The following is a 59839-nucleotide window of genomic DNA, read 5'->3' on the forward strand; positions in this document are numbered from 1 at the left end:
TTGCAGCTGGTCAACAGTCTCTTTTCTGCGCGGGCGTGCCAGCACTGTTCGGGTGCGGTCGTCGGGGGTGTCCCTTGACCTGACTTCTATCAAGCGATTGTAGACGAGGAGAGCACCAACCTCGTCGTGGGATTCTTTATGCCTCGTGGTGAGGACTTTTGCTGAGATTCTTCTTGTTAACACAATCGATACTCGATGTTGTAGATCGAGTAGAGCGAGAACCACTGGGAAGTGTTGAGATCTTGCTAAAGCGTGACTTTAGCTTGGCTGGTTTGCGAGGGCATTACCCTTACTTGGCTGGTTCCGTAACCGTTGTGGTCGCGGTACTACAATCGGCTCCCGAGGAGACTAGGACCGAAGTACGTTGACAGAGGGTTTGGTGGCACTGAAAGTCGGCTTCTGAGAAGACTAGGACTATGAGTGTGATCACCGGTAAGAGAAAGAGAAGGAGAGGAGTTGCTCTTAGAGAGGTTTGCTCTAGAGAGAACTTAGATCATCTTAGAGATGTTTGTAGAGTGAATTGTGTTGTTTTTAGAGTGAATTGTAACCTCTATTTATAGGCTACCATGCCAAGGTGTTTAGCATTAAACAAATGATGGTGGAGCATTAATTAGAGATAAGAAATGATGAATTTTGGAGATAAGGAAGCATAATTGAAGATCAAGCATGATGAATTTCGGAGATAAGGAGATAAGAAGGCATAATTTGAGATAAGGAATGATGAATTTCGGAGATAAGGAAGCACTTTCTGCTCCTTTATTCCTTCAATTTTATCTCCATCAAGCACTCAGTTTTTGACCGTGACTTCTTCATAAGAAATGTTCCACTATGAGTGTAGATCACCCTGATAAAATTTAAGAGCTTTTCATATAGTGGTTGGTCAAAAAACGCTGCTGGACCTCTTACAGGTCCAGTTTCCAGGCCTTTCTAGACAAGGAAATTCCTTCAATCTTATCTCCATCAAGCACTCATTTTCTGACCGTGACTTCTTCATACGATATGTTCCACTATGAGTGTAGATCACCCTGATAAATTTTCAGAGCTTTTCATATAGTGGTTGGGCCGAAAACGCTGCTGGACCTCTTACAGGTCCAGTTTCCAAGCCTTTCTAGACAAGGAAATTGGACTGATTGTTTGAAGGTCTTCCACTCACTTTTAGCTCTGTCACTCTTCATAAGAAATGATCCTTGGGCTTTCTAGATTTAATCTGGAAGGTTTCAGTTCATTTCGATTTCATTTGGTTAGTCTGCCGCCCCTCTTTCCTTGTTTAGCTCGGTTTCTCCTAGCCGAAGTAGGAAAATGTGCTAAAGTTGACTTTTCATGTTTCCATGCTTCCATGCTTCCATAGTAGGCTTTATTTAGCCTCTAAATATATATTTCGAACTTGTCGACAATATATAGCTTGAGCCACTGACATTGGCTCAATTTCTCCAAGACGTGCCTTGTCAGGTCAAAACGCTCATTTTGGGTCCAAACAACACCCTGTTCAGATTAAACATATCTTCCGTGAAGCGAATGATGTAGCTAATAGATTGGCTCATCTTGCTAGTCTTAATTATCTAGATGATATTTGGTTAGATGAGTCTCATGTGATTATTCAGGATGTACTCTACAATGATTTATGTACTGGTGCTAGAGGTCAAGGTATTACGTCCCCCTCTATGCCCAACAGTAATTTTAATATAATAATTAAGTCAGGCGTGGGGATGAGCCTCCCAACTTGGCTAGGTTCCAAATCCCTTTAAAAAAAAATATTGCTAATTAATTTACTTTAACTTTAATAATAACAATACATTTGAGATTCAAAATTTGATTATATGATGTTCATACAATTTCATATAGATAGACAATATTTGACAACAGATATATCAAAAAGATATTTCAAACCACGGCAAGTGGTTCAGTGGATGCATGACCCCCCCTGCGGAAACATTCAAGATGTGGAACCCTCAGTTCGAACGTTGAGTTGGTTTAGTTTTATGTACTAAATTATTTACAAATTATAAAGATGGCCAAAGGAGGAGTTGTAATGCCATGTTAGCCGTTCGGGCCCCCAAACGATAAATCTCTCGGTCTAGGAAGTTTTTGGAATACCGTGAACAATTCAAAAAGATGGTGTAATAAAAAAATTTCTTTTAAAAAAAATATATATATTATTATTAGAAAATTACACACAAGTGATCTTTTGAAACTTTATTTAATGATAAAGCCACTTAATTTTTTTTGTATACATAAGGCCACTTGCTTTCCCAAATTAATTCATTCCTGACAATTGTACCCTCCCACTTAAGAAACCCAATTCCATCAGCCTTACGCCATACATCGATGAGAAATCTCTCTCTCTCTTCTCCCACCCCCGATCACAGTCTCTCTCTCTCTCTCTCTCTCTCTCCAACCACAGATATTCACGTCTTTGGTCTCCGCCTCCGATTCAGGAGACCACCGGCAAGAAGCTCTCTCTCACCCCCCCTCCTCTCTCCTCGATCACAGATCACATATCACGTCTTGGTCTCCACCTTCAATTCCGGAGACCACCGGCATGGTGCTTTCTTTCTCACACTCTCTCCTCGATCACAGATCTTCACGGCGCCAGCGTGATGGTGCTAGTCTACTCTAATTCCACCACCTTATGTCAGTTGATGACTAAGAGGACGCAGCTCCGACGACCGAAATTGGATTTTGGAATTCGAAAGATCCGGCGGAAAGAGGACCTTGCTCCAACGTTTTTGTTCGATCTGATTCTCTTCTATCTTCGTCAAGTTCATATCTGAGAGATTTTGAGCAAATTTTTAATTTGAATTCCCCTAAATTTCAGGTCGTGCAGAAGACGATGGCGACGAAGAAGCTCCGATTGGAGCTACCTCAGTAGAGGCGAACTCTGATCTCTCTGATTCCCTACTCTACTCATATCTCTCTGATCAGAAAGTTGCAAGAGGTGCTTTCACTCAATTCCGGTGTGCAATTGAGAGTTTATGCTTGTCTACACCGAGGACTTCTCTTGCACCATTGCTTTGTAATCTGCAAGTACAGTACCATTTCAAAACATTTTGAGCAATTGAGAGTTTATAATATGATGCTACTGTAAACTTAATTTAGAGTGTTATCAGACCTTTTAAATGTTTTGAATGAAATTGGATCTTTTATGCGGTATTGTTCAATTTTGATGCTATGGTATTTGTGTTTGTGTTAATTTGTCAGTTTGATATTTGGATTCAAATTTTGAGCCAAGACATGACTTAATCAAAGAATACACCTTGAACCTGTGATGTTATTTTCTTAGTTAGTAGGTGTTATGGAGTGTGGCATGTGAATATCTATTGACTGGTTTGTTCTTGATTTCGGACGATTTGGCAAAATTTATGCCCAATTGGAGTTGCGTTTGGTTACAATGGATGGTTGTGATTCAAGCATTTGATATTGTAAATTTATAGTTGTTTTGATGTTTTGAAGTAGCTTTCGTATTGATAGGTAATGGTTTTCTCAGACGTTGGGAGTAACTTTGTAAGTCTATGGTAATAGTTTTCTCAGTCTTCGGGAGTAATTTTTGTTCAGTTTGGTAGTTTTTCGTGCTGGTGAGAGTGGCTTTTGGCATTGATTATAGTAGCTTTTATTATTGGTGACAGTAGCAATTTGGTGTTGGTGACAGTAGTTTTTCTTGTTGGTGAGCGTAGCTTTTGCTGTCGGTGACAGTAGCTTTTGCTGTCAGTGAAAGTAGCTTTTGTTGTTTGAGACAATAACTTTTGGTGTGGGTGGCAGTAGCTTTTGCGATCTCGCCGGAGACTTCACCGAAGTAGATTTTGTTATTGGTAAGAGTAGCTTTTGGTGTTAGTGTCAGTAGTTTTTGTTGTTGGTGAGAGTAGATTTTAGTGTTGGTTACAGTAGCTTTTGTTACTTCGCTTGAAAACTCATCGGAGTAACTTTTGTTGTTGGTGAGAGTAGATTTTAGTGTTGGGGATAGTAGATTTTAGTGTTGGTGAGAGTAGATTTTAGTGTTGGGGATAGTAGATTTTGGTGTTGGGAGTAGTTGGTGAGGATAGTAGCTTTTGATTTTGGTGAGCGTAGCTTTTGTTCGTGACAGTAGCTTTTGTTACTGGTGATAGTAACTTTTATGATCTCGCCGGAAGTCGCCGGAAATCTTATCAGAGTAGCTTTTGTTGCTAGTGACAGTAGCTTTTGATGTTAGTGACAATAGCTTTTATGGTCTCCGGAAACCTTGCCGGAAGTCGCCGGAGACCCTCGTCGGAAGTTGCCGGAGGTCGGCCGGAGACCCTTGCCGGAAGTCGGCTGGAAACCTCGCCGGAGAGAAGAGAGAGAATGATTGTTGACTTTTTATTCTAGTGGCATTTACGTAAATATGTTAGTTTTTATATCTTGTTTAAGGAAAAAGAGATTTGAGAGAAATTGTAAAGAGAATTGTGTGTATTATTATTGAGAATAGGGGCCCTATATATAGGGATTACAAAGTACTAGTTCTAATAATACAAGGAATACCAATCCGTGTAGGATTGGGAAATCTAGAACATTCTCCCCTATTCCTATTCCTAGTTTGATAAGGCACACTAAACTTGATTTTCCTTCAACACTCCCCCTTGTGCCGCTCAAACTTGGTGGTGACGCTTCATCCGTTGCCTCATTAAAAACCTTGCCAGGTAACAAAAACCCTGTGGGATAAAAATAACCCTGGTCGAAGGACAAAAAGAGCACAACACGTCCTTCACTCTTCGAGATCGAACATGTAGACATCATAACTCCCCCTGATGTCGATATCTCCCCCTGATTGTTACAATCGTGGGAGTTCGGATAACTTTCTCAATCCGATGCTCTTCACATGTTTCTCGAAGGTGGATTTAGGTAACGACTTAGTGAATAAGTCCGCTACATTATCCTCTGATCGGATTTGATTCACTTCAATCTTTAGAAGTGATTGTTGTTGCTGATTATAAAAGAACTTAGGCGATATATGCTTGGTGTTGTCGCCCTTGATGAAACCTAACTTCATTTGTTCAATACAAGCTGCATTATCCTCATAAATGCATGTAGGTTCATCTGTGGTAGACTTCAAACCACAACTTCCTTGAATGTGTCGAATTACAGACCTTAGCCATACACATTCACGTACAGCTTCATGTAGAGCAATAATCTCTGCATGATTTGAGGAAGTAGCAACAAGGGTCTGCTTTGTAGACCTCCAAGATATCGCAGTGCTTCCCATGGTAAAGACATAACCTGTTTGGGAGCGACCTTTGTGAGGGTCAGAGAGGTACCCTGCATCAGCAAAACCCATCAAGACATCATTGTCGTTTTGATGGAGGGAGATAGGAGGACGCCGGCCACCATGAGCGGCGGCGGCGCCGGCGGCGGCAACATGGCCGGCGGCCATTCCATGGACGGGGGCGTTTTGCCTTTTGGGGTCCGATCCCATTCTTCCGTCATTCCTCTTCTCTCTGTAGGGATAAAATAGGCCCATATCAATCGTACCTCTTAGGTATCGAAAGATTGTCTTTACACCAATCCAATGGCGGCGTGTTGGCGCAGAGCTATGTCGAGCTAACAAGTTCACTGCGAATGAGATATCCGGTCTTGTGCATTGAGCTAAGTACAATAATGCGCCTATTGCACTCAAATAGGGCACTTCGGCCTCTAATGGTTCCTCGTCCTCATCCCTTGGACGAAACGGATCTTTTCCGGGCTCAAGACTACGGCCGATCATGGGAGTACTCGCAGGCTTCGCTTTATCTTCATTAAAGCGCCTTAGGACCTTCTGAGTATATGCAGACTGATGGATCAAAATCCCATCACTACGGTGCTCGAGTTCTAAACCGAGACAAAACCGTGTTTTCCCAAGATCTTTCATCTCAAATTCGGATTTCAAGTATTTAGCAGTTTCCTTCAACTCATCTAGAGTTCCAATTAGGTTCATGTCATCGACATAAACTGCTACGATTGCAAATCCGGAACTTGTTCTTTTAATGAACACGCATGGGCATATTTCATTGTTAATATATCCCTTCCCAATCAAGTAGTCACTTAGACGGTTATACCACATCCGCCCGGATTGTTTTAATCCATATAGTGAGCGTTTTAACCTTATTGAAAACGCGCTCCGTGGTTTAGAGCCACTTGATTTGAGTAATTGAAGTCCATCTGGAACCTTCATATATATCTCTGAATCTAGATCCCCATAGAGATATGCTGTAACCACATCCATAAGCTGCATGTCAAGTTTTTCGGAAACTACCAAACTGACAAGGTAGCGGAACGTTATAACGTCCATTACGGGAGAATATGTCTCCTCGTAGTCGATTCCAGGGCGTTGTGAGAAACCTTGCGCCACAAGGCGAGCTTTATATCTTACCACCTCATTTTTCTCATTACGCTTTCTAACAAAGACCCATTTATGGCCAACAGGCTTTACACTTGGGGGTGTCTGCGTTACAGGCCCAAATACCTGTCTCTTTGTTAGTGAATCCAATTCAACCTGGATCGCATCTTTCCATTTAGGCCAATCTGCTCTTCGTTGACATTCTTCAACAGAGCGAGGTTCGATATCATCATATTCTATAATTCCTTTTGCAATATGATATGCAAATGCATCATCAATCGCCATAGAATTTCTATCCATCATCTCATGTACACTAGTGTAATTTATGGAGATCTCTCTATTCTCTGGAGTTGGTTCTGACATTGGAGCGTCCCCCAATGATGTCTCTTGGACATAACCATAATCCGGAATATTCTCATGAGATGGATTATTTACATCGATGATTAATGGATTATTTTGTGCCAAACTCGCTTTCTTTCTTGGGCGAGAATCCATCGAACCTATAGGCCTCCCGCGCTTCCTGGCGGGAGCCGTGGGCCTAGCCATAACGTCACCATCACTGTGAGTGGGGACGTTGGCGCCATGCTCATGCATTCTTGAGTTGGCGTCATGTCCTCTACTTTTAGGGACATCAATCCTTGCAGGCACGTTTGCAGCAGGTATGTGTGATCTCGTCACTTTAGCGATATCAGAAAACGCATCAGGCATCGATTCTGCTACGTTCTGAAGATCGAGAATTCTCCGCACTTCAATTTCGGACTGTGCGGTTCGGGGATCAAGATGAGACAGAGTGGGGACAGACCACGACAATTCCTGTCGTTCCTGTTGAACATTGATGTTCTTATCTCCCCCTAACGACGGGAAGACTGTCTCATCGAAGTGACAATCCGCAAATCTAGCGGTAAAGAGATCGCCTGTCAAGGGTTCTATGTAGCGGATAATCGTTGGAGAATCATATCCAACATAAATGCCTAATCGTCTTTGAGGACCCATTTTGGTGCGCTGTGGTGGCGCAATTGGCACATAAACTGCACACCCAAATATGCGTAAGTGTGAGACATTAGGCTCATACCCAGTAACCATCTGGGACGCAGAGAAGGGTTGAGTGGCAGTGGGCCTCAGACGAATAAGCACAGCTGCATGCAATATTGCATAGCCCCAAGCAGAAATAGGGAGATTGGTGCGCATTACCAATGCCCTAGCGACCATTTGTAGTCGTTTAATGGCGGCTTCTGCGAGACCATTTTGGGTGTGAACATGAGGAACTGGATGTTCAACTTCAATCCCAATGGACATGCAATAATCATCAAAAGTTTTTGATGTAAACTCCCCAGCATTGTCTAACCTTATAGACTTAATAGGATGATCAGGGTGGTGAGCCCTTAACTTAATAATTTGTGCTAGGAGTTTAGCAAATGCAGCGTTCCTAGTGGACAATAGCATGACATGTGACCAGCGTGTCGATGCATCAACCAATACCATAAAATATCGAAATGGTCCGCATGATGGTTGAATAGGTCCACAAATATCACCTTGGATTCTTTGCAAGAATGGTATATTTTCTTTAGTGTCCTTTGCATAGGATGGTCTCGATCCTAGCTTTGCTAAAGAGCAGGCTTTGCAGAACGAATAATGGGCTTTAGAAATAACCAATGAGGATTTTGGTTGAGCCATGAAGTCACAATTGACTTTAGAAGTAGAAATTGGAGTCAGGGGAGCAGAGGTGGCGTCAAAGCCACCCTTGAGCCGCAGGGGGATGGCGGCGCCGGCTAGTGGTGGCCGGACATGGAGGGGGAAGGCGCCGTGAGGCGCAGGTGCTCCTCCTTGATCCAAATTTCGAGTTTTACTTCCTTTCGTTCGGAAAAAGGGATGTCCGTGTGAAGTTTTTAATATACGGATCATCATGTCACGACCTGGGTGTCCCAAACGGTCGTGCCAAAGCCTATATGTGTCGGAATCCCATAAATCATCTCTCATGACATGGTTGGATTCAATGACTCGAATAGTGGTTGCATACAACCCACTAGAGCGACACATAAGTTTCTCTAAGACTCGTTTATGTCCGTAGTCATTAGAGGTGATGCAAAGGAACTCTTGTCCATTCTCACAATGTGTTTCCACATGAAAACCATTGGCTCTTATATCTTTAAAACTCAATAGAGTTCTTCCTGCCCTAGGAGCGTAAAGAGCTTCGGTGACATTTAAAATTGTGCCATTTGGCAGCATAAATTGGGCTGGACCTCTACCATGAATCAATTGAGATGATCCAGCCATCGTAGTCACGGAAGATCGAGATGGCGTCATCCATAGAAATAGTTGCCTATTTCGAAGGATGGTATGTGTAGTTGCACTGTCCACGAGGCATTCTAGCTCTCCGGGAAACATACTGAAAAATAATAAAGTTCGAAATTAAAATATGTCCAAGACATTGAATTTAAAATAAATCGATACTTTATTAATAATAGCCAATGATCACATCAAAGTTTCGTGACCAAAATCTAATCCAACATAAGAATCAAATCGTAGACAAATCGTAGTCACTCTATCCGTTTGGTAACTCCAATCAAATAGGACCAGGGAAGTAGAGAAAGATGTCGGTGGAGCAAAGCTCTCTTAAGTACCACTAATCTTAATTACTTTCCTAGACATCATATTTAATTAGATGCGCCACATAAGATAGAATTAATACCAAATGTCTTTTATTGACTAAGGCATATTGCCATTACATAATTCTTGGATATAAAAATAAGGACTAAACTAATCAAAATCTGCAGCATCCTTGTGCAATTCTTTGTCAGATTTGAAGTCCGCTATGGTGAGATTGACGTTGGCATCATCACCATCTTCTTCTTCTTCGGCAAGATTGGCTTCATGCTCTCTAAAGTCTCTATATGCCCTGTAATGCGCAGCTAATTGTTTGCTTGCATTGCATTGCTTGAACCAATGCTCACTTGATCCACATCGATGACACATGTCATTGTGATTTCCTCCCCTTAATTGAGGTGCATTATTTGCACTTGGGTGGCGTCCCCTAGTGGGGTTGGCGCCATTCCCACGGCCTTGGGCGGCTCCTCCACGTCCTGGAGCCCCACGGCCTCCTCTCCCACGTTGCCATGTATTGCCACGTGTTCGTCCTTCATTCTGACGATTACCTTCCTTTGTAGGGCGGTTATATGGACCAAAACGTCCGTTGTGTCCCTTATTTTTAGGGTTCCGCTCCTTGCGCCCTCCTTTGGGTGCATGATTATAATTCGCCTCTTGAACGCTCTTAGTTCCTATTGGCCTTGAATTATAATTCCTCACGAGGATATTATCATGTTTTTCAGCTACAGACATGATATTAATTAGCTGATGAAACCTCGTGATCCGTCCAGTATTGAATTCGGTTCGATATTGCTTTGATAGCAAAATAGCTGAGACGGGGAAGGTGGAGAGAGTTTTCTCAATTAGTTCTTGCTCTGTGACAGGTTGTCCACAGAACCCCAACATGGTTTTGAGGCGTAGAACTTCTGAATTATATTCAGCTACAGACTTGAAGTCGGCGAATCGTAGATTGCCCCATCGAACTTTCAAGTCGGGGAGGAGGGTATCCTGAATATTACCAAAACGCTCTTCTAGCGCAACCCACAATTCCCTAGCATCCTTGATTGCCATGTACTCCAATCGGAGTGATTTATCCATGTGGCGTCTCATCAAGATGAGAGCGGTGGCATTATTTGTAGCCGTACGCTCAAATATGAGGTCGGGATTTGGTGCTTGAATTACGGGTAGGATCCCTTTTGAAGTGAGGTGGTTCTCAACATCTGTGACCCAACTATGATATTCCGAGCCAGTTGAGTCAAGTATAGGAAAGTCAAGCTTTGGCTTCGACATCCTGAAATAAGAAGAAGAAATATATTAGTTTCGGAGTTTAAAAACTTCCACGACAACTAATAATAAGATTTCCGAGCTATGCTACCAAGAAATCGATTTCCAAGGAATAATTGGATTAGACCGAAACAATGATGTTTATATGGTCAAAATTTCGATGCTTACGGACGCTCTTAGTCCGAAGTCTTACGAACGCTCTTAGTTCGTTAATTGCGTGAATCCCTACGATTCCGCTTTTCAATGATCGAACCCACGTTATAAGAAAGGTGGGATGTAGAAGAAGGGAGGTTGCAAGTCCTCGAAGAAAAGGAAGGAGAAAGTAAAGTACAGAAAGCGGGAACTTTAATATAAAACTTACTTGGTTGATTGAAGCTTGAAACCTTAAAGTCTTGTACTTGGAAGCGATGTAGCTAGGTTGGTTCGGTGATGCTAGGCTCGTGTGATGATGGAAGGGGCCGAGAGTGTGGCTGGTTAGCTGGCCGAGAAGGCTGCAGTGGCAGCAGAATATACGTGCAGCAGGGGCTGCTGCTTGTGGAGTCGCTGCAAAGGCAGCAGGCGCACGGGCGCGCTGGGAGGGCTGCGGGGGCAGCAGGCAGCGGCGCAGGGGTGCGGGGCTGCAGGGCAGCGAGCAGGGCGCGGGGGCGCGCAGGTGGGCAGCAGGGGCTGCGGTGCAAGGCTTGGCCGAGAGGGCTGCAGGAGCAGGCGGGCTAGCAAGGGGCTAGGTGCTGCGGCAGTTTTGATGAAAAAGGATTTCGGGTTTTGTTTTTGGTTTTTGCTTTGTGGCTAGAGTCGTGCTGATAACGTGTTTAAGGAAAAAGAGATTTGAGAGAAATTGTAAAGAGAATTGTGTGTATTATTATTGAGAATAGGGGCCCTATATATAGGGATTACAAAGTACTAGTTCTAATAATACAAGGAATACCAATCCGTGTAGGATTGGGAAATCTAGAACATTCTCCCCTATTCCTATTCCTAGTTTGATAAGGCACACTAAACTTGATTTTCCTTCAACATATCTAAAATTTAACACAATTTTTAATCAAGTGGCCTTATGAGGGAAAAAGATATTTGGTGGCCCTATGACAAAAAAAACATTCAAAAATGGCCTTATATGTAATTGGCCCTATTATCATTAGGTGACACAATACAATCCCGACCCATATCCGTTTGAGAAACCAAATGTTGAGGATGTCTGTCATTGATGTCAGAGTGTTAGGTTCCCCCATGTTTTTTTTTTTTATCGAAAATGAAATCATTCATTTATCAAATAAAGACTACATCAATGAGTATATAGTGGCCTTATTAAACCCACCACAATTCGGTTGGGAAGAGTACCACACTCCATTTTAACTTCAATTACAAGGACTCATCCACTAGAATTGGAATTAGCCAATCGGGCGCCATCCTCCACCAATAGGTAGGAAAATGTAGAGATAAAAACGACTTTTGCCACACAATGAGCAGCATTATTACACTCCCTTAGGATGTAACCCCAACTACAAGACTTTTCAGAACTTAGAAGTACCTTGGCTTGATCAACTAGTGCACCATCTGGACTGAGGTCTTCCTGATCAGAATTTAAAGCTATGAAAATGTTTTGAGCATCACCCTCTATTTCCAATCGAGTAAACCCCGCTTGAAGACAGAAATGCAATCCATTTACCAGAGCTAGAAATTCACATGTTTGTGGACTCACAAAACCCACATTGGGACAGCCATGACCCCTATAGAAGTACCATTCTCATCCCTGCAAACTGCTCCCGTACGAGCGCCCCATCGATGTTGAGTTTGATGACTCCCCCACTTGGTTTCACCCATCTACTTTGTCGCTGCCCAATCAACCCGATGTCATGCATCCCATCCGCACCCAACACATCACCCGTACCCATCTCACCATTACAATCCATTCTGCCGTAATTACCATAAAAATCCCACCAAGCAGCAGCTTTCACATGTTTTACAATATCTTCTTGATTTGATGCATGAGCAACACAACTTTGGTTCGTGGAGACAGTCATATATCTAGTTATGGATCGGTTTTTGTTAAGTATGAAAGCATAGCAATTTATCAATAAGTGTAAAAGGACAATTTTGTCGTTTTTTTACACGAATTTCAGTGTGCATGCTGACATGCTCTGTAGCTAATAATGTAACTTAAAGCGGCTGGTCAATTGAGATGCATGGACTCATCTCTATCTTTAAATAATGTGATAGAAGTCACATGCTACCACACAGGCCTGAAACCCCGAAGACCTAACAGCTAGCAGAATTGGGAGGCAATGGATAGCAATTTGGGTGAGAGACAGTCAGACTGATTGGACTCATTGGAGAGAATCCCATGGCAATCCAAAGATGGAGGAAATTATGTTCCTTGGTCAAGAACCAGAACAGAAGCTTTCGCTTCACTCTCAAGTCTCTACGCGTTACGAACAACAGGCAGCAGCTATTTCCAGTACCAACCAGGTTGAATTTGGTCACATTTTACACTATTGTTAACTCTAGCTCTCCTTTAAACCCAAATTTGAACTATAGTGATGTATTCGAGATTTCTTAAGCTTTCTAACGTTGATTGTTTAACCGATTATGGATAGTTAACTTAGAGCTAGCTATATGAGTCTTGTTCCGTTTATAATTGTCAGTGAAGATATTAATGATTAACCTGAGCCTTTCCTCTATTGCAAATATCCAAATTGGACAATCGTTGGATATTGCAAGTAGCTAGCCAAGAAATGCAAAGGCTTTCTGGTGCTTGCTTCTCCAGCTAAACCATATATAATTACATTGACTCTCATACATTACAGCAGTATTATATATATAGACACACACACACCTATAAAGTTTCTTGCTTACGTCTCGTATATAAGCCAACCTCTTCTGCGGAGATAGGGAGCTTCATATGCTGCTCCTCGGTTTGATTATAAGCTAGGTTTGAACTTATGACCTCTCCTACATGAAGCGCAAAAGTTTAAGCGGTTAATTGTTAGAAATGAACGTTGATGTATATATGACAAGGTTATAGTTGTTGAGTATGCATAATAATAACATATACCAAGTTACCAACATGTGTGTTACTGTTGTGAAAAATTATATTGCATCCGTCGAGTTATGGAGCTTACATTTTCGGAATCTTGAATATTGTAGGTAAAGTTCTGCGTTGCAATCTTGGTCTCACAAGCTGCATTCAGATTTATCAATGGTGAGATACTGAGATTCTTAGAACTAAAATAAACAGAAGGGAGCAATTTTTCTCCTTTATTTTGTGGAGTTAATCATATATGATTTTTGTTCATTGTTGTGTTTATGTTGCAGGCATAGATGGTTTAGATCTAGCTAGTCAGGACAAGGAACAGACAGAGAGAACAGAGGAAGCGAATAATGTTGGCAGCAGGTATTACTGTCACCAGTGTGATCAACTCGTCACTGTCCCTGTGGATGTCACTATGACATGCCCTCTTTGCCAAGGCTGCTTTATGGAAGAATGTAGTGGTGCCATGCCGTCGGAGTCAGAGCCTTCTGCAAGGGACTCTGATGGGCATGGTGCCATGGTAATCCCTTCTTCCAATCAAACAGTCCTGGACATTGTCGAGAACAACAATGGTTCAGCGCCAAATAGATCCCCTTTTCATAGCCTCGGTTCCCATGATTACGACAACTATGGCGAGACACACCAGGCAGCAGTAATGTTTTAGCCCACAAGCATAAATAATCTTCTATTTTAATACTTGTCTTGCAGAATTTTCATAACTTTTCATACAAATTATTTCTTGTTTCAGGGGCACGGTGATTCCAACCATAGTCAGATACTTGTACTTGTCATTGGCTCTGATCATGCTGTGACCAGCAATAGCGTTAGCGGGCCAGGCCATGTGGTAAGGGTCAGAAACAACTGAAAACCATATTTAAACGGTTTTACTGCAACTCTTTTTGTTGAATTTCACAAATATATGAATAATCCTAGAGTTCTTATCACTCATATTTGCAGGTCCCTTATGTTTCAAGTTCCAATAGTGGGTCGCTTCCACTTAACCTTGTTGCGAATGTTGGCCCTGACCAGCCACATCATGGGACAAGGGTAGCCATCAAAACCCAATACTATAATTGAAACTCTTGTTTTTGTTTCAATTTTAGGTTTGAGCTTATGGCAAATTATTGGCAATGATATATATGGCTTATACTTTGTAGATTACTTCATCCGTCTGGATCTTTTCAGCCACTGGTTTCGGCTTTGAGGCTGTTTCGGCATTTTTTGATCAGGTTTCCACCCCACGGAAGACTCGTTATGCATTATATGGCATGCTTTTGTCTATTGTGGCTGTACTTGTTTGCATCTTGGACCTCATTCTTTAGCATACGGACAGTTCACAAACAAGTGTAGGCTATCTTCATGAGGATGATTGCAGAAAACACACCCCAATTCGCCATTATAGCCCTTAGTATTAAGGCCGATCCGAGTTGGTAGAATATTTCCCACAATTCTCCAAGCATGCAGCGCTACTTTTCCAGGGACTTTGGCACTCCAAACCTTTTTCCAGACCACTCTAAGTGGGTCGACAGGCGGTTTTGGAGCTAAAACCAAACCAAGGGATAAATCCTTGGCCACATAATATGCACTGTTTGTAGTAAAGAAACCCCTCTTGTTAAAGTGCCAAATTTGTTGATCCAAAGTTGCACTACGACTCAAAGGTATGGTCAAAATTAAATCAATATCAGCTGGTGTGAAATACCTTTGTAGAACGTTTATATCCCAGGTCCACGTAAAAGGATCAATCAGCTCCATGACCAATTTAGGCACATCCTGAGAAGGAGGAGATGATGGACCTCGAGGATAAACATCTGGAATCCAATTATGCTGCCAAATTTTAATTTGGGAACCATCTCCCACCTGCCATCTGAGTCCTTGTAACAAAACCTGTCTTGCTTCTAATATACTACGCCACGAAAAAGAAGGAGTACGACCCAAAACTACCATTTGCTTCTTTGAACTTGTTGAATATATCTGCTTGAATATCATCTATATATACATACGATGATAAGAAATAAAGTTCTAGTTGTTTGGCTCCAAAACCAGTTTGGCGTGCAAACAGTCTCTTTTGAGTGCTCAGGCGTGCCAGCACCGTGGGGTGCAGTCGTCAGGGCGTCCCTTGACCTGACTTCTAAATCAAACGCTGTGGACGAGGAGAACACCAATCTCGTCACCGGGTTCTTTTCTATGCCTTTCGGAAAAGGACTTATGCCTTACGGATAAGGACTTGTGGTGTGATCTCTTGCGTCACCGAGTCGATACTTAGTGTTGTAGACTAAGCAGAGCAATCACCGGGAAGTAGGAGAAAGCACGAGTTTTGCTAAAGCGTGACTTTAGCTTCGTTGGGTTGTGAGGGCGTTACCCTTACTTCGCTGGTTTTCAATTAGGTTGAAGGTAGGTTTGCTCCGGAGAGACTTTAATAATCGTTGAGATTGATTGATTGAAGAGAACAACTTTTTGTGTCCTTGAAACCTGGTATTTATACCTTAGGGTTTCGACTGTTCCTTGACATAGAAGGATTGCTGATTGAAGATTCCTATTCAGTCTCCACTACTTGATTCCAATAAGGGCTCGTTTTCTTTATAGATCTTGGAATAGGCGAAGCTATAACCCAAACCCAAGTAGACTTAATTTTGAGCCGCAGATAGCGGTCCGCTACGCTGAATCCCCTTAAGAGATCTTGCCAAAAATACTTTTGGGCTCAAACACTAGTTAGCCAAAACCATACATTGTTTTCTTACGTACATGGTTACGTACCACGTAAAACATTAATTGTATCCATGTTGCTTTGGTAGCCGAAAACCAAGATATCTTTCAATTTAGTCATGATATCTTTCAACAAAAATTCTAATATGGACCAAGGTATAGGTGGACCATAGGCAAAATAAAGGGGAAAATGGGGCATGGAAGTCTCTTTGATCTTTCAAGGCTTCTTCTATTTCGTTTTCTAAATGATAAAACCATTCCTTATGTCATAAGCTTCACCAAAAGAACAAAGAACAAAACGCTTCACCAAAATTCAATTTATCCAAAATACCCTCTATTGATTGGAAGCAGATTCACTCATATATTATCAAGGTTTAAAATTGTGAAACAGTGAAACTACAATAATTCTTCCATTTCATGAGAATTAGTCATACCATGGACAGTGACATAGACTTTATCACGATTACAGCTTCATAATTACTCTCTTTTATTAAGAGGATAAGAAGTATAAAAGAAGAGAAATCATTTGATGTATATCCACTAATATAGAAGATAAAAATATAGGAATGTCTTTGTATTTGGATTTGATAAATGATAACCATTACAATTCTGTTCGCAATTCATCTCTTCTCCATTGCAAATAAGCAAACATACCATAACACCACCAGGATAAAGAAACATCAAATGGCGGTCCGCGCCCACCTTTAGTTAGCGACATAAGAACGCATATGCAATCCCCAAAACCAGGCCCCTAGGCACTCTTTATCATTCCTTCATCACCCAAAACAGGAAGAATACAAAAACACAGAAAAAGGTAACTTCTTTCTTTTCCTCTTCTGTTTTTTTCTTCTTTTTCTTTCAAATTTTATTCCTTTCTTAAACGTATGCATTTGAGTGCTCTTTCGCTAAAGCCTATAAATTTGAATATGCTGATGTTTCCTCTCCACTCTCCCCATTTCTTTACTGTAAAGTCATTCCAGGACCATTACCTTTAGATCTGGATATTTCGTTATTGCTCCATTTGTGCTTCAGTTTTACGCTTTTGGGTCATTTCAAGTTCATCTTTTGCTTCTTTTTTTTATCACTTTGATATTGGGTCTCTGAGTCTCAAGGTTGGTTTCAATTGCAGAATTCTATTGGGGTTTGTTTCAAAAGTATAATTCATAGCTGTGTAATTCTGGGTTTGGAGATTTTAGGTAGCTTTATCATGTTTAATATTGAAAGTAACAATTGAGATGAGTATGGATTCTTCAAAGTTTTTCTTTTTATACGTCTCGATTTTAGTTGTTGTATAGTATAGATGAATTTTGGCTTCTGTATAGTATAGTTGCCTCTGTAATTGAAATTGGTGAGTCTTGAATGAGCATGTCGAAAACTTGGACTTCTTTCATTATCAACTCCTACTTCTCTAAATTCATGATTCAGTTTTTAGGTATAAATGCTTTTGTTTGTGTACTGATGTTTTGTTTAGATTGGGGTCATTATTTCTTTCTTAGTGTTTGTTCTCTTTGCCACTTAATCATAAAAAAAGTTCCTTTTAATGCTTTTCAGGTCCTTATTTGTGTAATAATATTCATCTACTTTAGATTCACACTCAGATAGATTGAATCACCTAAAATTTTCATGTTGTTACAAATTTTCAGGTATACAAATTTTTGTAATATGGAAGGTACAGTCGTTAGAAGAGTTATTCCCTCAGACAATAGTTGCCTCTTCAATGCAGTTGGGTAAGCTCCAGTGTAGAACCTCTATTTTATCCATTGTTTATTGCAAATTGTTAATAGTTTCAACTTATTGTTATCCTTCATTTGCAGGTATGTTATGGACCATGACAAGCAAAAAGCTGCTGAATTGAGACAGGTTTTGATCTCTAGTATAGCCTTCGTGTATATATAGCTCCAGATTTTCATTAAGCATGTGTGATACTGGCTAATCAATCTTTTATACTTAAACATTTTGTGGTCATCCTGGTGTGAAGGTTATAGCTGCAACGGTGGCAAGTGATCCAACGAAATATTCTGAAGCAATTCTGGGTAAACCAAATGAAGAGTATTGTGCTTGGATTCTCAACCCAGAGAAGTGGGGAGGTTTGTTTCCTGTTCCTATGCATCTCCGTCCTGGTCACCCAACAAAAATCACAATGAAAAGCTTTTCTTGTTGCAGTTTTGGTTACTTGGGATAGCTAATTAAACATTAATTATACAGGACTGACTATTTCTTCTTCTATGGCATTGAACATACTTTAATCTAATTTTTGACAAAACTTTGGGCCTTGACTGTTCAAGGAATAGTTTTTGTGGTCCCACTTTTACAAGATGGACTTCAAATTTTTCTTTTTCGGTCAAGGTCTGTTTCAAATAAGCAGTAGGGTTTTTTTTTTTTTTTTTTCCTTTCATTTTGCTTGCTGACCGTTACTTTGTAAGCTGTTGCACAGGTGCTATCGAGCTTTCAATATTAGCAGATTATTATGGACGTGAAATTGCAGCATATGATATCCAGACTACAAGATGCGATTTGTATGGTCAGGTAAGCATGAGAAGCGAATTCTCATGCATATTAATCTTGTCAGCTCTCCAATACTGAGTGTTTATGCTATTTCAAATCTGTTGACAGGAGAAAAACTATTCTGAAAGGGTTATGCTGATCTATGATGGGCTTCACTACGATGCTTTAGCTGTAGGTGGTTCTATGCCTTTTTTGTTTATTCTTTATTTTGTAATTTTTCTGGTTGTCAATGTGGAGGGATAATCAACAATGGCCTTGATATGGTCCTCAATAGTATTCTGCCATCACTCTTCTTGCTAACAGCACAAACCAGATGGTCTTACTCATCTCTTGTGTTTGCACATAAACAACCACGAGTTAAGCGAATTTGATACTTGTGCTAAATAAATAATGTTAATGTAGTAATAAGTCGTCTTTATGGTAAATTTTGGTAGTTATAATCAATTTATCAACTGGCATGTTTCTATCTTGGGTTGACTTTTTCTGCTTTCCGCTGTTTCTTATGGAGATTTATATATAAGTATATGACTTTTCCATTTAATGATGGTTGGTCCCTATATTTTGTGTATTAGATGTCTCCATTTGAAGAAGCCCCGGAGGAGTTTGATCAGACTATATTTGCAGTTAAGAACAAGACCATTGGGCCAGTGGAGGGCATCACTCTTAATCTTGTGAAAGAGCAACAACGGTAGAACTGATGATTTAGTAAATTGAAAAATACTAAATATGCAATTTTTTTGTAAATTGCATAATAGAACTGAGTCCTTTTTTAGTAAATTGAAAAATACTAAATATGTAAAAAAAAAATTGTCTACAGTACACAGTCCTGCTCAGGTGATCAATTGATTCCATACTCAGTCGTCCTCAATTTCCCTTTGATTTAGATTCAAGGGTAAAAACTAATAAGGCAGTTGGAATGCTCATTATTCTCCACCCTTGGATTTAAATCCAATGGCAGTTGTGCACAACTGAGTACAAATTAATTGATTACCAGTGCATGACTTCTAATATGTCAAACATTAAATGCACCTTAGGGTCAGAAAATTTTGAGTCTGGCATTAGCATGTTCATTTGATAAAGAACATAGACCATCTGGTTCAGGGAATTGAACACTTCCACACTTTTGATTCTGAACTTGTATAGCAGTGTTAAGAAAGTTTTCTAGTTCAGAGTTTCCTGGTCAAACTGATCCCTAGTTTACAAACCTATACAAATAGCAGCAGTAATAGTTTTCAACTTTTATTTCAAATACATTCCTCAATGAACTTCCGAATCTCTCTGTTCTGACTACTGACGACATAGAGAAACTATAGGACAATTGTCAAATGTGTTTAGCCCACATGTAGAATTTCAACAAATTACCATCCGAAAGGGAAGTCTGGTAAAGACATTAGTTTTGAACTTTTGCCCCTTTGTTTTGCCCACTAATTTGTCAAAGTGCTTGAGACAAAGTGTGCTTCCTATAATTCTTTCATTTATATTCTTGAATGCCTCATTTCTTAGGTTTATCCAGTTCTCCGTTTACTGCTTTTAGTATTCGTATAGTTCAGGTGTATATATACAATATTGTAATGCACGATCATGCCTTAATTCCATAATGCTGCTTCTCAGTAAAAGGAGCTATACAGACACTGCCAACTTCACTTTGCGCTGTGGGGTGTGCCAAGTTGGACTTGTTGGCCAGAAGGTTATTTCTCCACAATACATTATGCTTTTCCAAGTGTTTTGTAGTTCTGTGCATCATATATCCTACTTTTTTACAACTGAAAAGTTTTCTATAAATATACAGGAGGCTGTAGAGCATGCAAAGGCGACTGGCCATGTCAACTTTCAAGAATACAGATAACAGACCGCAAAAAAAACAAACCAAAATATAGTCCCATTTCATTGGAGTGAGATTCCTGATTTCCATAGAATTCAATTATTGATTTATGTTGTGTCAAATTTGACATATAAATTGTAATGTACTTTTGAATAATTTATTCTGGTTGTGGGAAATGGAAATGGGACATGTATGTTGTACCATACCATGATACCAAAAATAAAGAAAAAGAAATGTTGTAATTGGTGTACCTATCACTGTATCATCATTTTATGGGATCATGTTATCTGATCTACTGATTATGTTTTCCTTAATCTACCTTATATAGACCAAATTTATTTGGTAGACTTCTTTGTCTCTATGTGCTTCAGTTTACTTGAAACTTTGAAAGTACTCGCTTACTAGATCGATAGGTGCCTCAAGCACCAATATGTTTTGTTCGTGATTCTTATTTGGGGTTGTTGGGAGATGGTCAGATCTATTTGGAGTGTAGTTTTCTTTTGAAAGCCTCACCCATTGGACTTGGGAGTTATAGCCGGCACTCGCTCATAGCTCCCTTCATTGCTCAATCCTCTCATCAGGTATCTCAGCATTAATGGAAATTGATTTGGAGTTTCCCTTGAGATTAAGCACTTTTTGTGCAGGGTCTGCGCATATTCTATTCCAACATTGTGTAACCTGTTCCACTACAAATTGGCTCCTTGGCTCTTTCTTGGTTTCTTGTGTCAACGTCAAATGCAGCACTCTCGGTGTCATCTCCCACACATCTTGTGCCTCAAAGGAGGTCTTAGGGCAAAGCATTTCTTCTGAGTGCAATCTGCGCGAGCCTCCCCCTCTCCTAACAGTAAATTTTACCAAAATCAATGTTGATGGTTTACAGGATGAGGCGGCGACTTGTAAGAAGCATGGGCAAAACATTTCTCGAAATACAGTATTGCAGAACGTCAGAGCTCAAGTCCCCCTCCCTAAAGTAACCAGAAATTCATTATTTCCCAACTCACTGAGAGAAGATTTCCATACTATAAACTGAATGAAACATTTCTCATAACAATGATTACATATTACAAACTAGGAAATGTTATCATTGGTCTACAATTTTCTTCAGATTCTATTCTAGACTTCAAATGATACAACAATAATGACTTGCTTTCTGGATCACTTGCAAAAGGAGTCCGTCATCATGTGCATTTTATTCATAGGCTCCTCATGACCACCTTTGAGCAGTTTCAAGTAGCAAAAAGTTGGTACCCTGTTGAACCCTGCTTTCTTTTGTCTTCTGGGTCTGTGACTGTCTCTCATGAGCAAGCTCTGCTGCTACTCTATGTCTAGATCTTCTGTTTAAGCACATGACGCAGTTGAACTTTTTGACTGTCCAACCTTGCCTCCAAAAGTCTTGCCTTCAAACTGTTCTTCTGCGCACCAAGAGGGATGCACCCTTTCATACCCCGAATATGATGATTCCCAGAGTCCGGTGAACTCCACTGCCCCACTAAATCAGAGGGGCTAAAACCACCTTTACCTGAACCTCGATCCGGAGACAAAATATCCCCTTTGGATATCCTTCCATTTGAGAGCCTACCGTTTATTCCTTCTACCGAGATAATCTTGTAGTTGTCTTCATTATTTGGGCCAGATCTCCAAAGCCTTGCTATACTTGATACCTTCTTCGACTGCTTTATTGGCACCGAGCAAATCTCACTGATTTCGGTAATTGGTGTTTCCTCCCCATCATTTTCTTCTTCCCATTCGGTTCCACTATCTGTGACGTTACTCTCTCGGTGATTCTTATTGACCGATGGGGCACTCCCGTCTGGTGAATAGCTTGAGTCCTGATCCTCAAGATGGCTCACAGTTTCCCATCCACTCTCATCTTCTTCTATGTCACCATTCTCACCAACATATGCAATTGCGTGCCTCTGGATCCGGTTTTTATCGATTCCATTAGCTTCAGGACTCACAGTACGAATTTTAGAAGCATGACTAGCAGGACTGTAAGCAACACACTGTTCAATCTCCCTCTCATTAGGCTCACCAAAATTAACTTCTTCAAACACGGAAAAGATATCATCAGGATTGGGGGGTTCATAAGAAAAGTCCTTGACGTCTTGAATGTTTACAGCAGCAGCAGCCTGTCGAAGAAACTCTCCTTCTCTCATTTCCTTCACATCTGGGGTTGAACTTCTTGACTTCAAAAAATTCTCAAGATCTGCCACAAGCTTGTTCATCAGAGAATACTTCTCCTCAACTGCCACCTTTGCGTCAACCAGCTTCATTTGAACACGTTCCTCACGCCAGACCTCAGCCATCTGCAACATCTTCCTTTCCTCTTCCACGTCATCTCTGAGTTTCATAGATTCTCTCTTTAATGCTTCAACTTCAGCCTTGTCTTCTCCGATTTCCTTAGCAAGCTCATCACATACTTCCTCAATTAATTCTCTTGCCTTTCTTTCTTTTTCATAGTCCTGCATGTATCGCTTTGCAGATAACTTAGCATCAGCAAGCTCATTAACCAATTTGGAATTGAGTATTTCAGTTCTCTGACGACTCTTCCTTTCCCGGTTCAATTCAACCTTGATGTCATCGATAAATGCCCGAATTTTCTCATGCTCTCTGCTCCGCCATGCAACCTTTTCCTCATTCATGTTCCTCAAGAAGTGTTCGAGTTTCTTTTTTGAGGAACGCCGCTCCAACTCAAGCTCCTGAATGCAGGCTCGAGCCTGCTCTAATTCAGATTCAAGTACATTTACCACTGATACAGCAGACGCTTGTTGGTCAAGAAGCTTCATTTGGCTGTAAATCTGGCGTACCTCTTCTGATGATTTTAAGCAGACAGGATCCCATTTTGTTGCACCTTCCATGACAGAGTTGGATAACTGAAATGGAGGTTGAAGCTAAATCTTAGAGGTGAAAAACAAAGGAAATACATATCTTAAATTGCTTATGGGGAAATGCAGACATAAGAGGCAGAACTGAAACAAGAAAAAGCTAATATGATAGTTTGAACAAGTTATTCCCTAATAAGGTTAAATGAGGACATGTTTCGTATCCATCCATTTAAGTCGTTCATGTTTGTTCTAACAATTCACAAAAAAAAAAAAAGACCTTCTAAGAAAATAATTCATATAATCAATCTAGTTATATAAATATTCCACATGATCTCCCATATTTTCCCCCTTTCTCTTTTTTTGGTAAATCTACCAAGGCTTAATCTGAATTGACCTCATTTGTGCTTCTCCCAATCAAAAAACTCCATACATTCCCTATAGTTTTCCATAAATAACAATCTTCCTCTTAAAGAGGTTGTATCATTTCATTCAGTGAAAAGAATGTGGTACAAGTTGATTCATACCACATCTTTAAGACAAGTAAATCTTTCTGTTGAATTTTCTTCCAAAAATGTTTGATTACATATTTAAGTTCCCCCATGGGAAACGAAATTCTATGAGTCACTTATTTTTCTTTTTATATACAAATGTAAAATTTCTTCAATCTCATACCATGACAATTCATTCCTTTGGGAACCAAAATAGGTGATTAGATAAAAAGGATCATCTTTTTTTTTTTTTTTTTTTTTAAACAGACGATCTTTAACGTGTGTAACGTAACACAGATTATTGGAAAGCAAATCATCTCAATTGATACGTTCATGCCAGATAGCTGCACTTAAATGGAGCTCAGCACGTCTGCAACGTGCACCCAACGATAAAGAATTGGTATTGTACTTCAGTTTGAAAAACATGATACCCGTTCAGAACTTACTGATCATAATGCATTGGAAGAATTATACCTTGCGCAAGAATCCATTCCTTGAGGTGGAACCAGGGCTTTGTAAATTATCCTTTGCTTCAGAAGCAAATCCTTTGTTATTGCGTTGGCGGAGAAATGGTGCTCCAATATGGCCTGCATCAGGCTGCAAAGAAGAGAAGAATAATGAATCTCAATATCCACAGCATACAACAGACCCCCATAACCACCTGCCCCTTGAGAAGACGAAATACTACGACAACATATACACACACAAAAAATATAGCACGTAAGGACCCGGGATTTTCGGAACATATAAACTGAATGCATAGTTGTCATCCACGGTAACTTGTAGGTCACAGTTCCATCTTAAAACATATAGAATGTGCTTGAAGTAAACATCACTAATCTTATCAAAAGACAAAAGGCTAAGAAATTCTCAACAACCAATTACCATAGTACGAGATACTAAGCAGGAGAGTAATACAAACTGAAAGGCATTACCAATCTAATCAAGATTTCAACCTTAACCCTAGAGGCACAATGATCATCATTTCAAAAAGAGAGGAAGAGAATAATTTCAATGGTTAAAATAACACAGATCAATCAACCCAGATGAGCTCTCATCTAATTTTTCTTCTGAGTACTAATCCCAGCTCATTGCGCCATCATCGAAAACAATGCACAAATCTTGTGGTACACTGCTTGGTTTCTTAAACCCCAAATTGAAGAAAGGAAAGAACTATCAGCAGTTATCTAACTCAAAACTTGCAAGTTAAACAAACTTATCAATCAGAAAGAAAAATAAACAGAAAAAAAAAAAATCAAAATTTTAAATTATTGAAAAAGGTCAAAACTCCAATGAAATCAGATTCATGAATAGTTTCAAAGAAGGACCCATTTGACCCAAAATAAAAAATTGCAGATCTCTGAGATGCATTGGGAGTTGAAATGCAAGCTCAGACCTGAAACCCTAGCTGCTGGGCACTCCGTCTCTCGGCGCCGGTCTCCGGCAACTGTAGCCTCCAGAGTCCGGCGGCGAGCTTCCTGGCCGACATGGGCACCTCTCTCCCCTTCTTGCCCTTCCTCCTCGCTCCTCCTCCTCCCTCTTCTCCCTCCTCCTCGTCAAGGTCATTTTGGTCTTTCCGCCTCTCCTTCCCGTTCTCCTCGATCTTCCACTTGAGTAAAGGCGTCTCGGGCCGGCTCCGTTTCCCGGTGGGAAGCCCGGCCCGCTTGAGCCGGGGCAAACCGGAGCCCCGGGATTTCCTCCTGCTGGGCGGCCGCTCCGGCTGAAGATCCGAGTCCGGTAGTGGGAATGTCGGCTTGCTGGGCTTCTTCATCGAACTCCTCATAGGCTACCCTGGAATTTATCCATTTCAGACAGAGAAAGAAAGAGATTTGTGAGTGTCTGTGTGTTAAAGGGTTTGTGGGATTTGTGTGGGAAATGGGAAAGAAGAGCAGAGCTGAGAGAGAGAGAGAGAGAGAGAGAGAGAGAGTGAGAGTTTGAGAGGGTTATGGTTTGCTTTAGAGAAACTGACGCAGAGAGAGAGAGAGAGAGAGAGAGAGTGAGACACGCCAAGGTATACAAATACAGTGTCTGTGTCGTACAATATACAAACGACGTCCAAATCTATCTATGTATTACTCTTCTTGTATCTTACTCGGTTTAGTTCGGGCAAACCATGTCGTTTGTGTCTGGATTCTTGGGAAGTATGAACCTGGATAGTTTCTGTTAATAAAAAAAAAAAACACAAGGGAAAAAAAAAGAACATGGAGTTTAAAGAGTTTTGTTTTTTTGCACATCCAAATTTGGATATATATTTCCCTTTTGATTTTGTTGTCTTTAAATTTTACTTCCCTTAGGTTTTTTCAACATCACTGGTGACGTCAACCACTACAAATGACGTCATACAAACACTTTAAAAAACGCTAATCAGTGATTGATTTCTGCAAAAATTTTAGTGCGAAACTATTAATTACATTTGTTTCTATAAAAGTTGGTTAAATTACTACTCAGCAGCATGGACTGTGACCAAAGCAGCAAGTTCGGTTTAAGTTACTAAAGATGTCTTCGTCGCTGGTTGGGTTGCCGGTGCTGGTGCTGATGCTAGTGCTAATGATTAGATAGGGCCATAAGGGGCATGAAGTATATGGGCTCTACTCGATTTCAAGTCATCACTACTTTGAAAACAATTAAATAGTGAGTTGTTGTTTGTAAAATTATCGCATTTTAGAAGAATTGACGTGGATCCAAAGATTATTGAAAATTTGAAGGGAAAAAAGAAAATAACTCGTTGATGTCCACGAGTATAGGGTGACCTTTCTTTTCATTTAGACCCTTTCATTTAATGCAATCCCTTTTTTAGTTTAGGTTTGTAGATTCATGCCCAGACTACCACAGATTTTCTTCAAATGAGTTGATAATGAAACTCTTCATCACGTTGATAGGGAAAGTGTCTTTAGATCCATTTCGTGTACCATGTTTCGTCTTTGATAGGTGACCTTTATCGAACTTAAATTCATTGACCAAAAAAAAAGAGAAAAGCATACTGCAATTTTGCAATGGTTAGTGCATCCAGAAAATCTAGTTGTACTGCCTACCTGTTTGAACAAAATTCGGTTTTGCACATCTCTTTTTATTAAATGACAATAAATTGTATGCGTTATGTAATTTTAATAATTTCTTCAAAATTAAACATTTTTTACATTTTTTAAAGAAATGAGTGTCAACCTGTTAATGCAGTGAGAGTCAAAATTACACATAGTAATCCGTAGTGGGCATATCAGAAAAGAGTCATAAGCTCAAGTAACCAAAGTAATTTGACACTACTAGGTGTCAAATGAAAAATACGCCGATGACTCGAAGCTCAATTTATTAATTTGTGACTTTGTCATATATCAAAACTCAGGAGAGAAAATATTTTTTTTATCTTTTGCAATTTTAATACAGGTGCGAGGAGCAACTATCAACTCGTAATTACTAGAAGGATGGTTTAAGTTACGGTTTAGTATTTAAGATTGTTTGTAGTGGTTGTCCAGTTGATTATCTAGATATGTGACTAGGAAAAAAAATTGACCGAGAATGTATAAAATGAACACCATGATGATTTTTTCTTACATGATTGTTTACTATGGCGAGAAAAAAAAAATTACGAAAGAATTGATCATAATTGGGCGGTGCCTTGTCATGTGGCAAGTATGCCTCACTAAAATCTGATCAAACATTGTCAAATTTTCATTACAAACACCGAAAATTCTCTATTTAAACTCAAACAAATGTTAATTATAATTATTATTATTGATCAGTTCAACAAACGTAACTATAGTTTTTTTTTATTTTTTATTTTATAACAAATTGTATTCTCATAAGCGTAGGATTCCTCTCTCTGCACCTAAAGAGAATTTTGTGGCTTTCCTGAGAGACACTAGTGTTGGATCTGAAATTAATCAAATAATTGCAGCTAGTTTTTCGTCCTTCTGCAATTTGCATTATTTATTATCAGCAGCGAAAGGTATCCGAGGGCTTAACCACGTGGCGCTCTCGCAGCGGGTCACACGTGGCATCCGTGGACAAATTTGCATCCTATGAAGTTTCGCTAGGCGACGAAGGCACGAAGGCAACCCACATGGAAAGGGGAGGGCGGGTTCTAACTCGGTTTGTGAGCCAAAACACATGTAATCACGTAAAATATTAAGCTTAATTAACCCAACATGCATGCTGATGGTGTCTGCTGTTTAGCTATATGTCAAATTGCCTACTTCAATTGTTTGACGGGGACTTTGATATGAAAAAAGGCTATTTCTTTACCTAGTTTATGTTGGTGATCGACATGTCTTCTCGATCTCTCTCGTAGCCCCTCCTACGGTTTCTTGACGGCATCTCAATGCGTTTGATCCATGCTGGTGGGGTTCGTTTCTCCTTGGGTGCAAGTGAGGGCGGTGATGACCGGATTCTCACGTCGGCGCCTCCTTCCATGTCTAGGTTTTGGCATACTTCTCTTTGCCCTTTTTTTTTTTGGGTCATATACTTCTCTTTGTCTATGTTAGTTCTTTTGACTTTGTTTCTGCGGTTGAAGATCTCGCGTCAAGTTGGGTTAATGGTTTAATGGATCGTGGAGGCGGGGTTTTGTTTTTAGGTATGAGCAATGTTGTTAGTGTTGTTGGAATTTTGATAGTTATTTCAAAATACAAATCGTTATTGTAACGGTTATCACTGCAATATTGTTATAAATATTCATCATTAATTGTACATTAGTGTAAGGTTTCATTTCGAATAAAATTTTGATACGTTGTGTTATAATGCAATGTACTCAACCGTTTCATACCATTCAACTCAATATTCAATATTTCTCAAAAAAAAAAAAAAAAACTCAATATTCAATACAAATATAATGTCTAAGTGTCTAACACATAAATAGCTCACCTCTACCCAGTGGCGGAGCCAGAAATTTAAGTTTACTGGGGCACGAAAAGAACACAATAATATTAAAATATAAAATATCCTTTAAAATAACTCCAATGAGCTATTTATACTCGATGATTTTTGCAACAAGATTTAATTTTCTTTTCAAGTATTTTAACTTTGTAAAAAAAAAAGTTTATAATTAACAAAAGAATAGCTGAGAATTGTTATTGATGTTAATAAAGTATTTTTTTAATAATTTTGGTATTGGACTTAAAAATTTATAAGTAAAAAGAAAACATGACTGATGTCAAAATTGTTTATAATATTATATTATCAAAATTTCAAAACTTGGGTCCAAAAATGATATCTGGTCTGCACTTCTTTCTTTGGTCTGAAACCCATGGGAATCGAACCCCCAACAACAACGTTAAGAGCCTTGTGCCCTACCAACTGAACTCGACCATCATTCGCTCACCCACCTCGTTAATATGTAATATATAAATTTTGAAAATCAAAACTGGGGCACGTGACCCAGTGTGCCCCTATCTCCCTCCGCCTCTGCCTCTACCCAAACCCTAGCCTGCAAAAGCAATGGCGGCCGGCTTTGACCTCCTCTCTAAGCCATCTGATGATGGCCCTCAAACGTCGATCTTGTGCGACGGTCACTCAATTTTGCCCTAAAACATTCATCACCACTTCGGTGTCTCGTCAGAATGGCTTCGATGATGCAAGGGAGAATGATAGGTGGTCTGATTTGTTCAGAATCCAAGCGGGGTGGAAGCGTGAATGGCCGTGGCGGATGCGGCCTTGCCGAGCTCAACTCAAATCTAGGCCGGGGGTAGGTGGTACTTCATGGAGTAGTCGCCTATGGCGAGACCTGGTATTGACGGCGGTGAACAGAGGGGAGCTTCTGCCAGCCTTGGAGGGCTTCACCTAGAGGCAGATGGTGAATCAATCATGGAAGAATCAAGATTTCGGCTTGGTGCTGGGCTTGCAGTGGACTGCTGGTTTTGCAGGCCAACAGGGGCTCGATGCCTGGGTGCCGACTGTGGATTGGCGTGGTAGTAGCTTCCACAGCCTTATAACTGCGAATGAAGGCATCTGGTTTGACGGAGCCGCGACGAAGCAATCTAGGTGCTGCAGGTGACGCCGATGACGACGTTGACCGGAAACAGCGCAGAAAAGGGAAAGTCAAAGTTGGGTTGGGTGCACAGATCAATCGTGTGGCCCAAATGTGTTAGGGTGTCCAATTTCTTTTGGGTGCCCAAACAAATTTGGGTGCAACATCTAAATCCGGATTTGAAGCTCAAAGTTTTGGGATCTGGTTCTATGGGGTTTCGAATTTGGGATCCAGGAGGCTGGACCCAGCCATACCTCCTAGCCCCAACTTGGATGAAAAGGAGAGATTTTAGTTTTTCGTTGAACTATGCCTATGTACTGTATTCTAGTTTTTTAATAGTTATAGGCTTGCTTTCATTTGTGAGCACTGATTGTCTAATGAGTGGTGCTAGCATACCACGTCCTAGACTTGCCCATAGATGGCAAGGGAATGTATGTATCCGTGCAGTTCTGGCTTGAGTTGAATGAAAGTTGTTTGGATTGATTCAAAAAAGTGTCTAACACATAAATGAGCGAGTCTTAAGAAATCCTATATAAATTTAAAAAAAAAAAAAGCCCTATATAAACATTGCCCAAACAAAAAATTACACAGAAACACATTCTCTATTCATATACCTTGCTTATTGTATTTCTCTATAAGTTTTCCCAACTCCCCTTTGCATAGAGTCCTAAATAAAATATTTTCAATTATGCTATCATGCCAAAGGAAATAACCGAAGTAATTTTAGGATCCAAGTTTATGAGTGTACGCTTATAAAAATTAACAATTGTACATTTATAAAGATTAACGGTTGTTGTACCCTAGAGAGTAGGGCGTTACAAACCTGCTACAATAAAAAAATTGTCTCTTTGAGGCGAAATCTACTCTTAAGGACAGTGTTTACACGCCTCAACCGTAAACTCTTTTAAAATGATGTGTCGTCATTCGGAAACCTACAAATCCAAGAGATAAGTCATATAATCCTTTATTTTAATCTATTATAACAACAACATGATGGTTATTGTTTTATCATTTGTTATTATTATTATTATTTTTTGAAAGGGTTATCATTTGTTATTAATCTATTGTGTTTGTGAGATTTTGTAGGAGATGAATCCAGTGATGAAAATAGCATCCACCGACCTAAATTTCCAACACGGGTGGGGTTTGGGGGTCGTTCTTCGTAGACATAATATTCGAATCTAGAAAATATATGTACCTCATTTGTAGGATGAAAATGAGAGGAAGCTGAAAGAAGGTAGGCAGCCAACATAAGTAATAAGACAACATTGTGGTAGTCGAATATGAATTAATCAACTAACTATTGATATTCACATTTACAATCTGGATCTTTTCTAGCTGGAGACAGTGGGAAGCTAAATTCAGATACCTAGAGCTTTCATAGCTTTGGCCATGAACAGTAATATTTTAAAACCATTTTAATTCATGATGTTGAAATTGAACTATTTGATGACAAAGTCATGAATATATGCTGTATCAAACAGTTCCAGACTAGAAACAATGCACTGCGAAACTCTGGAATCATAGCCTGATAGCCATATATATAATTCCATACTTGTGGATAAAATGAATTATTCGATCAGTCAATTTAATTTTTGACATAAAAAAAAGGATACAGTCTGGTTCTCGAAGAACAGTTCTTCAGTGATGTCCCCCATGATTAGTTCCATTATTGGAGCAAGAAAATGCAGAAGTAAAAGAATTTGATTGGAACAAGAAAATTGGATGTAATAATTGTCCGTGGACTGAAGGTAGCTCAAGTATTAAAAGAAGTATGGTCTCAAAATTTGTAGTTGTCTCCTCCAGGAGGCTCTTTCGTTAGACTAGATTTTCAGGCTGAAGCTCTTGATTTTATTCGAGGTCTCAGGCAAGCCAGGCGAGCGAGGTTGTACAAGCTAGGTGACTCTAAATGTTGACACTCTTGCCAAAGAAATCAAACATCCCTTGCTCACTTTTGAGGGAACAACTTTCGAGCGTGCATTTTTAGGCAAACTTAAGACGCTCAAAGGATTCAGAAATTAATTTCGATTGATTCTTGCCCTCAAGATGTAAGTTCAGCAATTAAATTTGATGCTGTTGGTATAGTGTCCAGTGCCCTGGTGTATGGGATAAGAGCATACGATTACTTAATGGAAAACCAAAGAACGACCTACTAATTAAATGAAAACCCTAGCCTAGCTATCGTAGCCTTTATCACTTTTTTTACTTTTGTGATGCACCATGATCCGTACCGTTCGTAGTTTAGCTCCATCTTCTTCAGCTTCTTCTCCACCCCTGATGCTCTCATAATACCCATGTCAAATAGAGAAAATACCATGATCATTAGAAACCTGCATAGATTAGTAAGAAGTTACCAGATTGGTTAGTAAAGAAATGAGAAAAATTACCATCAGTGCCTCAACTCTTGTGTACAGGCCAATTTGATACCCAGACTCACAATGCTATCAATGTGATACCTGAACACTTATAAGTCTATCAATGACATACTTCCGTCAAATTTTCATAACGGAGACATTAAAAAAGTAACGTAACAAGCATGTGAGCCCCAAAAAAAGGTAAAATGGCTAAAATGATTCTCATTTTAGCACTTTTTTTTTTTTTTCACATAATTTGAATTCAATCCTTCTAATTTTTCAGATTGAATTGGATTGGGATTAGGATTAGGATTTGCTATTCTTATAAAGTTGAACAAAATCAATGAAATCAAACAACTAAAAGAAAACTAATTAGAATTCCCTTTCTTACTCCAAAAAGATTTTCATACTATGAAAAATGTTCGATTAAATTTCAAAGGCAAAATAGCCAAATTGCACCCTGACTTTTCCCATGGCTGTCGATTTACCCCCTGACATTTCAATTTTGATTATCTACACCCTCACTTTTCTAATTGTTGCCGATTTACACCCTATCGTTATTTTTTAGACTTTTCATCTAATTTTCCGTTAACTTAGTTAGCACACGAAGGGCTTTTTCGTCTTTTCAACTATCACCCAAAAAAAAAAATTTAAATAAACCAACACATTGTTAAAGAAATAAATAAAGAATACAAAACTGTTCTTCGTTAAAAGAAGGAGGAAGAAAAAAAAACTTGCCCTTTGTCGCTTCTTCCTTGTTCATCTCTTCTTCTTCTTCACTCCCTTTATTTCAAGATTGGTCGTTAGCTTGCAACTGATCGCTTAATTAATATTTGCTAGTTACATCAAATGATTGGATGATCATATCACTGAAGGAGAGACCATCTTTGATCATTTAGGTTTCTGGTTTTCTTTTTCTTTGAAGGACTAAATAATGTTTAGTCCTTGAGCTTTTGACCATAAAACACTTCAGTCCCTGGCCTTCTAATTTCACACGTTTAGTCCTTGTACTTCAAAATTTCGGACCAATAAGTCCTTGCCGTCTAAAATCTCAGTTAAGTCGCGGCGAAATGTCTATTATGCCAAAGAAAGCGGTTCCCTCATAAGCAAGTAAGAATCACATCAAGATAAGGAAGCTTGTCAGGTAATAGCATTTGGTAGTCTATCTCATCCGAACAACGTGGAATGTGCTCATTGAGGGCTTTTTTCGTTTTGCGGGTATCATATGACCTGGAGGCTGCTATGGTTCACGATCCTTATACAAGGACCCCCAGCAGGATCAAAGCTTTTTGTCCTGAATACGGGAAAGAAATACCATTCAGGCAATATTTCCAAAGGAGTTGCAAATGGATCCGCGGGTTCACCAATCATTGATGGTTCTAAAACAGCTAAGCCAGCAATTACGACCCAAGAAGTAATAAGTACTTGGGCATGGACTTGGAAACTTCCTATTTGCCAATAGAAATGTTGGCCTACCTCCACACCGGACCTCAGTTTTTTTTTTTTTTTTAATAAATTTATTCCTTTCTCTTTTTTTATTTATTCTTTTTTCTTTATTTGTTTTTTTTTTTTTTTTTCTTTCTTTTTATCTCTTCTCCTCCACCCCCTACGACCTCCTTTCTTTTTATCCCTAAACAGATGCCCTTCAGTCGATTCCTCACGCCCCGGCGTCATGGCTCCTCGTGGTTCAGCTGCTGCCACAGCTGGAATGCGCAGCCGTTGTATCGATGGAGGCGGCAACTCCAGCTCCGGAGGCATGGGCGGTAGCGGCGGTGGCTCTAGTGCCGGAAACAACATACTCAGGTTCTACACCGACGACGCTCCTGGCTTGAAGATCTCCCCCACTATCATGCTCGTCATGAGCCTCTACTTCAACGACTTCATCACTGCCCTCCACATCTTCGGCAAGCTCTACCTCCACCGATCCACCGGCGGAGCTTAAATTTTGGATCTTAACACTGATCGTTCTGGATCTGGAGGTATTTGGAGAGTAATCGGTAATTTCAATCGACTATTTGGAGGCTTTGATCTTCTTTTTGTTGATATTCATAATTCATTTTAGCTCTTAAAAGATCCGATCGGATTTGTGTACGGGTCGGATTTGGTGAATTGGGGATGAATTGAAGGGTGGGGTTTGGAATTTGGGGGTTTTTGAGAGTGGGGGATGTAGATGGATGAAGGTGTGAGATTTGTTGGCCCTTCTGGGGTGTTGGTGAAGAATAGGAATTCTTCGGGGTGTTTAATTTTGTGAGGAAGAAGCCTGGTTAGTGGAAGTGTTGGTTCTTCGAGTTCTCGGAAGGTTTTCGAATCGAAGAAGGAGAAGAAGAGGTCGAGGTTGGTGATGAGTGATTCAGGGTCGAGTGATGAGCTAAAACATTTATATGTATGGAATATGAAAATTAAAATTACAACAAGCATGTGAAGGTCATCTTGATTGATTCAAGTTGGGATTGTGTTATATTGATCTCCATAAAAGGAACATAGAGGAAGAGGGCATGCTCAGAAGAAGATGATTGAGAGATAGACAGAGAAGAAGAGGAGAGAATGAGGGAAAAAAAAACAGTTGTGGAAGACGAATAGTAGTATTTTTTTAAAAAAAAATTAACAAAGTGTTTTAGGGAATCAAAAATTGAGAGAAAATCGCTGTGTATTCTCATTGATAATAGGGGCCTCTTTACATAGAGGATTACAATGCATAGAGTCTGAATCATACAATGAAAGATAATCTCTAGATTCTTCTAATTGAACCCTATTACCACTAGGTCAAGTAACCTAGAGTTTGGGCCAAATACAAATTAGGGTTTTACTTGAACACTCCCCCTTGTATTGCTCAAACGCGGTGCTTCTCTCGTTGCCTCGCTAAAAACCTTGCCGAGTAACAAAAACCCAGTGGGACAAAAATAACCTCGGTCGAAGAGGAAAAAGAGCACAACACACCCTTCACGCTTCGAGACGAACATGTAGACATCTCCCCCTGATGACTACGATCACGGGAGTTCAGATAATTTTCGCAAGCCAATTCTTGCCACATGTTTCTCGAACGTGGATTTAGGCAATGACTTAGTAAAAAAGTCTGCCACATTGTCCTCAGATCGAACCTGGTTCACTTTGATCTTGAGGAGCTTCTGTTGTTGCTGATTGTCCTTGGTGTTGTCGCTTTTGATGTAGCCTTGCTTCATTTGTGTAGGCTCATCTGTGGTAGACTTCAAACCACAACTTTTCGAACATGCGTCATTATGGATCCAATCCATATACATTCACAAACCACTTCGTGAAGAGCAAAGATCTCTGCATTGTTCAAAGATATAGCGACTAGGGTCTGTTCTGTAGACCTCTAAGATATCATGGTCTTTACCCATGGTGAACACATAACCAGTTTGGGAAGACTTTTGTGTGGGTCAGAGAGATACCCAACATCAGCAAAACCTTCCAAAACACATGTTGTTTTGGGAAGGGGATAGTGGACGCAGGCCAGTGTTGGCGGCGTTCCTAGTGTGTGATAGGTCTGAATCCATCATCTCTCTATAGGGATAAAGCATGCTCCTATCAGTCGTACATCTCTAGTATCAAAAGATATCTTTTTCCACCAATCTAATGGTGTCGCGTTGGCACACAGCTATACCTAGCTAACAAGTTCACAACATATGAGATGTCCGGTCTTGTGCATTGGGCTAAGTACAAAAATGCGCATATTGTACTTAACTAGGGCATTTCTGCCCCTAGCACATCTTCGTCATCATCCTTCGAACAAAGATGATCCTTTTCAGGATCAAGACTACGAACGATCATGAGGGTGCTTGAAGGCTTGACCTTGTCAAAATGCCTAAGCATCTATCAACACGATGCTCAAGTTCCAAACTGAGACATCATCGTGTTCTCCCAAAATCCTTCATCTCAAACTCGGATTTCAAGTGTTCAGCGGTTTCCCTTAACTCTTTAAGGGCTTCCAATGAAGATCATGTCCAACATGAATCGCGATGGAATCCGAAACTTGTTATGGAAACGCGTGGGCATATCCCTTCCCAATCAAGTAGTCATTTTAGTGAGCGTTTCAACCTCTTTGTAAACGTGCTCCGTGGTCTAGAGCCACTTGACTTGGGTAAATGAAGTTCACCATGAACCTTCATGTATATTCCGTATCTAGATCCCCATAGAGATACGTAGTGACCATATTTGTAAGCTGCAAAATCAGTTATTCGGAAACTACCAAACTGACAGGGTAGTGGAGTGCAATGGCATCCATTACGAGAGAATATGTCTCATCGTAGTCGATTCCAGAGCGTTTTGTGAGAAGCCTTGCGCTATAAGGAGAGATTGCCATCTCTTTTTCTCATCACGCTTTCTAACGAAGACCCATTAGTCAATAGGTTTTATGTTTAGGAGGTGTTGGCATCACTGGCTCAAAAACCTTCATCTTCGTTAGAGAATCCAACTTAACCTGGATCACATCTTTCCATTTAGGCCAAATTTCTCTACGTTGTCATTCATTCATCAACGGAGCGTGGTTCGATATCATCAGACTCAACAAACTCATGCGCAACTACATCATCAATTATGATGGAGTTTCTATCCCACGTCTCATGTACACTAGTGTAATTTTCAAAGAGCTCTATATTCTCAGGAATAAGTTTTGACGTTGAGGCGTCCCCCAACGATAACCATAACCCGGAAGATTCTCATGAGACGGATTTTGAGTGTCGATGATTCAAGGATTAGGTTGTGCCAAAGCATCCTTCGAACCCACGGGCCTCCCACGCATCCTAGCTGGGGCCATGGCCTGTAACGCCAGAGTGTCACTCTCTTTGGTGTTGGCGCCATGCCTACCTCCGTGTAGGGTGGCGCTACGTCCTCTCGTAGGGACGTACTTCCTTGCAAGCATATTTGCAGCAAATGTGTGATCTCGTCACTTTAGTAGGGATCGAGATAAGACATAGTAGGGACAGACCACGACAATTCCTGTCGTTCCTACTGAACATATATGTTCTTATCTCCCCCTAACGACGGGAAGGTTGTCTCATCAAAGTGACAACCCACAAATCTAGCGGTAAGGAGATCGCCTTGCAAGAGCATTAAGTGGCAGACGATTGTTGGAGTCTCAAATCCAATGTAGTTGCCCATTCGTCTATACGGACCCATCATAGAGCGCTGTGGCGGCGCAATTGGCACATAAATGGCACACTCAAATATGCGTAAGTACGATTCTTGTACCCAGTCACTAGCTGTAACGCAGAGGTAGATTGAGTGGTAGTGGGTCGTAGATGAATTAGCATAGCTGCATGCGATATTGCATCACCCCAAGAGGATATAAGGAGATTGGTGCGCATTACCAATGTCCGGACTACCATCGTAGTCGTTTCCGAGAGACCATTTGGGTGTGTACATGAGGATATGATGTCCAACATCATTCCCTAATGCAATAACCATCGAAAGTCTTCGATGTAAACTCTCTAGCATAGTCAAATCCAATTGACTGAATAGGATGATTCGGGGAGTAAGCCCGTTGTTGTATGATATGTGCTAGGAGTGTAGCATAAGCAGCATTACAAGTGGACAATGGCACAACATGTGACCAGCGTGTTTGCGTGTCAACCAACATCATGAGATATTTAAACATCCGCAAGTTGGTTGAACTAGTCCACAGAATCCCGACAGATTCTATGAAGAACAGAATGAGTATTTTCATATCCTTGGCATAGGACGGTCTCAGTCCTAACTTCCCTAAGGAACGGGCTTTGTAAAACGAGCGAGAGGCCTTAAAATCAACCAATGAGGATTTTGGTTGGGGCTAAGCGTCTGAAACGCTATTTGAAGCAAAGTTGGTGATTGCAACATCACCTGGGGCGCCATCACCATGATGGACGCTATCCATGGCGTCATGGATAGGAACTGTGCCAGCCCTAAGCTGGTGGTGGACGGAGGAGGTGGCTTAGGCAGCAGCGTCGGTCACACTTAGTCCAGGAATCAATTTTTGATTCATGCTTCGTTTCGCTCGAAAGGAAGGATGTCCATGTGAAGTCTTTAGTAGACGGATCATCATATCATGACTAGGATGACCTATCCTGTCGTGACAAAGCCAATATGTGTCTAAATCCAAGAGATCTTCTCTCATAACTTTATTGGATTTAATAGCTCGAATAGTGACATAAAGTCCACTAGAGAGACACATAAACTTCTCTAAGATGCGCCTTTATTCCCAATCATTAGTGGTATTGCAAAGGAACTCATTTCCGTTCTCTACATGCGTTATGGAATTCGTTGGCTATTTATAGGTGCGATTTGCCTTAGGAGCGTAGAGAGTTTTGCGACAGTAATCAAGGTGCCTTTTGGCAAGGGGAACTTGGGCTATTCCATGTTCTTGAATCAATACTGATGGCCCAGCCATCGTAGTCACAAAGTCATATGCTCAGAATCAAAATGGAGTCATAATGAAAAGAACTCGAAATTTTATTCATAAGCCAACAAAGTACATCATTGTCTTTTTAACCATTAGGAGAATCTAATCCAAATGCTAGCTAATGCAAAACAATGGTAGTCGTCTAACTTCTTTCAGTAATTCCAAAATAAATGTGACCAGATGAGTAGAGACATGTCGGTGGAGCAAAGCTCGCTTAAGTACCACTAATCTCAGAACTTTCCTAGCTAGACATCACACTTACTTTGGGTGAGACTACTTTGAAGAAATACTAAACCATTGGCATTTACTACAAAAATATATGGCAATTTGCCTATTACATCTCTTGGAAAAATAAATACTTAAACAGAATTGGCGATCTATTGATCCCAGCCAGATTTGTAGTCTTCAACCCTTCACTCTAGATCATCTTCTTGATCTTCTTGTTCCATATAGTGAGCTTCTCTTGCTTCACAATATGCTTTGTAGGCGGTGACAATTTCTTCACGAGCTCTAAAAATGTGTGCCCAATGGCCGGATACTCCACATCGAGAACATACATCTCTTTGCTCAGACTCCATTGATTGAGGCGCTTTGAAAGCGTCATTTAGATGGCTCTTAGTGTTGGTGGCGCCACCAACATGGCCACAGGCGTTGACTCCCTCTCTCTTTCCACGTTTACCTCTTCGGTTCCGTGTTCGCCTATTTTGGCAGTTACCTTCCCAAGTAGAGCGATTATATGGACCAGAACGTCCAGAAGTATCCCTAAGATTAGGGTTTCGCTCTTGGCGCTCTCTCTTAGAGGCGCGACTATAATTGGATTCCGGAATATGCTCTGTTTCCATGGATCTCGAATTATAGTTCTTCACAAGGATGTTGTCATGCTTTTCAGCGACATTCATAGCTCGAATAAGCTCATGAAACCTTGTGATCCATCCTGCAGCAACATCGATTCGATAGTTCTTAGCAACCATCAATGCAGAGACGGGGGAAGGTAGAGAGAGTCTTCTCAATCAACATCGCATCTGTGATCTCTTTACCACAAAATTCCATTAAGGATTTAATGCGAAGTGCTTCCGAGTTGTAGTCAAGAACTGACTTGAAATCACAGAAGCGGAGGCTATGCCATCTCACTTCTAGGCCAGGAAGCAGGGAGTCACAGACATTGCCAAATCTTTCTTCAAGTGAGACCCACAGCCTTCTGGGGTCTTCTTCATTCATACACTCGTACTGGAGCAAATCATCCATATGACGAGTCATTAGGATGATGGCTTTCGCCTTATTTGCCTCTAAGGCTGCTCTATTTGCTTCCAAAGCTTGAGCTTGCTCAACAGTTAGCATGTCCTGGCTAGGCTCGAGAATCGTATCCAGGATTCCATCGGCCTTGAGATGCTGGCGGACATCACGAACCCACCTGTGATATTCAGAGCCAGTTGTTCCCAATGGAGCAAAGTCCAATTTGTTCAGGTTACTCATTTTGAAAGAGAACAAGAAATTATGGTTAGTTTCGGAGCGTAAAAGACTACCACGAAAACATATAAAATTTCATAGCGTAATCACTTCCAATAAATTAGGAATTTCTGAGTGTAATCGCTTCCCAGAAATTAAATTCCAAGAGGTATTGGGTTAGATCGAAACAATGACGTAAGTGGTCGATCATAAATTCTCTACAAACTCTAAGTTTGGAGATCTCAACAAGCTCTAAGCTTGGAGTGAGCACGATCCCCCACAGTTCGGCTTAATTTGGTCTCCCCCATGATGAAAAAAGGGGGGTAGAAGAAGGGAGGTTGCAAGTCCCCGAAAAAGAAGAGAAATTGAATTAAAAACTCTAAAAAAACGGGAACATTTAGTAAAAAATACCTCGAAATAGGTCGCCGGAAAATTTGGCCGGAAAAAGTGCCCGGAAAAGTCGCCGGAAAACTGGCCGGCGGTCGTTGACTGTTGACCGGCGTTGACCATGAGCTGGCTGTGATGACGTGGCAGTGGGGTCCCCCGGATGCTGACGTGGCGGCTGACTGTTCTGCTGACGTGGCGGTGGGTCAGGTGTGTCAGTGGGCCGAGTCAGGTCAGTAGGCTTATGGGCTTTTCTTCTTTGGGCTGGGCTCCTTCTTCTTTCTTTCTGGGCCAAGCTTCTTCTCCTTTTTTTTTTTTTTCCTTCTTTTCTTCTCTTTTCTGCCGGTTTTCATGCTGTAAGGTGTAGCTGCCAGTTCAATATCTTCTAGGCCGGATGTCCGGAAGGTGGTGAACCGGTGGAATATTTGCTGCGGGTTTTATGGAGCTTCCGGTGGCCGGTTCGGTAGGTTCCGGCCGGTTCTTGGAGTGGCGCCGCCGGTTCTGAACTCCTGGGGTCGAGGGTTTCAGGGTGTGAGGTGGAGGCCGAAAAGGCTTCAAGGTTTTGTATTCGAATTTGGGGTTTTAGCTTCTTGAATCAGGGTTTGGCTATTTGTTTCAGGGTTAGGGCTTCGTGCTGATAACGTGTTTTAGGGAATCAGAAATAGAGAGAAAATCGTTGTGTATTCTCATTGATAATAGGAGCCTCTTTATATAGAGGATTACAATACATAGAGTCTGAATCATACAATGAAAGATAATCTCTAGATTCTTCTAATTAAACCCTATTACCACTAGGTCAAGTAACCTAGAGTTTGGGCCAAACACAAATTAGGGTTTTACTTGAACACAAAGTAAATTTTTTTTTCTTCTTGATTTATTAATATATGAGGGTAATATTAGAAGATTATAGGCAAAAAATTTATAGTTGGCCGATGTACTAAGATTTTTGTTGGGTACAAATAGCAACACTTTTTTTTTGGGTGACAATTGCAGAGACAAAAAGGCCTTTCATGTGCTAACCAAGTTAACAAAGAAATTGGATGGAAACTCTAAAATTTAACTATAGGGTGTAAATCGGCAACATTTGGAAAACTGAGGGTGTAAATAATCAAAATTGAAATGTCAGGGGGTAAATCAGCAGTCATGAAAAAAGTTAGAGGGTAATTTAACTATTTTGCCAATTTCAAATTATTAATAATGCAGATGAAGTTCAATCTTTTTTTTTTTTTCGTCAAGCCTCTCTCTCCCATAATTTAAATCTACAAACAAACCCATTGTAATCAAAGATAAGCACCGGGAGTTTGGAATCTATAGTTCTTCAAAACAGAAACAGCATACCCTTATGCCTTCGATTCAGAGTCAATTGAGGTGGCTTTAGCCTCATCCAACTTTGTTTGGTTTGAACTAAGACCCTGCATATATATCGTTTTATAAGACTCCTCAGGAACACCCGATCTATAATGTTTTTTATGCTATTAGGTTTTAAATAGGATTAATTCCAGTTTACCCACTTCAACTTTGGGTCGAATATCATGTTAGTCCCTGTTGTTCTAATTTCATCAATAACAGCCCTACACTCTCAATTTTAATCAACAGTGTCCAATTCTCTAAGTTGCATCCAAAATTTCTATCAAGTGATGACGTGGCAAGGTGGTCTGGCCCACACAAAGGGGTAAATTGGACAATTTACATATTTTTACCTCCACGCCTTCGTCTCTTGCATTCTGCACGCCCTCCACATACCAGTTTTCAACACATTCGCCTTTGTACACCGATTCCGACTACGGCGACACTCAATATCGGTAGAGATCTCTTCGTTTTGACGTTGGCTAGATCTCCATGGTGTTCATTTTCTTAAAAGTGACTCAAGAATGAGAATTGAACATCAGAAGCTTCGACTATTCATGGTGGTTTCCGGTCAAATTCTTCGACTCCGACGACGGCAGCAGACGAGACCAGTGGTGGTAGCCTCTTCTTGGTGACGCGAAGTGGTTTCCGGTATTCTTTGGTTTAAACGTTGACCATGGCGTCAGTTTGAAGTTGGGAAGCTTCCGGTGATTTCGATGCATTTTCCGGTGACTCCGGTCACCGTTGATGATGAGTGAGGTATGAAATTTGATCCTCTTGGTGAGCTCTACGTGTTGGTATAATTGAATTTCAGGTTTGATTAAGTTCTGGAAGAGGTGGGATTTCGGCCACCCCCGAAATCGTTGTTCACGGTGGCGCTTTGGCTATTCTGGGTTCATCTCTGACCTTAATATGTGTTTATGCACAGTTATCGATGGTTGGTTGTAGTTAATTTCCAAAATTTAGGCTGGGTTCATCTAAAGTTGGAAGTTGGATTGGAGGAAGAGTTGTTTTCGGTGGAGAGCTCCGGGACGCATAAACAAAGGCAGGAGGCGTGAGGTTCTGGATTGTCCCATGCCGATGTGTGTGAGGAAGATGGAGAAAGCAAAACAGGAAGTATAGATGTTACTGATTCTAGTGCGTCAGAGGTTATATAAATTTGGATGATGATGAGGTTTAATGACTAGTATCTAAAGAAGCTGAATTGTAAGAATCCAAAATCTAGTGGATTTAGTGGTGAATCTAGTTATGAACTTATGATAGTTCACTAGATCAAGGTGATAAAAAGTTAAAAACGATCATGAGAATGAAGTATCCTCAGCCAGTCAAGAGGTTGTTGGTGAGATAGAAGAAGAAGCATCATCTTTAGAAAAATCAGAAACTATTTTGGGGTCTAAGAGGAAGAACTCAAACGGTGATGGAGATGTTAAGTAGCTAGAATACAAGAATTGTGATGGGGATGTTAAGCAGCCAGGTTGCAAGAATGGTGTTGGGTTTTCTAGCCTTCTGGGTTCGTCTCTGTTCGGAAACAAGGACACCCCCTAATCAAAAGGGTTAAGTTACAAGGGGTATTGTCGGTATTTAGCTTTTTGTCTCTTGTCACGTCATCAGTTAACAGAATTTTTGGATGGAGCTTGGAGAATTGGGCACGACTGATTATAATTGGAAGTGTATGGGTGTTGTTGATGAAATTGGAACAATAGGGACTAACATGATGTTGGACCTAAAGTTGGAGTAGGTAAACTAGGGGCACGTTTACTTACTTGGAATGGAATGGAATGTAATGGAATGATTACGGAGTAAAAATACCCCTGTGTTTACTAACACATAAAGGAATCGGAATGATTTCAGGTAAAAGAATTCCTGTGTTTACTAACACATGAAGGTAGGTCCCACCTATTTATCAGGAATCGATTCCTGAATACTCAGGAATTCGATTACGAAGGGGGGAGATAGGTTTAGGAATCATTCCTCCGGAATCAATACCGATTCCTTTCTTCTCTCATTCCACTTGTCTCCGATTCATGATTATTTTCCATTCCAAGTAAGTAAACGTGCCATAGAATTAATCCTAATATTTTTGTCAATAAAAAAAATAAAAAATAAAAAGAAAAAACTTATTAGGTCTGCCATTTAGGCAAAAAGACATGCTTGCCCTTTTTTTTTTCCTCCACGTGTTTGCCACGTCATTTTTTTAACGTCTCCGTTATGGAAATTTGACAAAAGTATGTCATTGATAGCCTTATAAGTGTTCAGGTATCACATTGATAGCATTGAGAGTCTGGGTATCAAATTACCCGATGCACAAGAGTTGAAGCACTGATGGTGCATTTTTCTCTAAAGAAAATACTAGCCATGTCAATTTTCCGTTCAAACATTGCCACAAATTTTGAGTCCACAGACGATTGCCTATGAAATTCCGAATACATGTATGCTCTTGATACATATATATATACACATATACATATATATATATATATACATACACACACACTATTATTAAGAGAAGAGGTTTTGTTAGCTAAAATATAAAATTTTGACAGAATTGACCCTAGAAGATTAATAAATTTTAAGAATTAATTAAATCAAAAGGATAATTAAGACATTTACAAAATGTATTTTTATTAAAAAAAATAATTTAAAAAGTACCTACAACCCACTTTTCTCTCTTCCATTGTTTTTTTTTTCTGCAATAACCAACTCTTTTCTTTTTTATTTTTTGAAGAAAAAAAATAATAACTTGCACATGCAGAACATGTGTGGAGAAATGCTAATATATATATATATATATTTTATCCAGAGCGGAGCTCCACTTTGAAATTAACGTGTGAAGTTCGAGTTTTTGGTCACTTTTCGGTCGCATATCAACATCTTGACTATTCAGCTTTTAGGTACTAGTGTATAGATCATCTCTGCAAATTTTCAGCCAAATTGATGATCGTTAAGGTATCTAACTCGCTTAAACCAATGGACGGACTGAATCTGTCAACCTGAACCGTACTAGCTTTAAGGCAATCATCAATGCCTTAACGATCATCATTTTGGCTGAAAATTTGCAGAGATGATCTATACACTAGTACTTAAAAACTGAACGGTTGAGATGTGGATATGCGACCGAAAAGTGACATAAAACTCGAACTTCACATGTTAATTTCAAAACGTATGCGACCGAAAAGTGACCTAAAACTCGAACTTCACACGTTAATTTCAAAGCGGAGTTCCGCTTTGGATAGGATATGTATATATATATATATATATATATACTAGACTCCAAACACACCCTATGGGTGTAGATAATTACGTGGGAAGTTATTCCACAGAATGTGGAGAAAATTGCTGCACATATTTTGTTTTTGATTTTTGAATTTTTTTATATTAAATTTCTTTTGTTTTTCTTTTATTTGTGAATTGACCATTTTGTCTTTCTCAAATATTTCAATTCAAATATTTTTTAATATTTGAGGGATATTTGGTAAAAATTTTCTGTTTTGGCTGACAAACTCTTTTTTTTTTTTTTTGAAGGGAAAGACGACAAACTATATTCAGTGAAACTCATAAATACATGGAGCGATGCAAAAGCATCGAAAGAAACACAATAAAGCATAACAAGATGCATAAACGCATCTATAAAGTAGGAAAACAATAAATGATAGCAAGACGCACAGACGCATTTAAAATGAAAGGTAACCATGTGACTTGATGTCGGACGACATCGCTGCACTGCATATGTCACGAGAGCGGTGTAAATATAATAGTAACCGTAACCGTAACCGGTGATATGATCACCTAGGAGAGGTGATTCATTCACCAGGAGTTCGAAAGTAACCGAGGGTGTCAGAAACTCGAAAATTAGCAAATGAACTCCTAAGAACCAGAACCAATACCAGATCAATATGAGCAGCTGTCTCGGATCCAAGATCCGAATCTGTAAGCGACCCGGATCCCAAATACGGATCCAAATCTGGCTCGAGACCCAAATCAAGTCTGCCAAAGCAGACTTGACAAGAGCCCAAGCCTATTTGAATCTGATTTGGTCACCCAAGCACATGAGCACCCTAGCAGCGACTCCTCTCTGGGCACCCAAACGTCTATGCACCCCAGCTTGCAGCCGGCAAATGTCACCGGTGGAAGAACCCACGACGTCACCCTCGCCAACCACAACCAGCCCCAGCTCTCCTCGCCCAGTCGTTCCGCCACGCCACAGATGGAAAAACCCCTCGCTGGGAGGACCTAACACCACCGCCAACTGTAGCACCCTGATCCACGACACAACCTGAAACCAAGACGGGATCTTCCATCCAAACGCCCAACGCGCAGCAACCTTCAACCACCAAGCAGTAGGTCTGAGATCCCATATTTGGTTCGGGTCCCCCAAACCATAGTTGCACCACCGATCTGACTGCTGACTTGCCGGAGCCACACCTAATCCGAATCCTGACCTCCAAGACGACATTGGGGTCCCTGGATCCCAAACCTTCCAGTCGCCAGCCGCCACCAATCCTAGGTGCCGATCCGAGAACAATTCCAAACCCCAGTTAGAAGCTGTTTGGGTAGAAAAGAAATCCATCACCGCAAAACAGGTCAAGGATCTCGACTTCTTGGAGAAAAATGAAAAAAAGGAAGAGGCGGCAAGGGCCGTACTCGACATTTGCGACACCAGGGGAAGCGCTAGAATTTTACTCCATCGAAGATGGAGGAAGGTGCAGAAACGCCTACCCATGGGAGGCGGCATTCTCTCAAACCCTAGCAGAGAGGGTATTTATTGTTGAACAAACTCTCTCTTCTTAATGATAGTATAGAGGGCTCAAGTGTTGGTACGTAGTTAACAGTAACATACATGCCATATATTCCGAAAAAAAACTTGTTTTCATATGTTCCTTTTTCGGAGACAAATGAATGAGTCCTTATGCATGTGTAGACCCTTCGTTTTTGGACCCTTCAATAAGTTGAAAACATTTGATGCCAGAATCTCACCACAAAAGGATTCCTGGGTTGTTCTTCAATGATGTTCTCTCTTTTCTTTTTTTCTTTCTTCTTGTTCATTTTCTATATAGAATTGATTCTAAGCAGAGACTATCACATCACATGTAAAAAATTTCTTCAAGCCATCTTTATATCTAGCCACGATGCTATCTTCATGCTTCAACCTTATTCGTGCTCAGTTCCATCAGATAATTCCAACCCTCATAGTAATATTGATCGAGAGAAATGGCTGAAATTCTGTAATTCAATACAAATTGATGGAAACGTATAAAAAAAAAATACAAATTGATGGAAATGAATTTTTAATTAAAGGATTAGACAAGAGCATCTTCTCATGTTGCAATTTGTCCAGCATTTTCTAATAGAAAAATTTTATATACACATCCCAATTTTTTCCATTTTAAATAAAAATTTATGGGTAGAGAAAATGACCAAAAGACACATCTATATTAGATTGATAGAAGAAAAAATTTAAATGAATTATGTTGTTTCTTCTATATATCTCTTTCGAATTCTTTGTTCATCCTAACCCTAACCTTGCACACATCAACATTACCATCATAATCGTCTAGCTATATTTGTATATGTCTAAAGAAAAAATGAACATGAAATAATTATTCCATTCATACACCTGCAATCATGAGTTAGAGAAGCTAAATAATTTATTCAAAATGTAAATTATTATTCACATGAATTGTTATCCAATTCTTAAAATAAGATGAACATGGAATCATTATTCACCTCTAGCATGAAAATAATCTGTGTCCTTTGTCCTTTTATCCAATCCTATTTCTACTCATTGAGGAAGAAGAAGAAGAAGAAGAAAAAAAAAGGTCTAATCCCAACAAGGTCTTCGATTATGGTGTATGGCACTGTCTTGATCTTGGACACGAGGTCAATTGATTATGGTGCTGCCTTGATCTTGGATTTGTTTGAGTGATTGGTAATGGATGTTGGTTTATGAGAATTGAGGGTAGTTTGGATATTTTGGGTTGTGTATTTAGTAAAATGTTAGGATAAAAAATTAAATAGGTGGTGCATTGAGTAAGAGGTGTGCATTAAGTAATTAGGGATGTGTATTTAAAACTAGTCTTTCTAATACGAAAAAACAAAAAAAGGACAAAATTAAACAACAACAAATCAATATAGAAGTAAGATCAATTGATATCCATTATTGACATCTTTGAGGTATTTATTTTGAGATAAAAACTAAACACTATCTCGTTCTTTCTTTTTCAAGGTATTGAAAAGTTAGATGAGGAATAAGACATATGGGATGAAATCAGCTGTCCTCATTATTCTATCTGAGACAGCTGATTTCATGCCTAAGAGTATAAGACTCCACAAATTAACTGCTCAAACCGAGTCTGATAGTTGAGACGTCAACTTTAAAAACCTCATGCGCAGCTTGGTTTAGAGTGCAGGGTCTATCAATGAGATTTCCTTTTCCACGGAGTAGCTGCCCATTCCATGGAAGGGGGTCAATGGACTAGTTTTTGGTCTATTTCACATGATTAATTTGACTATTCGAGAGTTGAGAGCCCAAGCCCTAGCTAGAATTTTCGTAGTCCATTTCATACGATATGAGAGATTTCAGCCCAACTGAGGTATGTAGCTAGAAATTAAGAAATGTAGCCAATCGCCTAATCTTGTGAAATTCTGGGGGTCATTTAATTTTATGTTCCGCTAATTAGTGACTGATTCCTGTCAAATGATAGATTGATAGGCTACCATCATGATATATAAAACAGAAAACACTTTGATTTTTGTGTTTTTCTGGAAGCTATCAATATCATTTCTGTGTCTACTTGATGATGTTGATCAGTTCTTCAAGTATGACATATATATGTACCAAACTCTGAAAGTGTCAAATTATTAGATTAAATAGCAAAGACGAAAACCATGAAAGAAACTTAATTGAAAGTTTTTCGTACCAATATCATCATCAACCTTAATCGTCGTATTAATTAATTGAAAATTGAAGATAAGTATTCACTTGTTCCTTCTATACACGGTCTTTCTGATGCAATATGATAGTTGCTGGTCGCAGTAGTCCAATACACCTATGTTATCTATATTATTTTATTTATTTATCTATATTATTTTATTTATTTATTTTCCTTTTCCTAGTTCTATTTGGATTTTATCAATTACTAGTTGGTTTAGGGTTTGCCAAGCCCGACTCTGGGAAATTCAAGGCTCGGGGCGAAAAATAAAATTGGGCCCTTTATATAAAAAAAAAAATCAAAAATATTTCATATTGATGAAAAAAAATATGATACAACGGGAGGGACATAAAACCAATACCCCGAAAAATAAAGATTACATCGCTTTATATCAATCAAATCTCATCTAAAATGACTACTTCATCATCAACCTTAAACGTCGTATTAATTAATTGAAAATTGAAGATAAGTATTCACTTGTTCCTTCTATATACAGTCTTTCTGACGCAACATGAGTTGCTGGTCGCATTAGTCCAATACACCTATGGTATCTATATTATTTTCTTTATTTATTTTCCTTTTCCTAGCTCTATTTGGATTTTATCAATTACTAGTTGGTTTAGGGTTTGCCAAGCCCGGCCCTGGGAAATTCAAGGCTCGGGGCTAAGAATAAAATTGGGCCCTTTATATATAAAAAAAATTTCAAAAATGTTTCATATTGATGAAAAAAATATGATACAACGGGAGGGACATAAAACCAATACCCCGAAAAATAAAGATTACATCGCTTTATATCAATCAAATCTCATCTAAAATGACTGCTTCTTGCATTTTTAGATGCAAAGTCATCAATTATGTGCTCAACCTCAACATTTTTCAACATATTCTTTTCAATACTCAAGATTGCTAAACCATTCAACCTATCTTGAGTCACCGTTGTCTGCAAATAAGATTTTAATAACTTTAATTTTGAAAAACTTCTTTTCGCAGATGCCACTGTAATAAGTACAGTCAATAAAATCCTATAAGCAACCAAAATATTTGGAAACATATCCTTTTTTTTTTTTTTTTGCAAACTCCATAATTTTAATGGAATTCCATGGTTTTTCTGTTTCATATGCTTCATTTGGTAGCATTTCCTGCAATAATTGTAACTTAGAAAGCAAATATTTTGCATCAATATCAGACACCTCACCATGTTTCAAAGCAAGTTCAAGTTTCAAACAACAATTTTTCATTTTTCATCATCCAATGAAACCAACCGTGATGCATCAAATAAGAAGCCAAATACAGATTCAAAACTTTCTATTTGTTCAAATCTACTCTTCAATTGAGAAAAAGCCGTATCAACTAAGACAAGAAAGTAATCAGTTCTAAAAATCTTCTTGAGCTGATTGTTGTTCTCTATCTGTATCAGGAATCTCATCAAAATGTCTCTTTCTTATAACCCTACGCTTCACAGGAAATACAGACTCAATTCCCATTTCATTTGCAATTTCTTTAGTATCAATTATAGCATAATTAAATCCATCTTCTCTATATTTTAAAAAAAATGAAATCAACCCTTTTAAAACTTTTAATAGCAACATCAAGAATCATATCTCCAGCCTGCAAATTTTTGCTCACCATGTTTATTTTGTGCAAAATATCATGCCATATAACCAAACTTAAAATGAAATAAAAAATTGAAAATTCACCATCTAATAATTTCCCAACTTCCCAACTCAAATGATTATCATATGCATCACCCAACTTCAGCAAGTTTGATTAAAGCTTCTTTTATTTTGGGAAATTGACTTTTTATTGCTTTCACACTTTCAATACGACTTTCCCACCGTGTAGCCGACAAATATTTCAAAGTTAATTCATCTACATATTCAAGTAAAAGGATTCATCGCTTTGTTGAATTAGCAAACACATTGTAAATGGCCTAACATGCTCCAAAAAATGATTTTCCTTTTAGACAAGAGTTTGCCATATCACAAAGTACTAAATTAAGAGATTGACAACCACATGGCATATAAAAAGCTCTAGGATTTATGTCAAGTAACCTTTTCTGAACACCTTGGTGTTTTCCTCTCATATTGGAACCATTATCATAACCTTGCCCCCTCACATCATCAATATCTAAATCAAGAGAGCTTAGAGCAGCTTGTAGTTCATTGAAAAGACCCAAACCCGATGTATCTTCTACATTTAAAAACTCCAAAAAATACTCTTCTACTTTTATTGGGCGACTTGCAACATCTACACATCTTATTATCAAAGTCATTTGCTCTTGGTGACTAGCATCAGGGGTGCAATCAAGAATCACAGAAAAATATTTAGCCTCTTTAATCTTCTTTATAATCGCACTCTTGACACTTGATGTCAACATAGCTATCAATTCATTTTGTATTTTATGACTAAGATAATGATAATGAATATTTTTATTTTGAATGAGTTGAAAATGATGCTTCATTATTGGATCAAACTCTCCTATTGATTCAAGAAAGCCTAAGAAATTTCCATTTGAATCCTCATAGATTTTTTCATTTGTTCCACGAAAGGCTATATTATTTATAGCAAGACGTTTAATAACACTAATTACTCTAACCATGACTTCTTTCCAATGCTCTGTATCTTTCTTGATTTGCTCTTGTAATTCTTTATCAATTGTTTGATTTGTGCTCAATCTCACTCGTAGCTCATTCCAAGCTCTAAGGTTAGAGAGTTCACGACTCTTTTAATGTTGTTTAAGCTTATCCCCCAAATGTTTCCAATCATTAATTCCTTCATTTACTAATTGACTCCTAGAATGAGCTTTTCTTACAACTTCACAATAAAAACAAAATACTTTATCCAAATCTTTTGAGTAAACCAACCATTTTTTATAGAAAGTTCACCATTACTCATCTTTTGAGAAAAAAAAAAATCCAAAGAGAACCCCCTATTTAGATTATCCTTAGGAAAAACAATATTGGTTTTTGTAATAGGACCTTTTTCAACAAGCAGATCTCTCATTTTTCCATCTAAACTATCCCAAACTCTAGAATCATATATATTCAAAAACATTGTACCTTCCAAAGGTTCACTCACACGATTTATTTCAATATTCTCACTTTCAAGTACATTTGTTTCTTCCATATTTTATGTTTGATCATTTTCATGTTCACCTATATCTTCAACTCTTTCAATTACCTCATTTTCGTTCTCACCTATATCTTGAACTCCTTCGGTTACCTCATTTTCACCTTGATTTTATGAAGAAACACATCTTTTCTTAAAAAACTTATCTAGGGGAGCTTATAAAATCTTCTTGCTGTTTTTTTCTTTTTCTGTTTTCACTACTAGAAGCGTATTTTTTAGGAAACATTACTCTAATAAAAAAACAAAAGATCAAATATCAATCGAACAATAGAACCTGATATGAGAAATCTAATACGCTGTCTAAGCAAACCTCCCTCTTTGAGTCCTTGAGTCTTTGTTCACGGTTTCACACCAATGACACCATAATACTGTGATTGTTGTCCTCTACATAACATGAATAAGATAAAATCAGTAAAGTATTACCAAGGAAACATGTCGAATGATTCGCAATTTCGCATAAAGCACAACAATTAACAATGGCAAGACTAAGTAAAGTGTGAAACTACCTGATTCTGCTATTTCTAATGTCTGCAATTCTGATGTTCTACACTGCACAAAGAACTAGATTTCAGAATTTGTAGACCACCTAATCCAAAATCCAAATTGGATGACGAGAACTGAAAAACGGCCGTGATTTGTGAACAAGCAAAACAACGAGATTGAGAGGTTGAGAGACGGAGATTGAGAGAGAGTCAGAGAGAGACAATGGAAAATTTAGAGGAATTGCTAGCCTATTTATAGAGATATTTTGGAGAAGATGAATTGTCTTCTCCCTAAATTGGTAACGAGTATATTGCTCGATTTGCTCCATGATTAATGAGACTTGGGAGTTGTGAATTGAGAGGAAGAAGAGAAGAATTAGAAGATGAAGAATCTGCAGAAGAGAAAGGGACTAAGAGAGATGCGTGACTTTAGAGATTTAGGTTTTTTTTTCCTCCATCTACTGCCTCAAAATTTGGGCCCTGGACCATCGCCCTGCTTGCCCTAGGCCAGGGCCGGACCTGGCGTTTGCAAACTATTTAAACCTCTTATTTGGTTGTAGTAGTCGTTTTTTCCTGAATATCAATAAAATTAAAAACTTTCTCTCAACTAGCTCTATCAACTCGGCATTCCGTAGGAATCAACGAGGCATAGGCACTCTAAATCCTTGACTATTCTCACCTTGAGAATCAACAAGGTTTAGATTTTATCTCGTTTTCTTTATTCATCATATTGATTTTGTTCTGGTGACATAATTGGAAGTTGGGGTTTGAGGCTGTGATCGAGTTAATTCCCATCACGGGCTGCATCACTTTCTGATATTAATAATCTTCAAATATGGACTTCATACCAGTATATAATATATACTATGCAATTCTTTCAAAAAAAAAAATATACTATGCAATACATTTGTGTGTGTGGGAGAAACTTCGGATTTCATACCATACGCATATCACAGTTGTTTGAACTTTTCTTCAGCTACTTATAGCCAACAACTTGAGGCAGCAGCATTGATATTTGTACTTAGAAAAATAGGCCCGAAATCCTTTGTAATATAAATATCATGCACCTCGCGATCGAGGTTATATATATATATATATATATATATATAGAGAGAGAGAGAGAGAGAGAGAGAGAGACTATAGAGTCTACAATATACATTTTGTTTTGATTAGAATTAACATCTCTGTCTGCTGTGGTTTTAAGTTATAGTTTAGAATTGTTGGCAACGATTAAGGGGAAGCCATGTGCCGCACAACCTTTCTAGTTGGCATATTTGATACTATATTTGCCTAACCAACAATATATTCCATCTGTTTTATTCGCCAACCTCCTAATGCAACATCCTAAACTCAATTCAATGACAACGAGCTATTTCACTAGCTAGCTATAGCTTCTTCTAAATCCCAAGTTGCTGCAGATCGAGCGCAATTACTGTGTAATCTATTGAACCTAGTAATGCGTGATGATATGGACAGATCGAAGAGAGAAGAAAACCGTTTGGTCGTCGGCAAAAATTACATAAATTTGTTTGAGATCGCTTCGGTTTTGCATGATAAGCTACAAACTATATATGATCTCGATCATACAACTATTTTTCCACAATAGCCAAGAAAAGATATATTGATAAGAAATGAATGATATATATAGATACATTAGCTAATTTCAAACAATGACGTTAGAAGAGAAGTAGCTAAACACATTCCCCTTTCAAAAGATTACCATTAAGTATGTCGATCAATATATCAATACAATAATTCCAGTAGTAGTAGACTTAATCTCCTCCTGTAGACAACTACATACATATAGGAGAATATTTCCCACAACTGCGTAGAGTTGATCTACCTCTCTTAAATTAACTCACCCCTTATTTAATATGTTAAAGTAAATCATAGTTACATAAACCATCTCCATATAAAACCCTAATTGTCAACCATTTAACCAGCTGCTGCCATGTGTAGATCGAGTAGCAGATGTTGTTGATTGAGCATGATCGATGATGTCAATTAAGCAATAGCAGCCTAGGGCAAGAATCATGTGATGTGAGTACGTTATTTCGTGACTGAATCATCTGTTAGGGTTTTTGGAAAAACGCAGCTAATAAGCTAGCTGCTAGCATGCATGGAGACCACGATCGATAGGGGTGGCGGGGCGGTTGGATTTGAACTCGAAGGTTAAAAGAGGTCGAGCAAGCCACTTTAGACTCACCCACCCACCAATTAACCAACCGCACGTACACTATCAAAGTGCAGCCATGCATACACAAAAGTTGATAATAACTTCAATTTGAACTCTGAGTCGCTAACTATATGTATAGGTTTTCAAATTCGTTAAAAAGAAGACACATCACGAATGACGTCATAGATAACCGAGGTCAGCTAGCTTAAACTTGAGCTTGATCGATCAAGTACTGGTACAAGTAGAAATGTTAAACGATCTCAAAATTTGAAATTCTAATTAAAGAAGGCAAGTTCATTTAAATAAGACGACATAATCACTAAGGGAAAATACATGAATATGGTCACTCTCATTGAAATTTATCAATTTAAGTGATATCGACAATTTAATTAGTAATGTCAAAATTGTTACGAATTCACAATCTTAATGTCTCACTAGTTTAATTGTCAAATGTCCTTGGCCATAATAGTCCTACTTCTCTAATGACATTCTTGCTCTTATTTGAATATTATTGTTGTTAGATTAAAACAGTGAAATCGTGTAATAACAATAATTGCATAGTATGTAGTGTTTTTGAACTGAGTACAACCCAAGTATCATCCAAAAATAAAATCTTTGTTTTTTTTTTCATTAGCAATATATCTCTTCTCTAAATTATAGATATATAAAGGAGACTAAAATTCACACTCTCTATTTTACAATTCACACTATATTTTTTTTATAGTATCTTAAATTTTGTCTTTTTGTAAAATAAATTTTTGAGGGTTATTTTATTTCTAAAAGAGGTAAGAAAAAGTGTGAATTGCAAATTTAGAAGTGTGAGTTTCATTTTCTTATATAAAAGTTTTCAATTTTAATATGTATAAATATTTGTTATATTTATAAACATAAAAAAATTTATTTCGAAAGGCGTACATTCATGTTATCCATGTTTTGCTTTAGCTTAGGTATGTTACTTCGGATTTTCTTGCCGGATTTCTTATGTAAATTTTGGTAGACTTCAGCCTTTTTGCTGTTGATCTAATGAATTCAACTTTTATTTCAAAAAAAAAAAAATGTTATCCATGTTTTTTTTTTGGTCTGATCCATGTTTTTCATGTTGAAAATATAGATATATATATAAAAGATAAAATAAGAAAAAGGCATCAAAAAGGAAAAGTAGCATTCATATTTGAGTTTCTTAGATTAGGAAGTAAAATAGCACATGTTATGGATAAGATGATCATAATTGGGTGATGATGAAATTGAGATGAGTTGGAATTAGTGATCGACCAAAAAAAAAATGAAGAAAAGGAACTCAACAAAGCATCGAAGAAAAGCGCGTGCACGTGAGATAACAGGAGATTGAAAGATTCGTTTTTGAGGGGTGTGCACTTACTTCGCACAAAATGAAAGATTCCAATTGCTAATGTGTTCACACCTACTTCAATGTGCAAGATGCCAAGATCCCATCCCAAAAGCCCTTTCACACCAGACTTCTTTTTAATACAATCATGCTTAACACATGATTCCAAATCTACATGCATCAATATCGATTTACAAATAGTAATGCATACAATGGTGGATTAACTCGATACAATGATAAATTGTGAAGTTAATGTACATTGATACATAATATATTGAACAATTACCAAGATTTTGCAATTGATTATAACAATAACAGTAACCTAGGATTTTTAGACCTGATGATTGTTTGGCTAGTATTAATATCTTTCATTTTTCTTAGAATTATTAGTGAGACTCCCCATTTTCTGATTTGACATTTTGTTGTCAATAGATGATGAAGTATAAATAGCGACATACATAAATAAATGTGTTATTTAATCACGATATTAATATATTTTACTATCTGATAATTTAAATTATTTGATTTACGAATTAGACGTCTAAAAATGATAACACCGTACAATATTTGTTGGGCATAGATTGAGAGTTGGTTCAAGTTAGGTAATTAGTAGTGGGAATAGAATCATGGGTCTTTAGCTAGTAAGATTAATCCAAACCCAAATTGCCCTGACATCAGAATCTTGACCTCCTTGGTTATTATAAATCGTGTAAGTAAGTATGTAAATATTACTTGTTAATTAAAATAGTCAAGCAGATCGGCTTGATGAGTATCAAATGATGGTGTCATGCATGTTCAGTTGGAACCAATCCCACCTCCTAAAAATGCCAAAATCCACCCGAGTAATTCTTGCATGGGGCAGCCGCACCGCCACGTGGTGCGGCTGACCAATCACTGCCCAAGCAGGGAGTATTTTAAGTATTTCACATTTAAAAATTAGAGATAGTTTCGGAATAGAAATAAAAATTTCTGAGATTTGATTGGACAGTCGCATTGTCACGTGGTGCGGCTGCCCGTAACTAAGAATTTTTCAATCCGCCATAGCCGAATTGATGAGGTCAAACTCTACCACCGCTTGCCACGTCGGAGAACATGTCATCAAATTAGGTTTGACCACTTTTCCCTCCCCCAACGTTCATCTTTATCACCATCGTTCTCGTTCCCCGTCTTTGCTCGTGTATATAAATCACAAAGTAGCTCGCTCTCTACTCCCAGATTTTTTTAACAAAGCAAAAACCAAAAGGAAAAGAAAGAAAGGAACTCATGGGGAATTGTATAAGGCACGATAAAGCGTCGTCGGTGAATTGGGGAGGCGAGGATTGGGGGTCTCTGGCAAATGATGATCTAGATCACAAGCATATGAGGAAGACGAAGAAGATAGAAGAAGAAGAAGAAGAAGGAGAAGAGGGGCTTCTTGGAGGTGAAGATGGTAAATTTGGTTCTTACGATTCTTCGGAGACGAAAGTTCCGCCACCAGCAGGAGCTACAGAAGTGAAGATAAAGATGACGAAGAAGCAGCTGGAGGAGTTGATGGGTAGGGTGGAGCTGAAGCAAATGACTGTGCAGCAGGTTTTGGCACAGTTGATCATGAGCGTCAGTAGTAATAATAGTGATCCATACGAGACTGATCATCAACGGCCGTGGAGGCCTGTCCTTCAGAGCATTCCCGAGGTCAATTGATGATCATCATCATGAGGAATCGACCTTGATCCATTTGCCTGTAGTTTTGTACAGGTTGTCAATACTGTAAAAAGTTTGTTCAGTTTTGTAATAGAGTTCAGAAAATAGTTATACAATTTTTGCTCGATTAATTCTCGCATCGATCTATTTCCGTCTTTCGGATGTTTCTGCTTACTGTACCATACATAGTTTCTATGGTATTTCGGAGTATTAACAACACCAAAATTTTTACCGTTGTCGTGCTTGGTAGTTCCATAGAGTCCGCGAAAGTTTTCTTTTTGAGTGGAGTTCTTCTCTTTGAGGTTCGATATGGACCTGTCTAACCAACTAGCTGTACCCCCATGTCCCCAACCATGCACATGTATGTATCTGTTAGATAGGATTCGCTGATCATGTCATAAGAAAGAGACCTTAATCTTCTTCACTAAAAAGGGAGGAGATGAGCTAACAACCACCTCTTGCCACTTTGGTTGGGCTACAGGATTAGGTGGTGGCTATTACTTGGGACAGCTGGGAGCTGGGGGATCATGTATCTTCTTTTTTCACCTACAGTTGCTCCACTCATGTATCACATATCATGGGCTGAATTAATCGGTAGTTCCGATCCACCATCAAGTTTGAGAGTGCTGATGACCTAGCTCCAAAGCTATATAGACAGTGGAAACAGGGGGATCGATCAGTCTATTAATGCTTCTTCCATATACAGTGGAACAAAAAAATAAAAATAAAAAAATAAAACACTACTTCAATAACCCTCGAAGGGCCTCTTTAGTTCATAATGCTCCCCCACCTTCCAATATGGTTACTTACTTCATGGAGTCATAGAATAGCTAGACTTGCTCCTTTGGTAGCCCAGCTATTTTATGGCTCACTGTAGCTCCTAGTCTCCTACCAATACCATCATACATAATGCTCGATCTTCTAGAAAACTTTCAGCATCTTCCGCTGCTACTGCTTATCTTTGGTGACTTTTGCTAATGTAAAATCTCTAGCTACACTAAATTTGAAGCGTACGTGTGAGAATTACATACATTCAAAGTCGTAAATGCCTTTTTCCCTCTTTGAAAATTATTCTTCGCACTGGTATATATGGTTTGATAACAAAACTCACTCCTCTTTATCAAGTATTTGTCATTTAGTTATTTTGGCAACTAGGAGTGTCGTGCAAGTTCGAGTCTCATCAAGTCATTGGAGGTTAAGTCTTCAGGTTCTTCAAGTTGATGACCAAGCTAATAATCTTGAAACTCTTACATTTTTTGGACTGCCACCAAATTCAAGATGTGAAAAGGTGATCGAACTTGAAGGCCTTCAATTTGAGGCCACAATCAATACCAAAGATCTCCTGAATTTTATTTTATTTTCTGGTTATTTGAGTGCCAAAGTTTCTATTAAATCCTGGCGATCGAGCCAAAATTTCAGTTGGGGAACTTTCGGACAAAGACTAGTTCTAGTCATACTCGACACATTTTCCTAGGATGATTAGTTTTCTTAAAGGATTTGGCTGCAGCGATGAAATATGCCTCTTTAATATAGATGTGAAGGCTCTCATCGTTTCCATGAATTATAGAAAAATGACCTCCTTTTCACCATTGCCTGAAAGTAGCATTGTGGAGGTGAACTGGTGAAGGTGCGGAGTCCACAATAGAGGGAAGTAGAGACTATTTGGAATTGATGGACTCATTGCAATGGATTGCACATTGTGATTCAATATCGATATCGTAGGCTTGCAGAGATATTGATATCCTTCTGCAGGCATGTGGATACTGAAGAAGAAGACCAGTCAGCTAGAAGTCTAGAACTATATGATTGAGAATGATGCTGCCGATGCTTATCAGTTATTGTTTCTGTAATGTACTAGTATCGCTACTTTCATCACTATGTTCCTTGAGATGGAATCTTGAAACTGCCAAGTGCTTTCCAAACAAAGTCAACTAGCTAGGCACGTTTATGTGAAATATCTCTGTCCTACATCCTTTATAGATGCTAGTGCTCTAGTTTTGGTTTTTGGGTTGCCTAATTAGCTGAATTTTTTTTTTTATTTTGCTTCTCTCAATTGGAAAATGTGAAATATATATTATGTAAAATGTGAAGGCAATGAATTTTGAAAGTTTTATGGTACATATATGCACCGATACATTAAAGTAGATTAATTAAATACATACATAGACTGGTTCCATGCATCGGTAGACTAATATCGAACTAATTTACTTGATATATTGATACATTAGTGTACAATAGGCGAACCCATGAACTTTACTCAACACATAAAAACCACCAATTTCAAATAACCATGCATTCCCTTTTTAACCAACAAGTCTCAAATTATAAGTCTAAGCAATTTGAGAAAAAAAAAATTAGAAAACTTTTTTCTAAGAAAACAAATATCTAAATGTGTATGATGCGACATCTTAAAGTTTCCAAGGCAATAAAAAATGGCCCAAATTTTGTGTACTGTACTTATTTATAAGACAAGCAAAGAAAGGAAACTGTCCCTAAGGTACTTATTGATGGAAGCAATGGCTTAGCTCGAACATAGACTTTTGTCCCTAGGTGTTGGATATGTTACACTTACAGCTCCATTAGCCAAGAAGAAATTAAAAAAAATAAAAAAATGTTACACCTTCCATATATAGCTACGAGTCCTCTCTCTCGTAATT

At 39.0% G+C, this 59839-nt stretch overlaps 6 protein-coding genes across 9 annotated transcripts; 3 read left to right on the top strand and 3 right to left on the bottom strand.

Moving 5' to 3' along the window:
* Positions 1-8899: 8899 nt before the first annotated feature.
* Positions 8900-10674, bottom strand: LOC133729741 (uncharacterized). The gene is made up of 2 exons (XM_062157305.1): positions 10551-10674; positions 8900-10196 (listed from the first exon to the last, which is right to left on the bottom strand). The coding sequence occupies exon 2, from the start codon at positions 10193-10195 to the stop codon at positions 9080-9082; it is 1116 nt and encodes a 371-aa protein (XP_062013289.1). The 5' UTR covers position 10196; positions 10551-10674; the 3' UTR covers positions 8900-9079.
* Positions 10675-12478: 1804 nt separating this feature from the next.
* LOC133728635 (uncharacterized) lies at positions 12479-14529 on the top strand. 2 transcript variants are annotated; one of them, XR_009855934.1, is made up of 4 exons: positions 12479-12655; positions 13334-13388; positions 13502-14264; positions 14375-14529. XR_009855934.1 is itself a non-coding variant. In XM_062156059.1 (3 exons), exons 1-3 carry the CDS (start codon positions 12545-12547, stop codon positions 13879-13881), a joined length of 546 nt encoding a protein of 181 aa, XP_062012043.1. In that variant the 5' UTR covers positions 12479-12544; the 3' UTR covers positions 13882-14337. The 2 variants fall into 2 exon arrangements, 1 of the variants encoding a protein (XP_062012043.1); XM_062156059.1 differs by lacking the exon at positions 14375-14529 and having other exon boundaries at positions 13502-14337.
* A 2024-nt stretch (positions 14530-16553) lies between these two features.
* On the top strand, positions 16554-20561 carry LOC133734374 (OVARIAN TUMOR DOMAIN-containing deubiquitinating enzyme 2). Of its 3 annotated transcripts, none has more exons than XM_062162007.1 (9): positions 16554-16734; positions 17564-17647; positions 17735-17780; positions 17899-18007; positions 18355-18446; positions 18534-18596; positions 18998-19113; positions 20037-20112; positions 20215-20561. In XM_062162007.1, the coding sequence occupies exons 2-9, from the start codon at positions 17583-17585 to the stop codon at positions 20269-20271; spliced, it is 624 nt and encodes a 207-aa protein (XP_062017991.1). In that variant the 5' UTR covers positions 16554-16734; positions 17564-17582; the 3' UTR covers positions 20272-20561. The 3 variants fall into 3 exon arrangements, with proteins under 3 accessions (XP_062017991.1, XP_062017994.1, XP_062017993.1); XM_062162010.1 differs by lacking the exon at positions 16554-16734 and adding an exon at positions 16861-16885; XM_062162009.1 differs by lacking the exon at positions 16554-16734 and adding an exon at positions 16892-17032.
* Positions 20562-21258: 697 nt separating this feature from the next.
* LOC133734373 (uncharacterized) lies at positions 21259-25535 on the bottom strand. Its single transcript, XM_062162006.1, has 3 exons — positions 24957-25535; positions 24035-24157; positions 21259-23120 (listed from the first exon to the last, which is right to left on the bottom strand). The coding sequence occupies exons 1-3, from the start codon at positions 25341-25343 to the stop codon at positions 21573-21575; spliced, it is 2058 nt and encodes a 685-aa protein (XP_062017990.1). The 5' UTR covers positions 25344-25535; the 3' UTR covers positions 21259-21572.
* Positions 25536-49743: 24208 nt separating this feature from the next.
* On the bottom strand, positions 49744-50747 carry LOC133730824 (uncharacterized). The gene is made up of 2 exons (XM_062158339.1): positions 50422-50747; positions 49744-49906 (listed from the first exon to the last, which is right to left on the bottom strand). Exons 1-2 carry the CDS (start codon positions 50745-50747, stop codon positions 49744-49746), a joined length of 489 nt encoding a protein of 162 aa, XP_062014323.1.
* A 6018-nt stretch (positions 50748-56765) lies between these two features.
* Positions 56766-57182, top strand: LOC133730825 (uncharacterized). The gene has a single exon (XM_062158340.1). It carries the CDS (start codon positions 56766-56768, stop codon positions 57180-57182), a length of 417 nt encoding a protein of 138 aa, XP_062014324.1.
* Positions 57183-59839: the final 2657 nt, after the last annotated feature.

The sequence above is a fragment of the Rosa rugosa genome, chromosome 2 (assembly GCF_958449725.1).
Source record: "Rosa rugosa chromosome 2, drRosRugo1.1, whole genome shotgun sequence".
NCBI lineage: Eukaryota > Viridiplantae > Streptophyta > Magnoliopsida > Rosales > Rosaceae > Rosa > Rosa rugosa.

What these genes read in the sequence shown, in the direction of transcription:
- LOC133729741 (XM_062157305.1), bottom strand. Translation starts at nt 10,195, where the DNA reads ATGTCGAAGCCAAAGCTTGACTTTCCTATACTTGACTCAACTGGCTCG.
- LOC133728635 (XM_062156059.1), top strand. Translation starts at nt 12,545, where the DNA reads ATGGAGGAAATTATGTTCCTTGGTCAAGAACCAGAACAGAAGCTTTCG. An exon ending in CTATTTCCAGTACCAACCAG is followed by an intron (nt 12,656 to 13,333) that starts GTTGAATTTGGT and finishes TGAATATTGTAG; the next exon opens with GTAAAGTTCTGCGTTGCAAT. An exon ending in TGCATTCAGATTTATCAATG is followed by an intron (nt 13,389 to 13,501) that starts GTGAGATACTGA and finishes TTTATGTTGCAG; the next exon opens with GCATAGATGGTTTAGATCTA.
- LOC133734374 (XM_062162007.1), top strand. Translation starts at nt 17,583, where the DNA reads ATGGAAGGTACAGTCGTTAGAAGAGTTATTCCCTCAGACAATAGTTGC. An exon ending in CAACCCAGAGAAGTGGGGAG is followed by an intron (nt 18,008 to 18,354) that starts GTTTGTTTCCTG and finishes GCTGTTGCACAG; the next exon opens with GTGCTATCGAGCTTTCAATA. An exon ending in TTCACTACGATGCTTTAGCT is followed by an intron (nt 18,597 to 18,997) that starts GTAGGTGGTTCT and finishes TTTGTGTATTAG; the next exon opens with ATGTCTCCATTTGAAGAAGC.
- LOC133734373 (XM_062162006.1), bottom strand. Translation starts at nt 25,343, where the DNA reads ATGAGGAGTTCGATGAAGAAGCCCAGCAAGCCGACATTCCCACTACCG. An exon ending in CCCAGCAGCTAGGGTTTCAG is followed by an intron (nt 24,158 to 24,956) that starts GTCTGAGCTTGC and finishes TCTTCTTTGCAG; the next exon opens with CCTGATGCAGGCCATATTGG. An exon ending in GGAATGGATTCTTGCGCAAG is followed by an intron (nt 23,121 to 24,034) that starts GTATAATTCTTC and finishes CCTCCATTTCAG; the next exon opens with TTATCCAACTCTGTCATGGA.
- LOC133730824 (XM_062158339.1), bottom strand. Translation starts at nt 50,747, where the DNA reads ATGTTGACATCAAGTGTCAAGAGTGCGATTATAAAGAAGATTAAAGAG. An exon ending in CACCAAGGTGTTCAGAAAAG is followed by an intron (nt 49,907 to 50,421) that starts GTTACTTGACAT and finishes TTTAAAATATAG; the next exon opens with AGAAGATGGATTTAATTATG.
- LOC133730825 (XM_062158340.1), top strand. Translation starts at nt 56,766, where the DNA reads ATGGGGAATTGTATAAGGCACGATAAAGCGTCGTCGGTGAATTGGGGA.